Source organism: Dermacentor silvarum, chromosome 6 (genome assembly GCF_013339745.2).
Source record: "Dermacentor silvarum isolate Dsil-2018 chromosome 6, BIME_Dsil_1.4, whole genome shotgun sequence".
Lineage (NCBI taxonomy): Eukaryota > Metazoa > Arthropoda > Arachnida > Ixodida > Ixodidae > Dermacentor > Dermacentor silvarum.
The window spans coordinates 89,392,088-89,464,176 of NC_051159.1; the positions used below are offsets into that span (position 1 = coordinate 89,392,088).

General features: G+C 45.8%; 1 protein-coding gene and 1 non-coding gene across 2 annotated transcripts; one reads left to right on the plus strand and one right to left on the minus strand.

The window, feature by feature from the left end:
• Nucleotides 1–2,280: 2,280 nt before the first annotated feature.
• LOC119455706 (uncharacterized) lies at nt 2,281–42,545 on the plus strand. The gene is given in 6 exon segments (XM_049668965.1): nt 2,281–2,619; nt 34,097–34,292; nt 34,294–34,475; nt 35,014–35,340; nt 41,606–41,715; nt 42,131–42,545. Coding segments are annotated over 5 exon segments (867 nt in total). The 5' UTR covers nt 2,281–2,543; the 3' UTR covers nt 41,692–41,715; nt 42,131–42,545.
• A 3,891-nt stretch (nt 42,546–46,436) lies between these two features.
• On the minus strand, nt 46,437–46,511 carry Trnaf-gaa (transfer RNA phenylalanine (anticodon GAA)). Its single transcript has one exon. It is a non-coding gene; the product is annotated as a tRNA-Phe (tRNA).
• Nucleotides 46,512–72,089: the final 25,578 nt, after the last annotated feature.

Genomic DNA, 72,089 nt, shown 5'->3' on the forward strand with positions numbered 1-72,089 from the left:
GGATTGTATATATTTAGAAAACTAGAACGTAACAGTGGCTCCTACCCCGACAGCCATAAAAAGTTGCCAATAATTTGCGCCTGTATACTACCTCTCGGAAGCAAAACGAGAATACGGAAAGAACATTTCGCAGTGCTTGCGAATGACAATCACCTGGAAGATCATGAACTATGTGGTTGACGAATACGTTATAACGTGTCTGAGTGGTCCAGCTGATAAAAAATGTTGACGAATTTGATCCTGTAAATTTAAATGAAGAATAGAACGTTGCTTTTCTCTGCAACTGTGCACACATTAAAAATTAAAGTCGTGGTTAAGTTGCTAGGAACACTCAATAAATGCGACAATCCAGAATGCCGGTAGCTGGCTTGGTGACAACGACCCCTTTTATGCCACTGTAATGAAGTGAAACATCGGCACGCTATCCACTAGGTGAACGCGCTTCATGAAAACGAATTTCAATGAGCTTGTTTAACGGTAGAGAACATAAAAATTATGCCTGTGTTTCTACACACGTTGTTGTTTCTTAAATCATCAGTACTGGGAAAATTGCCCATCTGAAGCAACCGGCTATCCAAATCATCAAAATAAACTCAAGCCACTACGTAATGTATGGAATAATCCAAAATAAAAACAACGAAGGAACAGATAAATAAGGAAGGAATATAGCGTAGAATATAGGTATCACTTAACTACAACGTAACATTGTAAACAATAATGAGTGCGCGCCGTATCAGCGTTATCAGAGTTACCAGTACTAGTTGAACGTTACAAGACAGTACCGATCTGGACAGTCACATTATATGTAGCAAAACAAAGTGAAGAGTAAAGCCACATACAAATAGTACAATTTTACATAGATGCGTACACATAGATAGTGAGCACGTTGACAATGAATTCGCTTTCAAAGCTACTGCATAAGTCACTATCTGTCAGAAAATCGCGAAGAATTGTGACAGCATGTATTAGTTGGCCTGAGCAAGAGGAGGGTCCAAGGAACTTCTTCATTAAAAAAAAGGGCGCCTGTACAGCCGATCCAAGCAGCTGCGCAGGGTCTCTCGCTGGAGCTCGTATTGCGGACACTCGATAAACCGATGTTTCAGAGGCAAATCTGGGTGGGTACAGTCAGGGCAAGAAGCGAACGACCTCTTATTCGGATGTAAGAAATAAGTTGTGTAGGCACCCTCCAGGCGTAGTCGATGTATGACTTTGTCAAATGCGCGATGAATGCGTTGGTATGTTAGAAAGCGCAAGACCGGGTCAATGCACGTAGAAGAGATGACTTTGCCTCGTCGTCAAGCCACGTGGTTTCACAAAGTTTTGCTGTTAGTCTAGATATTCATATTGAAAGTTCCATAGGGGTCAAGGTATAAAACGTTATGCGCCGCAGTCACTCATCTGTCTGCCGCCTCATTTTCTTGAATACCAAGATGGCCCGAAATCCACTGAAAGCAGACCTGGTGGCCAGCCGAAGGTACAATAATTAGTGTTCTTGAGATTTCGCAGGGGAATGAATACGCGTTAAAAATACTTGAGTCAATGTCTTCACCTTGATTTCTTCTCCGATAGGCCACACTTCCACACGAGGTGGCTTTTATTATGCGTCACTGTCTGCTCTTCAGCCACAGAGTTCCTCATGCGGTTCATGACGGTTGCTTTTTTTAGTAGAAACGAGCGTATTGTCCGTACTCTAAGGTCTTCAGCTATCAAATATAGTTATCTGATGAAATGCTGGCCACTATTGAAGTTTTTTGATAATACTTACCGAAAAGTCTTATATCGAGTGTGGTTCACGGGATACAATTTCCATCTGGTTTGAATTTTGCACTGGCTTGGAATGATAAAAACGCCCCTTTTCAGGAGCCACGACGTCATCAACCAGCGTGCGAAGGAGCGTGTATGCTACTATAGATAGCGCGATTTAGCTTGCTTCAGCCGTTTCTTACGCCTCCTAGCAGAAGAGACAATGAAAAGATCTTATCGAAAACATCTCTACCTCAATAACTTGGCAACAATATAATAAAGTGTCTCTTAAGTTGGCTTTTCCTCAAATGAATGCATACTAAGGCGAAGCCAACTGCGCCTGGCACCCGCAGGGCACCACGCGCACGCGAAATACTCGTTCAGCGAGGGCGTCGCACTCGATGGCGACTTCTTCGACGGCCGGCTCTCCCTCGAATGGGTCGATGGGCGCGTCTCGCCTAGCGGGCACATCGGGAACCGAGCACGGGTCCTAACCCACCGCTACGTTCCTTGGTTTTCATTCGGCAGGCTGCGGCGGCGGTCGCGACTGCTCCTCGCGGCCCCGCGCTCACAACGCGCGCGCGCGCGCCGAATATGCGGTTCCCCGGGATTGTCTGCTCCTCGCCGGCTGATTCCGACCACGCGTATCTTCGCTGACTTCGGTATTACGCGATCGCCGTCAACGGCGGCGGGTGACAGCGACGACAACGGATAGGGCGCCGTGAGTGCTCACAACGTTCCACTGCACTCCGGTTCGTCCTCTGTCTGCCTACACGTCTGTGTTGTTCATCATTGGAGCCATGCGACTGGGATACTCTGGCCTCGTGCACTGTCCTTCCGCCGTCACCGCTTTCTTGATGTTCTTGTGCATTATCGGTGAGTGTCGATGTGCAGAATGCTTTGCACGGCTGTTTTCTATAAATACTTCTGCGTGTAATTTTTACACTGATGCTGGTGTCAAGAAAATATATACGACTGGCACGTAATGCTTAGGTGGTGCAAGAAAAGCCTGCTCCTTGTACTTATGAACCTGCATTGTTAAAAGCTCCCGTGGTAGAGGCTCCGGGGCTGCGGGTTTCTGCTGGTAGGCGTGAGGTTCCTGGTTCGATGCCCTGTCGCGTCGGCCTCATTTCATTAGTAGAGGACTGAAAAAGTTTAACATTCGTGCACATGGTGCCCTTCAAGTCCAGTTATGCAGGCGCGCATGAATAAGTTAAGGCAATCGTAATTAATCTATACGCATCCACCAAGGTCCATGGCGAAATTTCGCTTTTGCATGTTAGACTGAAAAAAAGAATTAATAGGTCACCAATACAGCTTTAAGATATCGCTTGTATAAGATGTTGGAATAGTTATACCTGCAGCGCGGGAAAAAAAAGTCACAACTTCGCCATAAGGGCGAAGCAATGAATGCGACAGCAACATGCTAGAATATTACTGAGTGTAAGACGTGTAATTACCTGTTGTGGCAGTATGAATTGAAGTAAACGTAAGCTGACTAAGTAAAAACGAGTTGTGCTAGTGGTCCTCTGTTTGAATGCTGCCGTCAGACAATTGTCATTTATACTTATTAACTAAAGCCAACGTCTTTCGTAGCGTCTTTACTCTCACTTTTCCGTATCGGGTATATTTCAAACCTCTTTCCTGAGCCAATCCCGGAGGTAGTGCACAGCGGTGGCAATGAAGTTACATGTTTCAGGTTTTAGTTCCGTTATTGTTTCGGACTTTAAATATTTAAGTCTGAGCAGATTTAAGATAAAAGATGTGCACTGTCGGTGTTGCGTTTCCCGACATTTCTTTTGGGCTGCCTTCTCACAATTCTGAGGAAGAATTTTGTCAAGAATGTAAGACCCGGCATGAGCAACTTTCGTGATAGAATGGCGTGCCAATATAACTCACATATGCCGCATTTCATATAGCATGGTATGGCCTATAGCATACATGTATCTAAATATATAGGAAACATCACGTCGACGCTGACGCCGATGACGATGGCAAAAATTCGGTTGGAGTGTCCATAGAATTGAGGAATAAAAATATATTTAGCAAAACTTTTATGTGCATGGGGAAACGCGCTAAAATTGGGTTCGCACTGTAGTTAGGTGACCCTACTGAAAACTGTTATTATCAGAGTGCCTACGTCCTACTCAGACAAGTAGAACGTATGAGAAGCATTTGAGCGTTAATGGCTACACTTATGTTCAAAGAAAATAGGGACTCAGTTTGCTGTTACGAAGTAGAACGTGGTCAGCTCTTTCAGTAGAACTTCAGCAGAAGGGCGGCTGAAATACTTGTTAACGAGAGGTTTAGTAAAGAGATATCCAGGGGCTCCTGTGGTTTTTAAAGTACACAAGAAGCCGAGCATAGGGCACGAACAAGTATAGAAGCCGCGAAAGGTAAGCCACAGTTGCGTCAGTGTGTCCTCGATAAGCTATGAGGATTACCTTGCACTGAGTGCGTAATAAGTATTTCTGGATTGACAATGGATCATTTTGGTCCAAAAGACCCTCGGTGCTTCTTGTTTCGAAAGATGCTCCACCAAGAGTTTCCCCATTATTGTTCTATGTCACTTACAGGACTTCAATTGTATCACTTTCATAAATTTATGCATACTAGAAATCTTGAACAATCACAATAAATAAAGAATAGCTTAATGAAATGCTGTCTGGAATGCGCAAAAGAAACGTAAAGAGCTAGCTCAACACCTTGCGCTAATAGTTCATATACATTTAGGAAGAAAAAAAAAACTTTTTTGTAACGTAGGACATTACAGACTGAGCAAGTGTGGCCGGCATGAGTACTTTATTCCGTAGTAAAATCTCAGAGAGCACAGGGAGAGGCGTTTTGGGACAGTTACAAAATCGCAATCAGAAACATCCCTTGAAAGCCAACACTCCTAATCAGGGCTGTATATTTAACCTTTCGTTTTCACTTTTCGTTTTCATCTTTCGTTTTCTATAAATTATCTTGATGTCTTAATGACCCGCTTTGGTGGCGTAGTGGCTTTGGCGTTTCACTGCTAAGCCGAAGGGAAGTGGGATCAAATTGCGGTTTTGGCGGCCACATTTAGCTGGGAGCAAAATCCGAAAGCACCCGCGTACCATGCATTGGGTACACGTTAAAGAACCCCCGGTAGTCAAAATTAATCCGGAGTTAGCACCAACAGCGTGCTTCATAGTTATGACGCGGTTTTGGCAAGTAAACCACTGAAATACATTCCAAGTCTTAATGCAAAAAGAACCATTGAAAATATGAAAATTAGGTAAATATTTATAGCGCCATCGTGTAATATTGCCAGCTATGATGCCCACTCGTTGCTTGAAAGGGTTCGCTTGAAGTTTTAAATTCTTAAAGAACTTACTCAGCAAGAATGCGATGAACGAGAACTGGTGCACTTTCGCACTGTGCTCTATCTACAAAGTTTCGTGCTCTGTAAAAAGTTGCAGCAGTAAATTTACTGGGCCAGCAGTCGAAGATATATTACTCTCACACACGTTTGTTCTTGAATTTATTTTTTACTCGGCATCCAATGAACGGCGCGAGGCAACGTGATACGCAACGCGGACATAAGCAAGAGAGCAAAAAAAAAAGGGGAAAAAAGAAAGGAAGAAGTGGTTTTTCATGGCCTTATAGTAGATGGTAGAGAAACATAAATTACAGTGCTTTATCAAAAATTCTCGACGCTGGGTGGGGCGCCCCGAAGGAGCTATCAAAAGCGTAGAGCCGACGCGAGGGAACAGCAGTTTTTTCTTTGCCTATTTTTGGCTTGGCGTATACATATACTTGGAAGCGTTGGCGAAGACCTAATACCTAAGTCAACCACTCCTTTCGCTCGAGATTTATTTCTAGCGCCCAGTAAGTAGCCGCTGAAAGCTGGCGCAAATAATTGAAGTGGGGCCCACTTAGAACTCCGCTGTCTTTTTTTTTTTTGCCTGTCTGTTGCTAGGAGCATATTAACCACCCTCCACAAGTTCTTAACTAAAGATAGCGCCGAATAGGAGTTGATCGCTTTCACCGTTCTTTCTGGGTTCTTTATGCTTGCGCAAGGAGATTCGCTTCGGCTTGCGTCCAGTTATAAGCAGTTGCTTTTGAATGCATTTTCTTTTGTTGTAGTTGTAAGTGTTCCGAAGCGGACTACTGTGGCTTATACACGTACTGCTGACTTCTCAGCTCTACGTCTTCCATGGAGCTACTTCCTAGATATGCTTAGTAAGGAGCGACGTGTAATCACAAAAAAAAACGTTCATGCTAAAATTGTTCGCAACAGTAAATTTCACGCTGTCTTTATGGTAGACATAGTATTTAGCGATGACAGTCGGACAATGGTAGAGAGTACTTAGAATAGAAAAGCTTCGTGAATTCGGCTACACATTCTTAGCGTATTACAAAAATTGAGCATATGTGAACAATCGAGCTTTGTTCAACGTAACCAGTGCTTTCTATCGGCGGGATAAAAATGATACCTTCGAGCGCATTTTCGTGAACTCATACGTCGCAAAGTTGGAATACTGGCTGACTCCAGAAAGTTTCACCACGCTTTCTGACAAAAAGAATGGTTATCTGTCGCGAAAAAACCTGCAAGAACTTGTTCGAGCGAATCACGGAGCCATCTCGCAGAAATATGATTCATCAAAAGAAAATGAGTTAATGTGAAGCTTTAGAAATAGTACACGCAATCATCGCGGAATACCAAAAGTCCCATGGTACCGCTTGTGTTATTTTGTACTCCTTTCACTTTTGTTCTTTTCGTGCACATGGTGGTTTGAGTCACATACCTTTGGGTACAAAAAAGCCTGTAACTTCCTAAAGTTTACAAATTTATAGAAAAATAAAAAAAAACAGTGGGAACACGCCCTAAGCCCGAATCCGTATAGCGACGAAAAATGAAGAGCTTTGTTTTAATTGTTCAAGTCTTTTTGTACAGTTGAGAACACGTTCGTCGCTTCTATATTGTGGTAATAATTGTCTCAGTTTTCTCTGAGACTTACAGAACATGGACTCAAATGATTGAGCATATTTCGAAAAAGTTATTGAATTCTGAGGATTTACGTGCCGAAACCCTGATATGATTACGAGGCACGGCGTAGTGGGAGACTCCGGAGAAATTTTGACCACCTGGAGTTTTTTTTTTTTTTAACGTGCACCCGATGCAGGGGTGTATTTTGTATTTCGCCTCCATCACAATGCGGCCGCTCCAGCCAGAATTTGATCCCGCACCCTTGGGCTTAGCAGCTGAACACCAAGGACACTACGCCACCTCGGCGTGCGAATTAATATATTTCATACTCCCGTTACTGTTTGGTTGTACATATCTTTCACAAAGTTTGTGCTCGGAGTGTCGCAAAAGATTTAGGTACTTACAACTTGCAGCTAAAGAATAACACATTTTTATAGAAAATGTTCAACTTCAAGCACCGTTGAGTACATGTGCTGCAATTTTTTTTCACGTTTCCAGTTACGGAAGTTTTCAACAAAAAGCAGATAAAAAATGTTATACACAACTTTGTCAGTGATCATGATATGAAAGCGCTATGCAATCATGACGACGAAAAAGAGAGCGCCCAGACTAGATCTAAAAAAAAGGACAATGCACAAATAGCAATGCCTTCTCTTTGAGAATGCCGCCTCCGGCGCAGATTGAAAAACCCTGAATGTCGAAAAGAGCTCGTTAAGGTTCTTCACATCTCTGGAATCGCATTAGCTGGAGCAGCGACCCGAAATTGAATTCTGAGGAGATCGTTTGTTTCTCCGTCTCCGGCACGGTGTTCGTTCCGGCGGCTGCAAACGCGGCCATATATGCAGCGCTTTTCTCTAATACTACGCAGTACAAAGCGGTAAAGCTCATTAAGCTAAAGCTCATATGTCTTTGCTTCGTGGGTTGCCTAAAAAACGCGTATCACGTCGCTGCTGCCCATTTATTTCCGATAAAATACATTGTTTTATTTTGTTTCATGTATGACAAAAAAAATCTGGGAGAGAGGCTCAGACGACCCCTGCGCAAATCGATTAGCTTTTTCGGGGAGCCGGTTACGAAAGATGGCACGTCACGTTTAGTTTTCTTAAATATGTTTGAGCCGCTCAATAGAGAGATGAGATCTTCAATAATGAAATGGCTGCATGAGCTGATTATCGACGAGTGGATCAACAGTGCTCGTCCTTAGCCTGGCAAAACCTCCTGCAATATTTTCATCGCATGGTCGACATTGCACGTAAAAACTAAACTTTATGAGGGACGCTCTAACGCTGGGTATCATGTTAACTTTGATAACCTGGGGCTCCTTGGGGACAACAACCAAAGCATGGCACACAAGTTTTTCTTTTTTTTGTGATAGAATTAAAATAGGTGGACGGTCAAGGCATATTTTTGCCGTTGCCGTGCTGTTTGGCTGTCGACGGTGCATGTACACACCACCCGCGGAGGCTCAGAAGGTCTCGAAAGACATAAGCTACGCGTAGTGCACTTGTTTTCAAAATCGGCAAAGCCAAGTGGAAGCACCGTAACGCTCCACTTAATCGGCTCTGCAACCAAGCTGTAGGGTAGCGTTCTGCCTTCTGCTGCTGGCATGAGCGTTGCGCCCGCACACATTAACATTCCTGTTGAGCACCTTGTGCATGCAACACCATGAATGGTGCATACAATGATCTGAGCGGAACGGAGAATAAACGTCACGATAAAGTTATGTTATCTTTTCCTTCAGCGCTGACACACGCCGACGGTTTCCCGTCAGTCTCATCTAGCGCGCAATCTTGGTGCGACGCCTTTAACCTCATAATCAGTGTTCCTCATCAAACCAGCGTTGTAAGACGCCTGGTATCTGCCACTGCACTGTTCCTGCGGCGCAGTAAAGACGCTCAATTGTGGCCTCACGATACCACGTCATTCTCTTATGTTGTCTTCTTCACGCTTATATCAAGAATATGTTACCGTACGAACTCGCCCAACTATCCATTCTTATGCTCTTATGTTGTTACACGGCCGCTGGATCAAGCGGCATGGTTGTTAGAACACCGTCTAAGGAGCGGGAGCGCAAGGATAAACCTTGCTATCGCTTTTAATGTTTGCCTTCGAGGAATCTTGACAATATTTTAAAGCGAAAACTTTACTGGCCTATTCGAGCGAGTTTGAAGTAAAGAAGTGATACCACGTGACTCGCCACAGTTGCAGCCGCGCGCCGGTGCTGCACCAACTGCCGCCTCACCAGCTGTGTTCACGTGACTAACCACGTGACTCACCGATTGCTTGAAATGGACACGGCGCCACTCTCTCTGCCACCTTGCAGTTTCTCGCTATAGCCGGGCCGGTGCTTCAGTTCAGTTGTTGTGCGATAGAAGGAGGGAGCGAGGACGCTGGTCCATTTTTGCCGAAGTTGTCGGCGCGGCCCCAGTGGCGAAAGCTGCATTGCTGCGTCGGACCATCCTGCAGATGTCACTCGGCTTGCTAATGAGTCAAGCGGAAGCGTGAGTACGAGCTCTCAAAGCGGCAGGCTGAAACGAGTGACGCAATGGAACTTCGGCGAGCTAAGCGGCGGGAGAAGGATGCAGAAATACGACAGCGACGAGCTTCAGAGGCGACAATGAACTTGGACGACGGCTTCGGAAACTGACGAAACGACGGTAGTGAGTGCTCGCAGTACGGAATATTCGACTAGTTCGGCTGGTAAACTGTGTTTCAGCTACGAGGGTGTTCGAGACTAGCTTTCGCTTGCATAGCCGAGCTAAGCCGCAGCCATTTTTTTTAAATGTGTCTACATGGTGAGCGTCTCAATATGTTTGTATACGGTGAATACTTCAAGGCTTTGCATAGCGAGAAGCATCTGTCAGTTCTGTATTGAATTGAGCATGATGATGCTGAGCAACACAAAAGAGTATAGTTATATCCGACACCGTGACTGATTGATTGTCAATTTAGCTGTATGGATTCTTTCTTTCCTTACATACGCTGTGTTGAAATGCCACAGTAATTGCGCTGGTTTCTCTACAGATTTTAGTATTACGGGACACCATACCATGAAATAACTTTAACCTAACATCTCAGTGGTGGTTAAATATATGCCTGAATCTGTATTGTCAGAGTCAATAAATCAATCAATCACTAGCTTTGATTATCGATAGAACAACCGTGATACATAGGGGAATATGCAAATAACGGCACCAATGGGATACGTCGATAGTGTCAAGCTGCTATCGAGGCACCCTAATGCCCCGTTTTACCGGAAAATTTCCGGCCGGCGACAACATCGGTAACCAAAAAATCTCATCATGCGGTAGAAAAAATATCACCGCCCCTTTCATTCCGTGAAGATGGTCAAACAGCGAAGCTGTGCATTGGCGGCCGCTTGGCTGGCCCTAACGGCGCTTCTTGAGGGGGATAAGACGCGTCGGCGTCCACGGGCGACGGCGTTCCTAACGCGTTCCTCACGACGTGAGCAAGCTCTCGCTCGCGCTCACGTCGGGAGGCTTCTCCCTCGGAAGTATAAGCAGACTTGGCCGTTCTCGAAGAACGAATACAGATCAAGATCTTACTACTTTTGTTTATAACCCACCGAGCCTCTCATTGACCTACTTTTCGCAAACGCGCATTGGCTGCCTGACTCACTCATCCCCTTCTCGGCGCGGCGAAGCTGCCTGTCTCACTCTCGCCCTTCTCACTCCCAGGTCACATGAGCAGCGTGACGCCAAGCAGCACGACGGCACAGGGTCGACCAAGAACAGCTCCGATGTTAAAAGCCCTCCTTGCGCCGATTGGCTCGAGGCTGATTTTGGTCCCCGGTGAAAAAGCACTGTTTGTCGCAAGCCAAACAGAACATGAGATTACGAATGAACAGAGGGGATAGGGGTGGAAGGTGCTCGTGGTTGTAGACATCCGGTTAAACATATTGCAAGTGGCGCTGGCATGGTCAGTCAGATCACTGTTAAAAAATGTGTTTGCTGGTGTTTTGTAAATTGTTTCGTCTGTGGACAAGTGTACTGTGTTGTACATGGAAGTTATGTGCATTACAATAGCTTTGGGTTAAACGTGCGTGTGTGTTTGCAGTGTTGATAAGAAGCGAATCAAATATAAAAAAAAGAAACTTACGGAAGTCTGAAGTGCCCTGGGAAAATATTCAACTTGAATGGTGAAACACGTATACAATTTATGCGTTTGACGAAGCATGCCGTTATGTTGAATAAAAGTAAAACAAAACAGCTGACTTCTTTAATAATGGAATGAAGACATGTTATTTCGGAGCTTCTAACAGCCTGCACAAAAATTGGAAGTATATCTGCTTGCTTCGCTGCAAATAACATCGAAAGACGATAGTCTTCTGCCGCCCCTGATACTTGAAACCCTCTCTTCTTTCCCCTCCCACCCCTCCCGTTCTTTCCCCTCCCACCCCTACCGCTGCAACCGCGCCGGCAACTCTGACGCGCGGGACGCTACAACCATACAAGCGTAGGCGACAGGCACAGGCGCCGTCGCCACACTATTTACCCCTCTGCCCTACCCTTCTTAATTCCTGACCACGCGCCGTGATAGGGACGTAAGCCACCCAGGATACCGCCCCCCCCCCCCCCCCCTTCCTGGGAGCGCATGCAGGGGATGCATATGGGGGAGAGGGGCTAGAGGTAAACAGCTTCGCTGTAAAAGTGAAACAAACCGCACTAGTTGGGCAGTCAATGACGCGAGCTATGTAATCAACAGAACTCTAACAGGCTCTATCACTCTGGAGTGGCACAATTTAAGGACAGAAAAGCTACACCGGCGATAGAGAATGTTATTTGTATTCGCGAGAAAGAAATGTACATTAGATAAAGTGGTGAGGCTGCGTAGGCGATGTTCTTGCTGCCAACAAGTTGAATATGAAGTCAGAAAAAGGTGACGAAGCGCAGCGTTCAGTATAGAAATAAAGGTGGACTGGCCTTAGTCAGTTGATAAAAAAGAAAGAGTGACAAGCAATCATTCCTTCTTAGACATCAAGGATGTTCCGGAAATATATTAGCATTTTTAGTATCTGTCGTTTGATTTGAAATGTGGTAAATCGATAGCAAGACAGCAGCTCAGGCAAGCTCGAAACAACAACCACGTGGACCATTTGCGGGGATGTTCATTTGTTATTGTGTGACGTGGGGTCCAGGACCCGTTACGCCTGGGTGATAACGCGCTGATAAATATAAATGTTGCTTTTCTGGTACGGCGAGATTAATGACAGCAAAGGGGCTAACGACCTCGAACGAGCTAGAAAGCGTTAATAGTCTTTCTTTATTGCAAGCGTTTTGACATGGCATTTGTTCGCGTTGTTTGCTGTATGGTTGACACGTAGTCGTATCGACGTGAATAACATGGCAGCTTTCATAAGCTGCAAACAGACGTGGGTAGAACAGAGGGAACATGTGAGAATAACACGTTTTCTTTTCTTCCCCGCTTCATATTCTATCCTCCCCGAAAACACCTCCTATTTTACTTATTGTATGCCTTCACTAGAAAACTTACTTTGCTGGTACTTCAATAAACGGTGCCTGGTAACAAAACGGCGTGGCTAACAGGCATAACAAATGTGACTTCTTTTGTGAACGTTGGTGTTGGCAGTGTACCATGGGGCCATATAACGTAAAACTATTCCATTCTGTTTTTATTCAAATCACCTGACGTCAAATTTATACAGCCGTTGACGCAAGCATCTGGCAGTGATCAGCAGCATTGTTGGAACCGCCCATTCAAACGTCCTCTCGTTTATATGAGGCCAGTTTGGTGTGCTTTCACAGCGAATAGCATTGCCTACCTTGACAGGTTCTTCTTATCTAATTGGCTGAAAAAAGATGAGGAGAATGCAGAAGTGGACAGCATTTCGGTGCGGTCGAGCTCGGGCACTGAAAGTTTATAACCGGATGAAAAGGGTGGTGTCGGTGCCTGCGACTGTCCCGCTTCGCCTCACTTGCGGTGTCTGGTCGAAAATCACGGCGGCGTGAAACCCGGAAGGTTAAAACTGCCGCTAAAACTGATCCTTAGCGAAGAAAAGTAAGCAGGGGCGGAATCTTATAATAGTTCGGAAAGTGAACGGTTCACTTCCCCGCTTGCGCATCTAAATGAACCACTCCCAATCTGCAGGTGTCTCGCAGATCTCTCGCAGCTATGTACGTTTCCCACTTCAAATTCTAATTAGGCATGTGCCAGTTCCATGAACACCGCTCTCGGAGGAACTTGATACAGAATATTAAAGCGATAGCGTTAAGGCCCCCTTGTCGCAAAAAATCCGGCGTCGGTGTCGGCGTTGGTGCCGGCGCTGGTGCCGGCGTCGGCGTAAGCATCGGCGTCTCGCGGAATAATCATCCGAACCACATCATCCCGAACCACCCCGACCGGACGGGCCCTTCGCGTGGCGCAAGGCGTTAGTGAACAAAAGTTTAATTTCTCAAAGTAAAATCTGTCAGAAAAATCGTATAGTACGACTTCACCACAACCTTCAGACGTGAAAGCGTCGGATTGTAATTTGAATATACCAGAAAAAAGCCTGATAAGCAGCCAGGGATCTTTGAATGCTGTCGCATTCCATTCTTAAAGGCAAAGCTTAAGCATCCTTCAATTATGATGGTATTTCGCTGTACTTTGGTTCTAGGCAACATTAAGGCGAATGTTGAAAACCGAGCCTTTCAAAACTTTGGTCGAGCCCCATGTCGCCGAAAATACGGTGTTGGTGTCAACGGCGTCCAATAACGCTATCGCGTTCCACTTTTAAAGGCGAAGCTTAAGTGTACTCAAAGTTTTAATTTCGCTGCTTAATGTTGAAGATAAATTAACAGATTCCTGTTCTCACCTTTTTCTAATCATCCCCGCAAAAACGTTGGTGCTGGTCTGAGGGTGTTTGCTTTGTCACGAAGAAATATATTCAGTGATCTTCTTTATCATAAGCAGCTGTGACAACGGATTACCTCAAAGTCAATATCCAGATGTCTTATCCAAACTTCCGTCGCATTTTGTTTATTCAGTGACGCAAATAACCAAAGAAATGAAAGCATAAGTTCTGATATAAGAAAATAGAGAATAGGCTGATTTTTGACAAGTACTACTTACACGAACATTGCACAATACGGTGTAGTAAGTGAGCACTGGGTATCCCTAAACGCTGAATATTCTCGAATTCGCATCATGTCGGTTCATAAATACACATGACGGTGAGGGATTAGCAAAACCTGGATGGCTGTTGTCTAAGCAAGCAGGAGCACTGTTTGAATAAAATAAAGGAAGCAAAAGCACAAGCAAAAACACTACTGCTAGAAATGTAGCTCTCACATAACATAATTTATCGACTGAAGAATTTTTTTCTGCTTTGGTTTCCCCACCGTAATTACTTCGGTGACCACCCACGAAGCAAGTCACTTACTCGGAGAAGAAACACGGAAAAAGTATTACAACAAAATCAGCCAACTGAAGCGGCTACTTTGTTAACGGCTGAAACGGTGCGGTGCGAACAAAGGGGGCACTCGTCGGTTCCAGAAGCTCAGTGGCTGAACCAATCACCCCAGTTTCTCTGCAGCGGCGCTACAGATGCTGTTCCTAACGGTTCCTTCGAACTATTAGGGCCCCGCTGATCCTTTGTGAGTGAGCGGCCTTCTCTCCACGCTTTCATGGACTTAGCTGGTTGCGCTGTCCGTTTCACTACGCGCCGTCGTTTTCGCCTCATCGCTCGGATCTAGGGAGGTCAGGAAGCAGGTTTCTAGAGAATAGTACGGCGTGGCAGGCTAGATGTGAATGTCCAGCTGGCCGAACAAGTGGTGCAGTTTCACAGCTGGCGGTAACTGTCTCATCGGAGGGATACGCAAGATAAAGCGAGTAATTTGCAAGTTCATTATCGTAATGAGAACTGAGTGGACACAAGCTATTTTGGCCTCGCTTCAATTGTGTTCCTTAATGAGGAGTTGCGCAAATGCTTGCCGTCATTCGGATTTTTTTTTTCCAACCTTTGACTCCAAACTTCTTTCATTCCTACCAGGCCTGGGTGAATCGCTTTCGCTCGATTCTCTGTTACACAGCCCAGCCAGTGCTTTCGTTCGCTCCAGAGGGATTGCGTTCTGCTCGCCGTTTCTCGCTCTTCGCCCAGCCTAAAGCAGCCTTCATCGCCCATTATACAGCTTTCTTACTTTTACCGCTATCCAGCCTTTATTATCTTCTATTTTAGGGCTCCTGTGCGACGTGGCCAAAATACCGTGGGTTCACTTCGAGGGACGAGGCTTGCCCCACCCCTGCCATCTTCGAGTTTGCTTCGATTGGTGTGTGCGTTCCCCGTCGATTTCCAATAGAGAAGGGGCGTTGTTGAACTTGCCACCGCGCTTCACTGACTTCCCCCTTCCTCCCATTTCTATTTTTCCCCGCTTTCTCAATATATCCCTCCCGCGTACTTCCGATTTGCTTCTTTTAAAAAATTCAGTCACGGTTCGAGCGATCGAAGTCTCAAAGTGCAACGCCCAACGGCACTCGGGAGGCTGCTGCGGGAGGACTTGACGTCCGTGTTTGGCCCCGTCGATATCCACGAGCGGAGGCAGAAACAGTTGGAGCAAAATAAGGTGTCTCAAGAGTAACATGGTTTCTAATTCTCCACTTATTTCATTTTTCTCAGTCTTGTACGAGGCCTGCAGGAGCTTTCACGTAGCTGTAGGTATTTGTAACAAAATAAAGGACCGGCTTTTGTATGCGACTGTATCCTTACTTATTCTTTCACGTCGTGGACCAAGCAAATGAAGAATTCGCCACTCGCGGGAGAAAGTGGAGACAGCTTTATCGAAGCATTTCAGAAGGAATAACTAATTGTCTAACCTCGTCTTCCTTTTTGAAACTCTTACTGTAAGGAGTCCAAAGAAATATCAAGCCACTACTTATTTAGAGCACCGAAATTACTATTCACTTGTATTCCTTAAAAAAATGGCAGGCGAAACAGCCATTTCGATTGCAAATTAGCACACAGCTATACGAAGTAAGGATAGTAGTTTTATCGGCCGTATAAAGTTGTAAATATTCGCTTACTAACTAAATAAACAAGCACGGTGTCAGGCGCGCACAGTTAAACATGAACACATCTCCCTCGATGACCGCGGAAGCTCGTCAAAACGCTGCTGTGAGAAAGCGCGCCAGCGGCAGCGAGCAAATTGACCTTTGCGCAGTCTCTCGCTTCAACGCGCACTAAACGTCGGAAGCACAGCACATACGATGCTACCGGCACTCGGTGAATGCACTATGTCCCCATCGCAGATCGCTTTGAAGATGAGGCTCCCGTGGGCGCACACTTCGGCCACATCGCAGGTCGCTTTCAAGATACGGCGCCTGCGCGGCAGCTCTGTGAGCAGCAGCCGCGGGAGCAGAATGCACTCCCCATCCCCCCGTCTCCGTCGCCTCCTCCCCGCGCCTCGCGCGCGAACGAACACCGCGCGCTTCCGGCCGCCTTCCTCTGTCGCGTGCGCGAGATTAAGCTGCGGTTGACGACTCACCCACGCACGTTTTCACTCGCACACGCAGCGTACGGCGCGTGGAGACGATTGTACCGCCGTTGGACTTTATACGGAACCCCACGGCGACCACGACGGCCCCGGCGACGACCAAAATGCGCTTGGAGTGCCCATATAATTAAATAAAATTAGGTCTCACGGACAACCCATTTTTACAGTTTCGCTTTTCGCTAAATCACAAGAACGGCAATTTAGAGGCAGGTCATTGCAGTTTGGTTGTGACTTATCCTGCTTGATAGGTCATGCTAACCGCTATGCAATGCTACCGTGAGAAAAAAAAATAGCGCTAGTGTCTCTAAAAATTGCGAGAGAACAGTGACAGCATCAAAAATGTATCAATCTTTCTAAGCTCCACTCGGCCCATGACTGTGTAGCCTCTAAGTTGAACGAGATGTCACACATGAGCCATAGTGCGCAGAATGAGCTCCTTCAATTTCTTCCAGAATTAGCATTTCGTATAATGCATCGTTTAAGGCAGTCTACGCAAAAGAAGCAGCTTGATGTTATTCTGTATTAGGAAGTAGTAATGGCAGATGTCCTGGAGCGTCAGTTCGGTCCGCGTGGAGCACATCAATAATGAAAACACGCAAATAATACTCCGTCCGAGTTTCGACAGACACGGAATTCATAAAATCCGAATAAATTCACGCGTCAATAAAATAAGGCCGCCTTTGTATCCCGTCTATAGTGATACTATACAAACGTGAAGAATAGAATTCGTGAGATAATCCTACCTTGTCAAGTTGCCGGTGAGTTTCGCGACATGTTTCATGGCAAAAAAAAAAAAAGGCAGAAGCATGGGCTACGAGTCTCTTCAGACCACTTGCTAGGAAGTTTTGACGTGTTTACCGACGTTCCGTGTCGCGCACACATTATACGTTCGGCTAGCGCGCTGTTTACTCAAAACTACATGATTCTGCACTCTCGAACTTTGGCAAGCGTTTTGAATGAGACGACTTTGCAATCGTCAGGCTTAGTCGATGGATATGAAACGTTCTATTTACCAATTCGTTGTGTTAAACGTTTGTTGCTTGAGGCGGTTTCAATGCACAAGAGCGTGCACATGGCCCCGTGGCAGATTTCCTGCTGCGATAAGTCTCAGCAGCGCCTTCTTCGGGAAGATCTTACGCGTAAGTGAGCTCTGGGAAGGTCACAATATCTATATGGAGTCATTTGAGGGGATATGCGTGCAGATGTTAACTGAATGGTTGATGATAATTGAGTATGAGTGGCAGTTGCTGCGACGATAACACGTGTATGCGCTTTCTCTCTGTAATTCAAATTTCGCCTAAATGTTTCTTCACATTAGAGAAAACTTTTATCATTCATTTTAAATGTTTAATTGAACACCGTTCTAAATGTAGCGTCAATGCGTGCGAATGTGTTTGCTTCTATCAAATACAGCGAGCAACATCGCGCAATGTTTATGTTTATTCCCCACAAAAGTCACAGCTTTATTATCATGCAAGTTTTATTTTTATACACTGCACCGCTCACAAGCTATGCGGCAATGCCAAGACCAAGTTCAGGCTGAATTAGTTTACGACGTCTCCAATACCTTGAGGACGATGCCTTGAGGACGATGGTGTATGATTTTCATCGAGGACCAAGTGGTGGTGACAAGTGTATGCTCCTCCAACGTAGAGACTGCCGTGGACCTGCCGATCCAGCTATTCTAGTTAAATACAAAAAGTCTCAAGAATGAACTGAAGGTATTGCGAGATATGACAATTAACTAGAGCAAAAGGCATACGAAGACTTGTTACAACTGCTCTTACCATGTTCACCATCCTCACATGCCAGAAAACTACCCCGCGTTTACGTGCAAGCAACGGACCTATTACGGCCTCTTTGCTTCCGTTAATAAGAATGTCTTCTGTAGCAGTCAAGGAAACGGAGACTCTCTTACCTCACATCTCAACATATTTGACAATTTCCAGATCTCTTAGTGGTTTTTGTTTGTTATTTTGGCCCTTGAGAGGCTCGCCCTTACAGGTATCGCATGGTTTTGTTTCCTCTTTTTACATGGCCACTCTTCGTCCAAAGTTATTCCGGCAAACCGTACTGATGTTTGGTATATTTTTTATCATGACTGATGCTTTCTCCATTTGTCTACCCTCTGCCGCTCTCGCGGGAATTCGTAAATATTCCGTTAACTCTATTTTCGGCCTGACTGCACGGTAACATTCAAGCAGCAGCGCTGCCACTGGTCGGATTACCCCTGCATTCGTGCACTGACCACCAATGGGTCAGACCAGAACAATAGCAATGGAATAGACCACTAGAGTTATTTGAACGAAAAGAAGAGATAACTCTGTGTTCCTCTAAGTTATCATATACAAGCATAGTACGATTGTTGACAATATCATTTCGAAAACCATATCATATATGGGTGTTCGTTTAAATTTTGATGGTGATTGTTTTCGTTCCGATTGGTCTCCGGTGTTTTAACAGCGCAGCTGTTTATGGCGAGCGTAATCTGTCTGTCGTAGACAGAAAAAACTCCGCGGAACGATGACGTCACCTCGCGTTGCCTAGTAAACGCTGGCGCAGGTGCGCGCTTGCTTCGCCTGACAAAGACACGGCTCTGCCGCAGTGTTGCCAGATCCCACTAGGCGGCGTAGCCAAAAGCTAGAGAAGCCCAAATGTAGCCAAACACAAAAAACTGCAAAAAAATTGTAGCCAAATATAGCCATTTTTATTTTCAGTTTTATTTGTGTATAGATTTTCACATTCGACTACGGCAATCCTTTTTTGCACAACCTGTCGTAATAACATGTCTGTGCCGCCATGACTGTCCGCCCTTGACATCAACAACAGCGACATCAAGCTTGCACATAACACTTTTTGGTTGGGCCCGGAAGCTCTCAAGTTCCAGTGAATCGCTGCAGAAGGCGAAATCAGTGCTTTTATTTTATGACAGATAGTACTAAGTTATTATTTTTAGTTATATACAGTAATATTAACTACAAATTCTGCTTTTTAGCTGTCGTGAATGCAAAAGAATGTTTAGCATCATCAATCTCTCATGTCATCTCTGCCTACAGCGCAAAAGTTCAGCTGTCCTGCGATCTCAGACATGCTCACGGCTTCTTTTTGTGACCTGAAACAAGCCTTCCACGCTATCATATCTCGTGTTATTTGTCTCATCGTCCTGTCTTGTTTTCCCATTTTTTTAATAGCTTGGCCCGGGTTAGCTGGTACACGCTCTATATACTGTCCATTACCATCAACCTGGCCGCCATCTTAGGTGTCTGGCACGGCAAGAACATGCGTTAAAATAAAGTGTCAGACAATAGATGCCACTTGCTGGCTGAATCGATGTAAGCGAAGCTTTAAAAGATTACTGCTCAAAACGGCACACCAGTGTAAGAAGCGCGCCGTCGTTTTCGGCGACGAGCACGTCGCGACCGTAGCTCGCTCGAAAGGTAAAAGCCGCGACGGCGCACAAAGAGCAAACGTAAACAACAAAGGGATAACCGTGTGCTGGGAAAACCAGTTGCTGTCAGAAAGCAAACCATGTTGTTGTGCTAAGAAAGTTTTAGAATAGCGGCCCCAAAGTTTGGGGCTCCAAAGTGCTTAGCGGGTGTTAGTGTTGGGGCATAAATATTAAAACAAAATATACCATTTTATGATAAGAAGAGTAATTTAGATTTTTGCGTTTAATTACAATTTATAACTTATTCTATTAGCAGCAAGCAACTTGTTGCGCTTAGTTTTGAGTAACCAACTTTACGTACCTTCACCCAGCCAAGTCAATCCGTGTTAGGCCTACGAGCGATGAAATCGACCATTGAATTCGGAATCACCGGCGTCTAATTTATCAATATTCATTACACATGTTAGTTGAGAGAAAGCGATATCCGCATTCACTTCTCCTAGCTTAAGAACTTCACGCGTTACCATGAATCGAGCGCAGTTTGGTGCTAGGTTAGAGCCGTCGCTTCGATGGGCGCCGCCATGTTTCTGGACCAAAGCTTTGGGGCAGCTTTTGGGGCTACCGCTAAATCGATGAAATAGCGTGCCCGACGCAAAATCCAAACACAGCTTGCGTCTTGCGCATGCGCAGTGGCTTCGACGCTATTTCTTTGAGGCCCCAAAACGTTTGAGGCCCATATTCTAAAACTCTAATTATTGCTGGGGATTTACGTGCCAAAACCACGATATGATTAGGAGGCATGACGCAGTGGAGGACTCCGGATTAATTTTGGCCACCTCGGGTTCTTTAACGTGCACCTAAATTTAAGTACACAGGTAATCCTGCATTTCGCCTTAATCGAAATGCGGCTGCCGTGGCCGGGAATCAAACCCGCGTCCTCCAGCCAGCAGCACGACACCTCACAGGCTAAGCTAACACGGTGGGTGAAGTTCATGTGACATGGTGCACTGATGTCATCGTGGCAAACATGTTTCGATATTAGCAGATGAGTATCTGCATCCATCACGTTACGGGCAAACCATCTAGAAATAAAAGCAACAGAACCCACCTTTGGCTCGGGGTCTTGCTTACATTCTTTTTTATACGTTCTCGCATACTTGGCCCACTTCCCCATGTTTGGATTCTCCTCTCTGAGGAGGATCCCATCTTACGTCCAACCTATCGAAATTAATCTCGAATGTAAGCACGAACAAAAATTCATCTAGCAGGAGAAGGAAAATGGCAGTAAAGCTTCACGCGAGATACGTGGAGTAGGTCGAAAGCTGCGCCCGGCACGATAACTCACCCAGAATTAAGACATGGCCATGAACACACTGCGGCATCTCATCCACCCGCGCTTCCCTTCTTTCATGTCGGCGCCACGATGGCCCGATGGCCCGACCCTATTTTATTGCTCTCCTTTTCTGAGCACATCCATGCTAGTACTGTGTACTGTGAAAAACTCCCTACTCCCAGGTTCATCACGATGCCCGGGGATCGGGTGCATAACGGTCAAGCGGAGTGTAAGTTTAAGTGCATCAAAGGTCAAAGCCACCGGCTCAGACAATGGCGCAGAGAGGGAAGGGAAGGGGGGGGGGGTCATTTCGCGTACGCACACACGCACAGCCACGCGGCGAGCTCAGCCAGCTAAAACATAGCCTTCGAGCTTTGCATCTACCCGATCAGAGCCACCTCTGGAGCGTGGATTGGGGCACCACTTATAGCCCAAACAAATCCAAGTGGCAGATTTTCAGTAGCCCAAATATAGCCACATAGCCAACTCGTCCAAGACGACGCCAAAAATTTTTTTTCCTGTAGTCTCATTTGGCTATATATAGCCAAACCTGGCAACACTTCTCCGCCGAGCTCCCACCAGCTGCGCGCTACTGCGCTTGCGCCGTGACATCATCCCGGCGCGTCTGCGCTGGCCGCATAGCTTTCGCCCCACTTCCCCTACGACTTCGCCACCAGTTGCGCAGTACTGCGCATGCGCCGCGAGTCAGACGTGACGTCACAGCCTACTGTGCATGCGCTTCACCAATACCGTATTTTGATTAATCACCAGCTCGCCCAACTTTCCACATTACTGCGCTCCTTCGTTCCGTAGGAAAGCCGGTGACGCGGCGGCAGCGCGCCAGGCCTAGACATGGGGAGACCAAGGAAGGTTCGCACTGACGATGAAGAAGCCACTTACCAAGAATCGCGGCGCGCTGTTATGCGAGACTGGTAGCGTCGACGCCGATTGGACCAAGCACGGTTAGCCCAAGAAACCGCTGCAAAACGACGACTTGGCATTACTTCGTATAACTTAGCATCACTTTGTACAGCCAGGACCAGCTAGGGACTGATCAGCTCCGCTGTGTCTTTAGCAAGCTACCCTGAATTTTTAAGCGAAGCTTTATAGGCTCACAAGTTTCGGCGGTGGTGGTGGTTGTGGTCACGCCGAAAAGTGGGCCGATCGTGGCGATTGTGCAGAAGGATCCTAGCTCATTGGCACATATTAGGGACAAAAAAATAGAAAGAGAGAGAGAAAGTTAGTGAGAAACAAAGAGAAAAGAGAGAGAGAGAAAGAAAGCGAAGGAGAGAGAGAAAGAAAGTCACCACGAAGTTCAGAGAAAGAGAGAGAAAGGAAGAAAGAGGAAGAGACAGAAAGAAATAAAGATAGGGAGAGAGAGAGAGAGAAAGAAGAGAGAGAAAAGGTAGATAGAAAGAGAGCAATAGATAGAGAGATAGATAAATAAAGAAAGAGAGAAAGAAAGAGAGAGGAACAAAGAAAGAGAAAGATAGAAAATCATCACGAAGGTCAGATACACACACGACATGCTTTGCTTGCCCCCATTTTCTCGACAGGGGAAGGGTTGGTGTTTTTAAGCGAAGCCTGGTAGCCTCACAGGTTTCGGCGGTGGTGGTGGTGGTGGTGTCACGCTGAAAAGTGGGCCCATCCTCGCGATAGTGCAGAAAGGGTCCAAGCTTATTGGCACATACCAGACACAAAAAAGAGAGAAAAAGAGAGAGAAAGATAGAGAAAAAGAAAGAAATAAAGAGAGAGGGAGAGATAGATATATAGAGATAGAGAAAGAGAGAGAAAGAAATCAGAGAGAGAACAAGAAAGTCACCACGAAGGTCAGAAGAGAGAGAAAGGAAGAAAGAGATAAATAGAAAGAAAGAGAAATAGAGAGGGAGAGAAAGAAAGAGAGAAGGAAAGATCGAGAAAGAAAGAAAGAGAGAAAGGAAGAAAGAGAGTAATAAAGAGAGAAAGAGAGAGAACGAGTAAGGGAGAGAAAGAAAGAAAGAGAGAGAAAATCACCACGAAGGTCACATACACACACGACAAGATTCGCTTACCCCCATTTTCTCGACAGGGGAAGGGCTGGTGAATTTTTTTTCGTTCACCGAAGAATCTTTGTTCTTGCGTGCCTTATGCGGTCACTGAAAATCTTTTCCAAGGGTATCCATGAAGAAATTTGTCAGTTTTTTTCTTCCGCTTTATTCTATTTCTTTGTCCACCTTGTACCCGGTTGCTTTCTTCTTTTTTATGCCACAAAACATTGATCGTGCCCCGACCTCTTTCAATCCTGTACAAACCGGACAGCCACGACCAGTTTTCATTTTGTCCGCAGGCGGGCGCCCTTGTTTCATCGGATTTCGAATCTCCGTTCATATTTTTCAATATACCAATGTCCACACTGTTCTCCCATCGGTGTTCTATTTTGACTGCTTGCGTTGTTCGGAGTGCCGAAATTCTTATAAAAACACTGCAAACAGCGTCACTAGGTTTTATTTATTCTGAAACGCAGAATATTCGTTTTATTTTTTCCACCCAGACGCACAACCGACTGTTCTGGTCTCTCAAAAGCAGTCGCCTTGACACCCTTGATATTTTCGGCATTGTTCGCAGTCTCATATATATATATATATATATATATATATATATATATATATATATCTGTGCCAACAAAAAAGGCAGTGTCTGACCATCGTCACATGGGAGGCATGTCACGACGCAGCAGAACCACTGTTCAATAACAGAGCCAAGGCACTGGGCTAAAGGCGACGAGCTTTCGGATTCGGGAGATCAAGAAGTGAGGAACCCCGTTCCCTGTGTACGGGCAGCCACGAGTCTCAAAACAGGAGGGCATGAGAATGAATTGATCGTATACCTCATTTTGTTGACATTTTCAGTCTATACCGAGTGACATTACAAAAGTAAAAAGCGTCTCCAGTGATACAACGAGAAGCCATATCCACAAATTTTAACCTGTTTTGACATTGGGAGAGCTAATGAAACGCCGATGTCAATACGAATACGGTACCAGAGCTCCAACGTATTCGCCTTTGAGGGTGTAAGTAAGGTTATAATAAGGGTCATCATCCCAACCTGAGAACAAGAGCCAAAAATTAAAGCAATGGGCACGTTTACATACAATATACATAGTTTAGGTAGAAACAGCGTATTAATTGTGAAGGAAAGGAGGAGAAGGAAAGAAAGAGGGAAAGCAGGGCTGTTAACCCGAAATGCATCTTGTTGGCTAACCTGGTTGGGACGGGAAAGGGGTAATAGAAAGATGAGATACTGAGAGAAATGGGAGGGAAGGAAATAAGTGGTAAGTACACGCGCACGCGCGCTGGGCCTCACAAAATCGGCAGCATTCACACAGGCCAGTCGCTGTAAAAGAAAAACAGCAGTGCGTAATATGGAATAACAGTAGTGGGTGTTAAAACATACAGCTTACGGCTTCTCGCTTCGTGAGGTGAGTTAAACACTCTACAAAACACTAGCGTAGCTTGCACTGGAGGCGCAATGCTAAAGAGACAGCAGAGCTGATGGGCACCTAGCTAGCCCTGGCTTCTGGGCTAGGCTATGCACTAACAAGTCATCCCCAGCATTTTCCGGAAATTATTAATTATTGATCGATTATCAATTGGCTATTGATTGGCTATCGCAAGATATTGGCTACGCATTTGGGCTAGGCCAAGCAATGCCAAGTCATCCCCAGCGTTTCCTGGAATTGATATTTCATCGATTGTCGATTACCTATTGATTGGCTATTGATTTGCTATCGATGACTGTCTAAGCTTAATACGGGTATCACAGGGCGCACTTTTGATCGCGATCATGCTTGATCCGGATCGAATTTCTTGGTCGTGATTGGCTCCTTGCCGCAAGCTGCGCTAGGGAGCCAATCGCAATCAAGAATTTCTATCCGGATCGAACTTGATCGCGATCAAATGAGGTCGTGTGACACCCGTATAAGTAGTCCCAGCTATGCATAGCTAGACTTAGCCAGGCTCAGCTTCGCTAGTTCACAGGGGTATGTGCCATTACGCTTGGACCTTTTCTGCACTACCGCCAGGATCGGCCCAAATATTTTGTTAAACAGCTGCGCTGCGCTTAAACAGCTGCGCTGTTAAAACCGCTTAGAAGTGCTAGGAGCTTCGACATTTCCATAACATGAAAAGGCGGATGCAGCATGAGCAGCAATGTTCATGTTCGACGAATCACTGGCGTAAGCGATGCGAGTGTGGGCGGATTCCAAGAGCAAGGATGCATGGTGCTGCTGCTGTCCAGATATAACGATCTAAAGCCACACCATTTTGAGCATAAACTTCGTCATCCACTTTAATCCAACGAAAGCTCCTCTATGGTCTCGTCGTCCTCCTATTGACTATGCACCCGCGAGGCGGCGTTTCTAGTGCGACTCCCTGTGTCGGAATTTTTGCCACCAGCAGTCACCTGACCCATTTGGTTCAAGCCGCCCATTGGCTGTAGTTACTCTTCCACCCCACGTGGTGGCTGTTCCCCTTGAAGTGGGACTGATGTGAGTTGGCTGCTGTATCTGCCGGCCTCCTGGTTAAATGGTGGAACGTGGCAAGTTGGCAACAAAGATGCCAGCAAGTTATCCCCCTTTAGCACCTGCAGGCAACTGGGAGTGGTCGAACGACTCCGACCGAGATTACCCTAGCCATCCGTTGAGTTAAGAAACGATGTCTTATTTGACAGCAGGCATCATCTTCGCTGCATTTAATCGGAATCCAACACTATAGGCTTCGCCGAAGAAAGGTCAGTGTGATGATTCAGCACTATGTTGTACTATAGTCGAATCATGATGTGTGGAGAAAAAAGGATATTGGTTGAGGCAGGGCTCTGGCTTGCTGGCCATACTTCGAGGTCGCAACATTCGCATGCGTTGCAGAAAGATTCCGAGCTATGATGGATGTTTGATTGCGCTTTCTCCATCGAGCACTGTTTCACAGGAGTGCGCGATAGCCGTTTTCTACTAATGGTTAATTGATGCACTTGCCTTATGGCCCTGCCTTAAAGCCACATCATTGAAAAACTTCCACGACAGTTGTGGCTAGTTTGGCGTGAAACCTTAAAAATAAAAGAATTTGCCTGGCCTATATCCTATCAAAGATAAACTGTTCGCAGCGATATTTCATGAAGTTATTGAAATGAGCATTTCGGCTACCCATGCATTCTGTTTCTGATATTTCCTTCAGCCTTTGTGAGCAGAGTGTCGAACGTTAATGTTTGGTGCTATTCAAGAAAGAGGAGGAGCGTTTTGTTTCCTTTATTCAATTTAGCAGGAGCGTTTTGTTCCCTTTATTTGTCGAGAATTGGATATGGTGGCTATCGGATGCATAAAGAGCGTTTCACTTAACTTGGGCCAAACTTAAAAAAAAATGCAAATGGTACGTAGCTGGACTGAACCAATGTAATGTTTGCCATTGACTGGTGATACTCAGATTATTTCTTGCATTGCGCCTAATTAGATAACTAGTCATGATTATTTATTGAACTTTTCAATTATTATTATTATAGGAAAAGTGTCAATGAGGAAATTGTTCTGCAACATGAGAAACTCCCGATACAGCTTTCCGGTTTCGCTCAATACGTGCTACGTAAAAGTGTTTTTCCGAGCCTGAAAGAAGCCCCCGAATACGCTCAGAAAAACACTTTTATGGAGCACGTATTGAGCAACAGAAAGCTGTACCGGGTACCAGCCGTGGTTGCTTAGTGGCTATGGTGTTGGGCGGCCAAGAACGAGGTCGCGGGATCAAATCCCGGCCGCGGCGGCCGCATTTCGATGGGGGCGAAATGCGAAAACACCTACCTACTTACATTTAGGCACACGTTAAAGAACTCCAGGTGGTCCAAATTATTCCGGAGTCTCCCACTACTGCGTGCCTCATAATTAGATCGTGGTTCTGGCACGTAAAAGCCCATAATTTAATTTTAAGGTGTATCGGCAGTTTTCGTGTTGAAAAATTTTCTCATTGACAATTTTCATTTAATTTTAATAATTGAGAAGTTGATTAATTCATTAGCACTAATTATCCAATTAGGCGCAATGCAAAAATAATCTGAATATCTGCAAGCGACGGCAAACAACATTACATTGGTTTGGGTCCAGCTACATACCATTTGCATATTTTTAAAGTTTGGTCCATGTGAAACACCCTCTATATAAAGCGAAGCGCCATGATAAACCTATGGCCTGATGTATATGTTTAAATTTGAATTTTCAGACATCATTTATTTCAAATTGAAGCTATCGGCCATTACTATATAAAGTCAGCTCTAGGATGCTTAGAACCATTTGCTTCGCCTGCCCTTCGATTGCGAACAAGGGATCCCTACTGATGCAATATGTCATTTTCCTTTCACTATGGTCCATAAAAACCTTTTCATTTCTTGCAAAACTTTCAAATCATGTCGATGTATGGTTCCTAATCGCCCTCAGTAAATATTCACAAAGCCTGAGTTGAAAGGAACGCGAAACTGGAGCGTTATAGATCTTTGGAGAGTACTGCGCCCAAATTATTGACATGATATTTCATATATACAACCATGCGCTCGCATTTCTCTTCTTTGACCTAAATAAGGGCCAAGAAGCGTGCAAGAGCGCCTTTTGTTAGAAAGAAAGAACTGTGCGTGTTTGTCAGCGCTGCAATAAGAGAGGCGGACACAAAAGAAAAGAAAGCACGCATAGTGCTATGAAATGGCTGTTTTCGTAAGAGCACGGCAAGTAATAACTGCTCGCAAGAGGTTTGTTTTGTGTTGGAGAAACGAAGAAACCTGGGGGTGGGTCTGAGTGGCAAAGAGAGCGGGCCTGAAATTCGATCACCGCTTCCTTGCACGCTGCACATGGAGACTGCATTAAGAGGTCACCGATACACCGCCTAATACTGTCTCTCTGGCTTCTTGTCATTCTATACGGGTAGAGGCGCAAACGAAATCAACAAACGGTGCCAGCGCAAGAGAGTTAATGGATCAATGTATGTAATGCATTCTTGCTTTCATTCCGCAATCCCGTCATAGGGTATAGATCACTCACTTTTCAACTACTGACTTTGATACTCGTTAAGTCCTGTGGAGACGAAGGGCCCGGCTTATGGACTTCTTGCAATGCGGACGGACAGCCGGTTGGACAGAGTCACTTTCTGAAATGCGAAGAAAAATTGCTATATTTCGACTGCGCTCTACATGCGTATATATAAACGCTCTACATGCTCTACATGCGTATATATAAACGCTCTACACGCGTAGATGGCGCCACATTTTTTCTGGCCAGACAGAGAGAACTTGCAACCTGTCTTTTATGAAGAACAGGTGGAGAATCATAGGCGTCTGGCATTTTAAGGAATAGCAGCTTTGAAAAGGTCTTCAAAGGGAATGTCTTTGGGCTCCAGCGGCTGTGTTGTTACATTAAGTATAGCTATGAAAAATTAAAAAAAATCTACAAAATCAAACAACTTCAAGTTTCGCCTACATTACGAAACAGTGACGCGATGGCTGGCGCAATAATATACGCAATAGCTCCTGCACTGCTTCGTCTGGTATCAGTTGAAGTGAACATTCGCAGATACGTGTGAGCAATCTCCTTTCGCGAAGAAGGAAACTTCATAGATGGTAAAGTGGCGAAACCATCCCATTGCTTCCTCCGCTTTCTTATCTTTTATTCCAAATTTTATCGCTTACTTTGTTTAACATTTTCACCTCTGGGCTGTTTTATAGTTAAGCTGCAGACGTGATTCGCTTTGACTGGCGGCAGTCAGTCATAGTAGCTACCGGCTTGAGCATGATCTCTCGGGGCTGTATTCGTCCCTACTTTACAATCGGTGTAGCGGATAAGTGTTTAGTGTTTCATGTACCGCCTTCCAGTTGCCTGAACAGCATGTTTCACGGATGAATAGGAACATTGCGGGACGCTTGTCTCCGTGCAAAGGGAAGATACTCAATAATTCACTTATGTGTCCCTTAAGAGTAATTTCTGCTATTTAAAAGGCATTTGATTCAGTAGAGTAACAAGCAGTCATGGAGGCATTTTGGTAATCAAGGGTTACCGGAGGCATACGGGAATATATTGCGAAATATCTACAAAGATTCCACAGCTACCTTTCTTCCTACATAAGAAAAGTAGATAAATTACCTACCAAGAAAGGGGTCAGCAAAGGAGGCGCAATCTCTCCAATGATACTCAGTGCATGCGTTGAAGTATTCTAGCCATTAAACTGCGAAGGCTTAAGATTGACGATCCACACCAAATATCCCAAGAATCTTCGGTTTGCAGATGACATTGGCCTGTTCAGCTACATGCCAGGCCTAACATCTCCAGCATCTCATTAAAGCATGTTTGTCTCTCTCTCTCGTGGACGAATAACAACAAATGATTGAAGACCATAACCGAGAAAGTGTAAGAGTTGGGCTGAAGATTATTATGCAGAAGACAAAGGTAATGTTCAATAGCCTGGCATGGGAACAAGTATTCATGATAGCCAGCCAGCCTTTAGAGTCTGTGCGGGCGTACGTTAATCTAGGTGAATTACTCATAGTCAACCCTCATCACGAGACGGAAACTGTCAGACCAGTAAAAATGGGTTGGAGTGCATACGGCAGGCATTACGAAATCCTAACTGGGAGCTTACTATTGTCGTTTAAAAGAAAAGTGTAAAATAATGGCATTCTACCGGTGCTAACATATGAAGCAGAAAGTTGGAGATTAGTAAAGAAGCTCGAGAACAAGTTAAGGACGGCACACAGAGTGATGGAACGAAAAATCTTCCTCGTAACGTAAAGAGACAGGAAGAGAGCGGCGTGGATCAGAGAGCAAATGAGGATAGCCGATATTCTACTTGACATTAAGGGAAAAAAATGGAGCTGGCGGGCTGTGTAATTCGTAGCCGGTGCACCATTACACTTACAGAATGCGTATAGGAACACAAGGGAAGCACAGCCGAGGACGGCGGAAGATTAGGTGTAGTGATGGAATTAGGAAATTTGAGGCGCAAGTTGGAACCAGCTAGCGCAAGACAGAGGGAATTAGAGTTCGCAGGAAGAGGCCTTGGTACTGCAGTAGACATAAAAAATACGCTCATGATGATGAAGGTAAATAAATAATAACGCATGATTAATTTGGGACGTCACGAAGTTGGCACGTGTTTCTTTGTGGCGTGTACAAGGAAGGTACTGATGACAGTGGGTCGATCTCGGAGATAGTCAAACCTAACACGGCGCCTCAGAGAGCGAGCTTTCACAACCAAAGAAGAGGAGGAGCTGGCATGGGGGGGCCTGCGCCTAGCGTTTCACAGAACTGAGTGACTTTGGAATCAGAGAAAAATGCATGCCATCGTGGCCTAACGGCTGACTGGCTGCCTAGGTTGGGGCTTCTGGTAGTCTTGAAAGAATTTTAAGGTAACAAGGGCAGCCATGTGATGGTTGACTGCATTTGCTCCGTTTTCTCTTTGTAGTGTAAGGTAACAAGTGTATGTCACTGATGTTTGTAAGGCGTTAAGAAACGGGTAATAAAGAAAAGAAAAAATCGTGGCGTAGTTGTTACAGAACCAGACTGTTGTGCTCGGAGGCTGAAGTTCAAGTCCGCCATCGGTACTACATTATTTTCTTTTTATCAGAGCGAGGCAAGACAGGAGCCTATAGCTACCTACCTACCTACCCCTGTCGCAAAGTGCCAAGAATGAGTCAATGAAACCTTCGAATGAAATAAGTAGTGGATAATTGAATTTCCTATGACAGATAAGAATTTGAGTGTTGCAGAACTTATGCTGTGCATGCGTTTGTAAACGGCGACAAAACATTGATAACGAATTGACCTCAATCAAGATCTATTGAAGAAGACAGCGCTGAGAACACGGACTTGAAAGGATGAAGACAAGACGAGTGCTGACTGCCAATTGGTTTTAATGTGCGCGCACAAATATGTAGCTTGACAACGAATGGAGAGTATAGTATGGAAGCAAAAGAGGGGGAGAATGAACTTTCAGTCGGGTGTGGGTCTGAAGATCAAAATGAACGCATACATTATGATTAGTCCCTGAGAAATCTGTACTCCTTCTCTGTAACGACGAGTGAGGGGATGATAACGCAGGACGGGCGTTTGCTCGTCATCGTAAAGGTGTCGAATTTTTCACGGGCGCGATTTTCATATACCTCTGCAGAACCTTGGCGTCCTGAAATAGCAGGGCGCGCCCGCAATTGGCGCAGTGAATAGCCAGAACACCCAGCACGTTAATATTGATCAGCTGGGTACCAGCAGTAATCCAAAAGTCGATAATTCGTTTACTATAGTGCTACCGACTGCTACACAGAACGACGCACCGTAGAAAGATGACTTCGCAAGCTATAGGAGAGTGGCGTTCATTCATTGATTTTCGCTTATGCATTCGCAAAATTCTTTACCGCTCCTTTTTTTTGCCTATAAGCTTCCGTTCTTTAGGCATTCGGCAGCAATCGAGTAGGCAGCGCTTCCAGCTCGCATGAGTGTACGTGCTCATGATCTACGTTTCTGCCAATTAGAAATCGAACTTATCGAACGCTCTGCGCTGCGAGAACGTTTCGAAAAATGTATATAAATAAATATTTTTCATCATCCCAGTTCTTAGTCTTCTGGCTTTCTTTCTTTTCTGTTTTACTTTCTTCATTTTTTAAGCATATGCGAGCTGTTTTTCATTTCAGGCGTTTTAGCATATTTGTTCTTTTCTTTTCTCCGGCCGATGAGCGTTGCCTGGGCTATTTTTTGTACGATATTACGAGTGATCTGTCTAGCTCCGTTGAGTATATATAATAAAAAAACAAGAAAAAAAAGGAAAAAGAAGAAACAGCGCATTGGGCTTCGTAATCACTGGAGTGGTTCCTTTTCTTTCCTAAGCCAGCTGCCATAGCTAAATTGTTGCCCACTCGAGGTGATTACTTTCGGCGCAGAAATGAGGAGCAATCTTAATTAAGTCTGATGTATGTCATTATCAAGAGCACCTAATTGATCTGTTCGCGAAAGGGGAAGCGCATGCCGCCTTTTTTATTTTACTAATGGTATTTCACTGTTTCAACAGTGTTTCCGCGTGGACAGCTACGAGAATTGGTGTCGCGCACGTTTGTACGTGCCTTGGGTGCTTTACTTGTCTGTAGTTTTCCCACAGAAATGCGAGTACGTCTGAATCTTTCTGTTTTGCTTTCATCCATTCAACTTTATTTGGAAGAGCCCTTGAAACAATAAAGAAAAAAAATTGCCCGCCAATCCACCCTGTGAAGGTGGTTGGAAAGCGAAGCTTTTTACGCCACCCTCACGGTGACTGCGCCGCACTTGATATTTCACACACTACAACGTAACTTTAACCACGGCCTTTATTATTATTTACTTCACAACAATCTTCACTACTGCTTTATGATCGGTGTGATATACACTCAAATTTTCAGTTTTCACTGTAGTTACATTCTTTGCCAAGGTTAAATCAATGCACGTTCCGCGATTGGTGGTTGGTTGTTTTGCATTGGTGAAGCACACGAGTGCTAACTCTTTCCGTGGTCTACCCATAGTGGGGTAGTCTAGAAAATGAACCGAAGTAGTTACTAGGCTGGAAGGGTTTCGAATGACGTCAACCCTCTTTCAAGCAGCTGCATAAGCTTTGCAACAGCTGCAATCTAATCTTACGGACCGCGCCGAGCCTGTTTCCGTTGTTTGCCCGCAGCCCTTATCATCCATCATGTTGGCTCATCACTTTGAAGCTTGTTTTTGTGGTTTTTCTTGCGAAAACAAGTGCTTAGTTGTACGCTGAATGCCTGAATTGAAGTAAGATATACTGCTATACCTGCAATTGTTAGCGGTTCGTCGGGATCGTTTTTTGATTACAACGACGGACACGACAGAACCCTTGGCTGGTAGAGGTACAAAGCTTCGCTTTAAAACACACTTTGTTCTTTGTTTTACTAAGTGAACGTTCGCGCTGCGCCTACAATCGTAAGGAACATTCTATCAGACGTGCCTGTGGATTTATTCTAGCGATAGTGGAGCGCTGCACAATTTTTCCCCTGAAGTAAGAGGGTTAAGTAGTCAACTGGATCAGATAACTCAGTAAGCGCCAATCCTCAATAATAAGGCGCTCTTGGGAGCCTCAAGTGAAGCTGTGAGTGCAATATTAAGGTTTATTTGCCTGTGCATATGTTTCTATTTCTATCTCAACAGTTATGAAGTTCTACTCGTACTTACAACAACGTTTGCAACTTACATTTGGTATGAATCTTTATAGCGTGCAACTTTAAACTGACGCAGAACTGTCTGTATACGTGATGTTGCCAGCTGTGCTTTTGAACGTATATGTAAGGTGGATTGAACGTGAAACGTATCAAGGAGCAGGCTGTAATTGCTTGTGTTTCTTCTTTTGTTTTTGATTCTATATAATGACAACAATATATCTAAATGAAAAGCTACCTCCGAAAAGAAAATATTGACTCGAACATGGTCTGAATCACCGCTCGTTGAAAACAATATAAGGTGTAGCACCGATGCAAGATTAGAAAGGATGTCTATCCTGCACAATATCTTTCGAATCTAAATACATGGCAAGCGACCTGCCAATTTTAACGCCAATTGTTCTATCGTGTAGCTGACTTAAGTTCTTTATTTTATATAGCGCTAGCTCAAGTAACTGCCATTACGGAGTATCATTGGTGAAACCACCATTACAGCAACATCTGACATTTCAAATAAAGGGAGCATTGTGAATAAGTAGAATCTTGAAAGTGCAAATCAGTCTCACCGAGAGAAGGTATTTATAAACCACACTTGCAAGGGTTGCGGCAAAGGCTGATATATGACCGCTTGCCTGTGCCTACTTTCTTGAGTCCAGTGCGGATGTCGGAAACGTCGGAAATGACCATATATTTAACCTAGTTTCCTCCACCATGTATGCGCCCGTTGCTAAGACAAAGTACATGAAGAGAGACCCCGGGCTTTTGGGGCACCGCACACAAAATATTTCAATTAGAGGTAGGGCCATAATTTTTTTTCTTTCGCTTCCATGGGTATGACCATCAGCGTAATCTGACGGCGATAACATTGTTTCGTTCTTTCACAATGTAGGACGAAAACGGCTTTCTAGCTGGAAAGTATTTTCTAAACTTCTTCGGCGAGTTTCACCGAAATGGCCTGCACTGTGTTTTTGCAGCAATCCGGACGGCAAGTGGTGTGCAGATCGTGCGGTTATCTGTGCCCACGTGGGTGGAGAACGGCACCGAGGACTCAGTGCTGTTGGACTGCGAGTACGCGTACACGGAGCGCGACGACTCACAGCTGGTGGTCAAGTGGTTCCTTAACGACGACCCAAAGCCCATCTACCAGTGGATACCAGAGCTGGACAAACGCCACGTCTCTCAGAGGCTGAAGGGGCGCCTTGAACACCGACTTCACGGTCACCGCGAACCACTTCACAAAGTTCCGCGCTCTCAACCTGTTGCGACCGACCACCGAGCTGAGCGGCAGGTACTCGTGTCACGTGACCTCGCACAATAGCCAGGACCAAAAGTCGCAACTAATGACCGTCTATGGTGAGCGCTGCGCTTTTGTTTTAAGCTAGATTACTTCTTTTCTTGCGCTGTCGTTTGTAGGATATTCGTATGCGTATGTTAGTGAAATCTGACCATTGCAACACGAAGTAAGCCCTGAAGACAAAAGAACCATATTAGTTTTAGTGCATGACAAAGCGCACCAGCCTGTTCAGTATGAGGTAGAAGATGTGAGTTGTAGCTACTTGTAAGCGTCACTCAATTTCCAATTTTTGTCGCACACGGTTTGTACTAGCTAAATTAGAAAGAAATTCCCTCTGCAGAGTTTCTGATTCGGTATTAAGCATATAGCAAAAGGAAAACGAAATTGTTGAGAGGACTTATTTACATTAGGCTTCAGAAATTTGTGACAAACTGATTCAGCAAAATAGCTGCATCGCAACAAAGTTCTAGTTGGGTGCCCGAGAATCGGCCAATAATTTGAAATGTAGGCTGCTTGCCTTGGCTAAAGAAGTAGCTTTGCCCGTAGATTTTTGACGCCGACTGCACGACTCGTATTTATTTGTACTTTTTTTTGCAGCACGTCCAAAGCACTTCGTGTTCAACTTCTCACGAGCCGCCGAGGAATTGGCGACGACCTTCGTGTGCGAGGCGACCGGCGCATTTCCCTTGCCCACGCTGTCGCTGTACCAATTAGACGAAGGATCTTCCGCTTCCCCACCACGGCGCCACGCCCTCGCCCCAACGCAACGGGTGACGCCCCGACAGGACGGATCTTACGTCACTCGCGTCTCCAGCCAAGTGCCCGACGAACAGTTCTCGCACTCGGGTCGGCACTTGTTCGTGTGCCTACTCTCCATACCGGGCACGGACTTCAAGAAGCAGCGTCTCATCGAGTTCTATCCAGGTGAGCCACGGTCGTTGCTCACATGTGCGGTCTCAGTTGACGTTTTCATCAGGTTTACAAGTAAACGGTCATTGGTACCAGATTCGTTAACGGCCTCAGATTATGCGGGACCGCCCTGATTTCGGCTGAGCCGTCCCTCCAGACAACGTGTTAGGAGCATACATTGGCTCGGAAATGAGGTTTGGCGCAACTCAAAGCTGTATGTACAGTTGCTAAATCATGGCAGCTGCGAAACTCCCCGTAAGCACCCATATTTCAGAATAGTGAACACTGTGAAAAGTGTAACTGATGAAAAGTGTAACCGATGAAAAGTGTGAAATCTGTTTGTTGTCGTGACACCTCTGGATAACAGAACCAACTATAAAGCTTCACATTCCCGGCACCGCAGAAAGGAAAATGAGGTAAACGCGAACGATGCCCGCAAATAGTAGGGAGAGTTTTAGCATCGGTATAATTGAAGAACCCTGTCAAAACTGAATGACTCTTTCACCAGCAAACCCGCTGTAGGCACCAGTGTGTCTAGAGGAAGATAAGAAAAATGGTAGTACAACGTCGCAATAAAAAGTCTAAAAAAGGTAAAGGTATCAAGATAACTGAATCGGTCTTATTTCTGCCACTGGAAACTGTCCCAGTACAGAGGGTATACTCGATATATCATAAACAAAGCCTACGAGGAAAACAAGACACTCTCTGTAGCTGCTTACAACATAGCTGCACGTGATTTCTGCCACACTCTGTCTCCCTTAAAAGGTAGGCCCTACAGAAGAGCGTGCACTACACGGAAAGTCTATGCTTTTTCAAACACGTTTCATCAGCTTGACTAGAACTCTGAGTGTTCAACTGTTGTAATGAGTTATGAACCTGATATATCATTTGTGAATGCGAAAATTCATGTGCGTAGTGCGAGAAAATGCGACGGCCTGCGTGCTCTAAAATATTACACACCCAAAATTTAGACGGTTCCTATGGAGCACGATCTTAACATTTAGAGGGTTCCTTGTGTTATGAATAAGTTACCAAAGCAAAGTGGCAAATCGCTTAGCGCTTGCCACCCACTGTTAACACTGATGCAATACTATTACATTATTATTTTAATTGTTTAAAGCAACAGCCAGGGGCCCATAACGGGGGAACGTGAATTCCGGTGAACATTTTCTTCGCTTTTTTTTGCTTCATTTACTTCAACCACTTTCTAACGCATTAATTCTGTCCTTTTGGTGATAATTAAGATGCACCCAATGTACAGTACACGGGCATAGTTGCAATTCGGCGTGCTTCATAATCATATCCCAGTTCTTGCACGTAAAATTCCAGAATTTGTTGTGTTCGGCTTAATATTTCTTGAATTAGAAAAACATAGAAATAAATTTTATCAGATTCAATTTTCCAGCGATTGCAACCTGCAACAACGAGCTCAGCCATTTTGTGCTACGCCGCCCTTGCTCGCGTATAAGGAGCACATGAGCGATCCAAAAAGTGTTGCGTGCTCCAAGTAGAACACGCCACTGCACCCTGAGTCTTCCGGCCTTTGCCGCACTTGCACGCCGTGTTGAATACAAAGAGCCCTTCCAGAACTGTGCTTCGGCCTAATGAGCTTAGAAATACTTTCACATGGGCAGTCACGATTCTTCATTAACGTAGCCTTTAGCACATCGCGCAGCGGCTTCTCCCATCACGTAGCAACGCTAATGTGAAACAACACCTGCACCTCAACGACTTACGCAGAAGATTGCCACGCCACCCCAACTCCTCTCTTCCCGAATTTTGTTCGTTTGGTTGTCGGAGACAAGAGCAGTTGAAGAGAATAGGGGGTTTGGGTTCGGGCATCGCAAAGGCCGAGCGGATGAGGGGAGTGAGTTGGTGCGCAAAGGAGAAGGGGCTGTTTCGGATATAACTCTTTTGAGTCACCTCAATTAATTACAACCCCCACGGGTTACGCATTATCGCAGCACCACACATACTTCGCCACGCTCAGGCCGTGTCCGTCGCCACGTTCAAGGGAACCGAAGTTCCAGATGGGGCCTTCGCGACGTGGCAGCTGAACTGCGTAGGGCCTGCGTTTCCGTGTACACAAACGCAAACACAAAGGCGAGGAGACGTAAACTTATGCGCAGCCTCGTCCACCATGTGCACACACTCGGTGGAGGCGTACCTTACCTTCCTCTCGGCCATCCTAACGGCTTTCGAGAGGAACATGGGAGTGGCGGTCGGCAAACGCGATTAACACGAAGATTCATGCGCGCTGTCGCGTGCGGTGCAGTACGCGTCTGCACATTCCTTACGGCGCGGAAGGGAAAGAAAACACCCTGACCAGGAGAGCTTGGGGGTGAGCCTAGAGCTGTTTGCAGAACATGGCGCTTTATAAAAAGAAAATGAAAAGCAAGGAAATACCTAAAAATGACGCATATGAGCAAGGAACAGGGCTGGACCTGGTTGGAGAGAAGGGTTTGGAACGAAGCGGAAGTGTTATGCTCCTTTCCTAATTCCACGAAGGTTTCACCACTGAAAAGACCATTACTGACGCACACGAGGAGCGGGTTGAGGAGGAGGAGGAAGAGGAGAAAGAGTTTAAGTGAGAGTCAGACGAAAATGACAGAAAGTTCGTTTCCAGCGAGTCTGTTGCACGCAAAAGGAGAGGAGGGCTGGCCGGACAATGAGATTTGCGATAACCGTCTTCGTGGCGCAGACGTGCTGTTCTCAGCGCTACTAATTGCTAAGAGATTCAGCAATTGGGCCCTCAGGGAGCCGTGGGCAGCAACGGGCATGCGTTGCAAATGGTGGGCTCTCTAGGCCCTCTCAGCTGAAGCCACAATCATCCTGCTGGCCAGCAGGAAAACACAAAAACCAAGCACAGGACTTAAACAGCGGGGTAGAAAAACAACCAGGCGCAGACGAATGGAAAGAATGCGTTTCCGCGCGCCGCTGTTGTGGACATTAATCGGCGTCATTACGACCACTGGTGTTGTGGCATGCCTCGCTAATGAAGCGCGTCGCATCATTTTGCGGGAATGAAAAACGGCTCGTGATTGAGACGCGGGAAGTCTTACAATGTATTGCCAGTGAGGATCCGTGGTACTAATGACGCAATGGTGGTGCTTTTTTTCTGACTGCGTGTAGCCGGTTGGAGTGATTTGCTTGTATTCACTTGGTGTAGAACGCCACCGCAAGCATGCATCTCTGGTCACTGTTAAATGTAGAATTTTGGCTTTATGAATATGTTATTGCACAGGCGTGCGTAAATTGCAACCATTAGCAAAGAATGTCTGGTCACAAAAGCGGTGCAGAAAACTTTGGTGACAAGATCCCCCCTACAAGTTTCCTTCATTCACGATTGAACTTTTCCCACTTCCAAATTTTCTTACTAGATTCACATCCCCAATTATTAGTTATGGCAAAGTTGTACGCGTTTTCTAGAGTGGAAATCTTCAAAAATTTGAAATTTGCGCTTTGCAGTCACTGTTTACATATTTCGCAAAATTAGGGTAATTGTTTTCTAAAATAAGTTCACCTGCTGATAACTTCCATTTTTGTAATTTAGGTGATGACAAAGGTTCACAGATAGAGTTCGCGACTACTATGATCAGTCTTAAATGTTGTGAAACACAACATCCCGTAAAAACGATGCAACGATGAACCACAATGCACTTAACAATGACACCAGTGATACAGACGTGGCGGCAGAAAGATACAGCTAAAAGATTCATGGCAAATACCACAGAGATTCTTAAAGCAATAAACTCTCTAAAGTTCAATTTCAATGAAACACAACTATTCACTACCTTGTGGCTACCTAAGCAAGGTAAACAGATTGTTGAGTGCATTTTTTTAAATGACCATGTGACTTATTTTAAAGGTTTTGCTTCATCAAAAAATGTGGAACAGTCTTTTTCGTTAATGTCACTAAAAAGCACTCTCATTTAAGCAAAGAAACTTGTCACCAGACGAGGAGGACGCCCCTTCTCGCTCTATGATGTGAACTTTGCCACCGAAGGCATTTGTAGCCATAACAACACCAGCACCACCACCACCAACAATAAAAACCACAACATCAACAACAACGATTACGATGTGTATGGGCCTTGCTTTTGCGTAACATTAAAGATGGGATGAGGTTGGTTATTTTTCATTTTTCTGTGATAATAGCAAAGAAGAATGAGCAAATCTTTGAGAAGTTTGAAAGTGTTAAAGCAAGTTGCACTTTACTGCGCTTCTTTAATCTTTGCCGCATGACCTGGTTTCTTCATTTATAAACTAATAGCTTCTTTTACAGCCCCCGATTTCAGTTATTATTCGTTGATTGTTTTCTAGCAAGCTAGAACTTGGCGTTACTTAGTTATTGCGCCTAATACGATCTACGTTATGAGAACTACCGAAGTCCAAATATCTAATGAGGATGGCAATGTCACCAGTCAGGCTCTGGTGGAAGGCACTGAAACAACCTTAACGAATCTACGTCCTGGGTCACGATACAGTGGGTTAATTATTGCGAGACGTTCAACACTTTAACGTGCTTTGGAGAGGCTGGATTAGAACACAGACGCTACAGTAAAAGGAAAGGCTTTTGCTGCGCTCTTTTCTTTCAACCAGCGACGTAGATACTCCTTCATGTGCACATGAGCCACAGCCCAAGATGATGTATTGGAAATCGAGCGCCACTTCTATATGTTGCATCAATTTCGTAGCAGCCTTATGAAATATGTACCGCTTTTGAGGCAAATTTATAGGTCGAAGCGTAGCCTGCACGGAGGAGTTTGTGGAAATGCGGTTCGCTTAAAACACGAACCACGCGACGCCCGCCCCACATGGAGCACCGAGACTGAAGGACCTATAGGGCTGCCGGGACGACGGTTCTGGCGAAATGGCTTTTCAGTGCATTACGGATAATAACGGAGGCGAAGAATGTGTGAGCAGTAAGCGGTGCCCCTGAGCCGTATGGCAAATGATCGCCGGTGTATCGCTGTTCTCGTTTCCATGGGTGCCCGTTGGCTCGGACCCGGTATTTTTAGTGCCTCACCGTAGAAAAGAGCGCGATAGAAGGCAGTAATTTCTGCTCGTGAATTATGGATGAACAGACGCCAGCACCAAACAAAGGACCGGCACCCGAATGGCAGTGAGCGGTGCCACTGAAACCAACACTTTTTTTTTCGTTATCGTTTGTTTTCAACTTCTACCGAACTCTCAATGATTTTGTTTTGTTCGGGCACATCTGCCACGATTGATTAATTCTCCCGAGTGATGGATGATGTCTTAATGGGTGTGACAGCCGGATGAGCTTTTGATGCAAGATTGTATGGCTCTTGGGCAGCGTCGATCAAATGTTGCCGGGGCATATGGTATTTTTGGCTGCTTTGTTATTTTTCATTATGCCGGCTATAGGTCCTTTATCTACATCGGGAAGGAAAATTTAAGTAGAAATGTTAGTCAGCCTTCCCAGGAGCGCAATGCCTATCAAGCAATTATCCATCGTATTTGTTGTGAATTCTGTCTCTCAGCACTGATATTTTTTGTTGGACTTTGTGGGAACATGTTTTTTCTTTCTTCCTCTTTTCGGTCTTCCCTTGCTTTACTCTTTCGTTCATTTCTTTCCTCATTTAGCATGCACTGATAGAAGTTTACTACGCCTGAAGAAGTGAAAGTAACCTACATCCGATCATTATGTTACGAACAGCATCGCTTCTTCGTATCCGAGGCAAACTGCTTTTAATATAAACTGAGAGACCAATTCACAAAGATTAGTATTCGCACAATTATACTTTTCATTGGCCAACTACCTATTTTCGCTGTTTACACAGTGTGCAAAATGCAATCGCGTTATTTGTTACGAAACCCTGTTCTCTATATGAACGAAAGCACGCTCACCTGTATTTTGTCATGATTTGCTTTAGCACAAGATTCGTCTGGTGCAAAAACGTGCCCATTTTATTGGTAAAAGCAAAAATTTCCATTTCCTTCTTTGAAATCTCGGAACTGCATTAGTACAATGTCCGTTTAGCTTTATCAGGTGGTCAACTGTAATTGCGAGACTACAATCTCTCTCTTCGCTACTTCATATAAGAAATGCAAAGAACTGCAATTTTTGTTGCCTTTTTGGGGTAAACATTCTCTGTTCATCTTAGGATTACTGGGCGTTTCTCGAAAGGCTTTAGTTAAAGGTGCCAATTTAATTCTTATGAAGCCCTGCGTTTCTTTCTATAATAGGGACATCGATAAGCCTATTGCACATTTAAAGTATTGCTTCACATATCTCTATTGTTTCATCTCGCAGAATACTACATGGACAGCGCGACCTGCCGAGGGATGAGCTGGTCTCTCGCAATCCCTATGTTTGCACTGATCTGGGCTTTACGATAGAGTCAACAAGGGTCCGCCTACGAGGTAAGCAAGCCTTAGGTAACCTAAGGTCAATAAAACTACGGATAGTGGATAAATAATAACCAAGTTCAGAAGAGCGGTTCAGTTTTAGACTGAACACTTAAATTATTTGCAAACCCATGATACTCTCCGATATGTACAGCATGCGAGTGCTGAGTTGTACTTGTCTTTTTGAGGTGTACATATACACAACCCGAAACAATGGCGGGATTGTAGAAGGTTTCCTTCCTAAGAACTGTTTGACAATATACAGCCACATTCAGTTGTACTAGATATTATGGTTCATATGAACCGTTCTTGCGTACGAACGTGCTTACATGCAATGTACCAGCTTTCTTACGTGCCAGTTTTCCATCTTTTCTGCTGAAACACCTATATAATACATACTATATGCCATTTTCGTATTGATATTTTGCAGCTTCCGATTATCTGCTTTCGAGACCAAGTCAACTTCGTTCGGGAAAACTCCAACGCCCGGATTAAAAGAAAAGAGACGTTGTACATTCCTACCGCATCAAGACCATAAGGTAGTGAAGCGTTCTATGGGATCATATTCAACTTTATTGGCACCACGTCCTGAGCCATCAACTGCTAAGTGAGACGACAGCCAATAATGTTGCAGAAGAAAGAGTGAAGAAAAAAGTGGTTTCATTGAATGAAAGTGCAGAAAGAACTCCCTGTTATTTCTGTTTAGTTTCTCGTCCTTGTACGAAATGTTTCGGAGGATATAATTTCAGAGTATAACCATGCCGGCTGTGTAAATAATATAGCGCCTTGTTAAAATGAGAAACAAAAGAAAGTTATGCACAGGTGAAAATAAAAATATCATATTTATGAATGAGTTGCTTCTTATTTGGAATATTTTCGCCATAAATGGTGGCGAAAAATGTTCGGTGGAGTCGAAACACAGTTTTTAGAGTATACCGAACAAGTGGCGCGGTAGGTTAAAAGAAATAACAGTGGAGGACTACACAACTAAGGGAACACTATTAGTATGTCTGAATTATAGCCATCAGTGTTTTTTGTAGCGTTAGCTACACTGGCCTAGCCAAGCCCGTTTCGCGCGGCACATCAAGAGCCGTGCTGCGCATGCGCAAGGATCAGTGATGTCACGGCTTGCGCACCACCGGAGCCACCGGAGCTGGCACCTCTCGCGCACTCTGCCGCCGCCGCGCGCGACTCACCGCCGCCGGTCTGCGCATTCCAGAGGAGTGACGTCGTAGCCGTGGTAGACGCACTGGCGCCGGCGCGCGCTCGCTCGCTGTGCAGTCGCCGTCTGACACTGCGCTGGAGCCGCTGCGCTTCTGACTGGCGTTTGCCAGTGTGGTATAGCCATGGAGAAGGAGAGCGCAAATGCTGCTCAACAGCGCAGAAGAACGGAGAAGCTTGACTCATCGGATCCCGAAGTAGTTGCCTGGCAATTAGCGGTTGAGCGTAGGAGGAATGAATACATGTGCCACATAATACGTATACCGCGTGTGTGTCATTGGAGCAGCAGTAAGCATGACAATCAAGCTAATCCTTGACAATCTAGACAACCAGGAAAGCTAAGAATAATCAGCTGAACCTTTGCTAACGCTACGTATATCCTGGCATAGCCGAGCTAAGCCACTGCAACTTTTTTTTTTTTTTCTGCGATGACAACTGCGCATAAGATTGCTGGCGAAAGTTATTATTTCACTATAACCATTGTAAGTATGAAACATCAAAACAGGCATAAATGTTTGAGTAACGCCCGTAATAAAGTCTGAAAACACAGATTTATGACATTTCTCAAGGCTAGGAAAGTATGCAATAGCAGGAGTACTGGGTTAGTTGTTTGTAGTATTGTCATTCAGAGCCACGCCTATCTAGAGAGAGAGAAATAAAGGAGAGGACACGCAGGGTGGTCAACCAGACGAGCGTCCGATTTCCTACCCTACACTAGGGAAGCAAGCCTTTCCCTGCTATGGCCCTTTAGAAACGCCGCTCGCAGCTTTAAGTAGCTGAAATGTTCTTTGCGCGTGTTATTGGGGGAATGGTCATCACTAATGACGCTGTGCGGGGTCATGTGTACCAGAAATGAACGCATCATTTTCACTCGAAGAGCTCGACGCTGCGCTGGCGACCTGCCGGCGTTCTTCGTCACCGGGGCCAAATGGCATTACGCACGCTGCTATATGCCACCTTGGACGTGGCGAGCTGCTGAAGTACTACAATGAGTCATGACACAATGGCGTCCTTCCCAAACAACGGAAATCAAGCCGCTTGATACCCATTCTGAAATCTGGGGAAATCTGCGTTGGATTTCTATATCGAATGATGTCATTCGATTGCGCTTTCCAGCTACGTCGGTAAAGTGATGGAAATAATAATCCTGGATCTCCTGCAATGGTACCTCGTGTGCTTCTACCTCTTTCCGGACGCTGCAGCGGGCTTTCGTTGAGGTCTTTCATTCATCGACAACGTTATTGGCCTCGTTACCTGGGCTTAAGAACACGAAAGCCTCAAGCGCCTATCAAATGGCTCTTTTTCTCGTAGTCAAAGGAGCATACGACAACGTTACCCATGAGGCCATACTAAACGAACTTGAGAATAACTTCTTCTTGGGCGAGTTGGTGTTCACTGAACATGATACTTAGCAGCGCAAAACTCGAAATAAAAGACAACAGTGAGAGGCGAGAGGAAAGGAAAGACGAGCGCTACACACAACTGTTTATTCTGAAGCAGGGGATCCTATGTATACACAAACATACGCAGGCGCAAACGCATAAAACACAGAAAGGGCACCAGTGAGCCGAAGGCAGTGTAGTCACATTATATGCTTAGCAATCTCATTTCCGAATCATAAAGTGTAACAGTCGTTTGACTAACGCAGGCTAGACCATTGATTTGGATATGGTAGGCCTCTAACAGTTCACGAGCGGTTTTGTTCTCCCTTTTGAATTGAATCCTGACATTAAAAAACAGCGGTTCACAGTCAGGACAAGACCTGCAATGCGCAGACAAGTGCGCGGTGGTATCCTTCTTTAAAAGATTTGCGTGCTCTCTCATTCGGTCTTTGACGCAGCGCCCCGTTTGCCCAATGCAGCACTTTCCAAAGCTGAGGGGAATGAGACAAACCACTCCAGTGGAGCAATGCACGTAACGCTGAACGTGCTGTACTGTGCACCCGTTCGTAGCGCCATCCGTGATTGGAGGGCAGAGACGGACCAGCTTGTTCGGGGCGGAGAAAACCACAGGTATTCCGTACCTGTTCGCCACCTTATTAAGGTTGTGGCTAACCTTGTGAAGGTACGGCAACACTTGTGCCTTTTTTCGAGCGTTGCGCTCGACTTCATCGACCACCTTAGGCTTTTTGTTGCCTTTCAGCTTCTGGAGCAAAGATTCCCCCACTGACGTCAACACCGAGCGAGGGTAGCCGGCTTTTAAAATCCGCTCAATCTGATTGTGAAAACTCGTCTTGATCCTCTGAACGCACGATTTCTGAAGCGCAGACCCCAGGCTGTTGCGATCCCTCGTTTAATAATTTTCGAGTGGGAAGAATCGTATGGTAAAAGCTCTTTCTTAGCACGTGGTGAATAGCTCCAACAGACATGTTGTTTTAAAAACTTCAGGTTTAAATCTAAAGACTGCAGTATGTTGTTAACCCGAAACGCGTGGGTAAAAGATAGGTCATTGCCATGAAGTTTAAAAAGGCTTAAAACTGTGCTTATTTCATCATTGTCAGTTGAGGAACAGTGTTCTTCCAAAAGGAATAAAAACTCGTCTACATATCTAAAAACATTTATCAGATGCGTGTTCTTGAAGCAGTTGTCAAGGATTATATATTTCAGAAAGAAATAGGTCACATAGCAAAGGCGCTAAGCACGAACCAATACAAGTTCCCTTCTTTTTTAAGTATAGTTGGTTGTCAAAAATATTAAAAGTACTTTTGAGATAGGCTTCCAATAGGGCCAGAAAAATATCAGAACTAAGACCAATTGCAGTCTGAAATTCCAATTCACCACGGGCATCTATGCGTGCTTTGATAGCAACAAACAATTCGCGATGCGGTATAGAGTAAAATAATTCTATATATACAGAAAGGCCAAAACCAATGGTTTGGTTATGGTTATCAATAAAAAAGCTGACGATGTCGTCAGAGTTAGTAGCTAAAAAAGGATCATCGACTTTTAGTTGCTTGAGGCAATCCAACAAGAAACGGCTAACCTCGAGTTGCCAAGTGCCACGTTGCCTGATGGTAGCCCGGCTTGTGCGTTTTTGCTGTAAAAAACACAGCAAGCGAGTCATTTTTGCTTTTTTCTATGCTTTTTTGCAAGTTATTCAGGTTGTTATCTTCACAGAAACGAAGAAAATTTTTCTTCAAGCGTGATGTCCGGACTTTTTGAGGGGCGAAATTCTTGTTAATGGAAATGACAGCTTTGTCTTTGAACGTACCTTTAGGCAAAACAACGAAGCCGCCTTCTTTGTCTGCTTGCAGAAGGCACAGATCTTTGCATGAAATACGTTACAATACGCTGAGTTTAACACATTTTATCCCCACAATTGCGATTCGCAACACTTTTGTAGAGACAATCGGCACCCTCAATTAAACACCTTTTACGCTGTTCCATTACCGCTTTTGCCACCATACTTGTACTTACTAAAGGGAAACTGAGGCATCCACCCAAATGTAGCAATTTGCTACAATGGAAACCCAGCCGGGCTTCCTCGAAAGAAAGCCTCGCAGTTGACGAAAAATTCGTCCTGGTCCGGGACTCGAACCCGGGACCACCGCCTTTTCGGGGCAGCCGCTCTACCATCTGAGCTAACCAGGCGGCTAGCAGATGGCAGGGCGAAGCCGAATTTGTCGACAACTCGAAGCAAAGGCAAGTGTATGACGTAATAGTTCAGCGGAAATCCGCTAGGTGGAGATAAGTAATTAAAGGGAAACTGAGGCATCCACCCAAATGTAGCAATTTGCTACAATTTGCTAGGATGGCTCGATGAGTTATGTTGTCATAAGTGCCTTGAACGTCCAGGAACATCGCCGCTGAGAGTCTCTTTAGGGTTTTTTCGTGTTGAACAGACGAAACAAGATCCTATTACGTTGTCTATAGAAGAACGTCCGCGTCGGAAGCCTGCCATAGCGTCAGGGTATATCTCGTACCGCTCTAGGTACCACTCCAGACGTGTCAGCACCATATTCTCCTTCACCTTTCCTAGACAACTGGCCAGAGCAATTGGACGATAAGACGCCACATCTAGAGGTGATTTGCTTGGTTTGAGCAGAGGCACAAGGCGGCTGGACTTCCATTCAGCAGGAACCACTCCTTCACGCCACGAATTATTGTACACGTCCAGAAGAGCATGGCGGGTTGTTTGACCGAGGTTGGCAAGAGCTGCGTACGTCACCCCGTCAGGCCCAGGCGATGAGGAACGTCTGCACGCTGCCAATGCCGCTTCCAACTCCTCGATGGAAAACAGACTGTCCATACGAGAATCCCTCGAGATGGGAACGTCATAGGGATCATGCGCGGTGAACGAGGACGGTTGGCTTGTAACCTTCAAACAGAAGTCCTCCGCTACGTCGATCTCTCGGCGACCTTGGTAGAGAGCCAGGCATTTGAAGGGGTGGCGTTGTTGCGGCGATGTTCGAAGACCGCGCACCGTCCTTCATATATATGACAGGGGTTTATGTGGGTCAAAGGAATCACAGAAAGTCTTCCACCTTAGAGACTGCAGTAAGTTGATCCCACGCTGGATCTTCTTCTGTATGCGTGTCGACTCCCTTAAGTCGTAGATGAACTTGGTGCGCCGGTAGCGTCGTTCAGCGCGACGGCGAATTGCTCGGAGGCGTTCCAATTCCGTTGGGAATTTAGAAAATTTGGTATAGGCCTAAAAACGCTTGTGGCCTTTTGAGCAGCGTCATTAATTAGCTCCTCGATGTTTCCAGGTACACAGTTTTGAGAATTTGGACACATATGCTCCATGAGGTGCGTGTATTTCGGCCATTCGATGCGTTGAACTATGGTATAGTGTGACTTGCCGATGCCTTCGACCTTAACATACGTTGGAACATGGTCACTAACATGCGTTTCGTTGTCCGGGAACCAATTCACACTGCCACTGAGGGATCTTGAAACAAAAGTTAAGTCCAGGCAGCTGCTGTAAGTGAATCCCCGCAGAAAAGTGGGACTCCCATCATTGAGGCAGCAGAGTTCATGGTTGGACGCGAAGGTTAGTACACATCGGCCTCGGCAATCCATTTTAAGCTTCCCCATAGCGGATGATGCGCATTGAAATCGCCGGTAACAATCCATGGTCCAGCTGTCGCTTTTAAAATTGCACTTAGTCTTGCGTTGTTAAATCGGCTCGAAGGTGAAATGTAGGCACCTGCGAGCGTGAGTGTGACGTTCTTGCATTTTACGGTCAAGCATACGTACTGATTGTCGTCATCAGGTGCGACTGGGTGTAAAACATAAGTGAAATCACATCTGACATAAACGATGACTTTGCTGCGGTCGCTACAGGTGCCAGATATGAAAGCTTCATATCCTGATAAACGGATCGCGCTCTCAATGTTTGGCTCACAAATAACGATGATTGGAAATTTGTTCTTAAAAACAATGGAACGAAAGTCCGAAATGCGGGATTTTAAGGCCACAGGCATTCCACTGGAAGATAGACGCTTCCTTGACTTGTTTAAGGAACGAGTGCAGAGGAGCAGCCATGGTGCTTCTCAAGACTGGACAGTACCGGATTCAGCGCATCCAGTATCTGAAGCGCACCTCGAGCCGCCGGAGTGTGTATTGACGTCAGGAGAACACGGAACGTGTTCATAAGGGCCCTTATCATGGTGACAACTTGTTTGTCACCTCTTGGCTGCTGTCCGAAGGTGAAGCATGATTCGGCGAGCGTGCGTCATGTACTTCCTCCGCTGGTTGGCCTATCCTCGGCAACGGAGGCCACTCCTCGCGTGAAGCAATGCCATTCGAGACTTTCTGCGTAGGATCCTCGCTGCTAGTATTGCTAGTTGTCTGTGGAAGTGTGTGGACTGTCGGCGGACGCGGTGCATTCTTAGCAATAGCAGTGGGTTTCTCGAAGATCTCCGGCGATGTGAACACCGGCGTGGCACCTTAGCGGCAGCCTCCCTGTGCGACGAGCCATCCCTGAGCATTTGCCTCAAGACTTTGATCTCCTTTTGCACAAGCGGGCAATTCTTGGAAGATGCGTCGTGAGAGCCGTGGAAATTGGCGCACTTTTGGTTTTCTGCACGACAGACGTCGGAGCTGTGTGACCCAGAGTATCGTGAGCACACGGCTGTGTTTGTGCAAACTGCACAACGTGCCCTATCGTTTGACTCTTCCGGCACTGAAGCGGCTTTGGCACAAAAGGCCGTACTACTTGTCGAAAGTGACCGACCTTGACGTGTGATGGCAGGCTCTCTCCTTTGAAAGTTAGTTTCACGCAGTTCGATTTTCCTAAGCGACGGGCTTGCAATATGGCAATTCCCTCTGTCGCCGGCTTGATGAGTATAGGCAGGTCGGTGTCGCTTATGGAATTGTCTACATCATACACAACACCGGCCGTAGCGGTAGGTTCATCTTGTTTGAAGCAGCCTACGTTGATGTTATCCAGCACCTTGACGTTGCTCAAACCATCTAGCGCGCTGCGGTCTGCGACATCTATAGCGAGAATGTTCTTACGGGCGTTGATTCTAACATCTTTGATCTGACCTGGAGCAAGGGCCTCGAGCGCCACAGATGTAGCTTGGCGGTTGAGCCGGTTTATATTGTCACTAGCAGCCACAGGCACAAATAAAGTTGTGTGCTCCGATGACTTTCCCGTTGGGATCACAGTAGCCTTATTGGCGGAAGGAGATGTCCTGACGAGTCTTCTCTTTGCTTTGCGCTTTGCTACGGGCACAAAGTCACTGTCATCTGAGGTCTCATCAGTGGTCGCTGAGTAGATCACAGTGTCCTCGCTGTCAGTGTCACTCGGGTGACGAGACGGCTTTTGACGAGACCGATCCATATTGCTGCCAGACGATATAATTAAAATTGGGCTATCTGTCACAGGCAATCTTAAATAAATTTTGAAAGTGTGCGCTGAAACATTCTGTATATGTATATATATATGTATATATATATATATATATATATGAATTTTGTGGATTATATTGTTGATATGATAACATTTGTGTACATGTAAAGCTACGAAATACGCACTTTTTGGTAGTCACCTTCAGGATAAGACGGCGCAATGGTTGGGACCCGCTGAAGCCTGGTCTGCACCTGAGGGCTAGTCATCATAGAGACCAAGATGCAAATGTGATCGGCGTATATTGAGAAATGAACTGTCTGCGGTAAGTCCTCAGCCAGTTTTGTCAGGATGAGGTTGAACAATAGGGGGCTCAACACCTATCACTCTGAGTCCCGCATCCATTGATACATCTGGTCATAATACATCTGGTGTAATATATATATATATATATATATATATATATATATATAGTGTATGTATGTTAGACCCTTTCTCAAGCGCGGAGTACCAAGACCACCAGGTTGTTCCCTGGCACGTAGAAAAATTGATTGATTGATTATTCTTATTACAATAATAGTATTAATATTACGTTTCCTTTTAGAACTATTATTAAGATTATTGAAGTAAACGTTGATTCATCCCACTTTCACACAGAAAGAGAAGCCTGCTAGCAATTCTCCCCTGATTGGGTAACCACGCCCACACGCTCGGAAAAAAGGAGGGTCAAAAGGATTAACACATCACATCACACACTGAGTATAAGAAATACCGACAATACTCTAGTTCTGTACTGGAAAGAGATTCTGGTACGGATTTTTCATCAACGTATCGAGTTGATGCGCGACCTTTCGGTAATGAAAAAAAAGAACAAAAAAGCGATATAGCTGAACGGATTTCCAGAAGGACCAAGGTGCTACGCGCTACGTTGTTTCAGTAAAAACAGACAGTAGCCACCATGAAACTTAGGAGAATTTATATGTTCCTGCAAAGAATGCTGCTGAAGTTGACGGGAATAAACTAAAGAAAATGGCAGTCAGTACGAGCGAATATAGGTAAGTGAATGTATTTTAACTCGTTATATCTATGTGGCGCAGCCCGCTAGGTGTGTCGGAGTAACGTTCGTGAAAAGATGGGATGTACAGGCGACGGTGAAGTTGTTTGATCTTACGGGGTTGATGGCGAAAACACAGTGGGCTTTAAGCAACTATGTAAGTTACTAACATTTTGCAAATACCTAACCCACATTTATACAACTGGTAACAAGTCAGGCCGAACTTTGGCAGGGTAATGAATGCAAGATGTACTTGCCTAGTATTTCATGGGATCCTTGTGCACAGCATTTCGATTTCGGAGTCAGCGTTAAAAATATTATTAACAGCGAGAGAAAAAGAGAGAAAGATGAAAAGGGGGGGGGGGGGGGGAGAAAGGCAGGGATGTTAGCGAAGGCCGTGCCCGGTCGGTTACCCAACATTAGTGGAAGTGTAAAGGAGGATAGCTAAATGAGTAAATGTTTGACGTAATGGTTCAGCGGAAACCCGCTAGGTGGAGAGAAGTAATTAAAGGGAAAATGAGACATCCACACAAATGTAGCAATTGCTACAAAGAAAACCCATACGGGTTCCTCGGCGGTGGTCCCGGGCGGTGGTCCCGGGTTCGAGTCCCAGACCAGGATGAACTTTTCTTCAACTGCGAGGCTTTTCATTCGAGGAACCCGTATGGGTTTCCTTTGTAGGAATTGCTACATTTGGGTGGATGTCTCATTTTCCCTCTAAATGAGTAAGATGGCAGAAAAGAAAAAATAATAAAATGGAGTGTCATGAGGCCTTTATTCCCCAGGTAAGTAGGCACAGGTTTTTGTTAGTTAGCTATGCAATAAGTACATGGATGACAAGGTGCGCAGCTATTGATCGTCCATCATAAACAGTACATTGCTGCATACGTTAAAGAAGAAAAGGAATAATAACATGCCCTTCTGCATTTAGTTATATTGTATGGCTTTTCGTAGTTATATATTTATTCATGCACATTAACAATTTTTATGCAGGCTCTATGTTCCCAAAGAAATCTTTATAAAGGTGGTGTGGCGGATTTGATTTTAGTCTTAGGCTTACTGCCCCCGAGTGAATTACCTTATTAATGACATGAAATCTAAAGGTATAGCTCCAAACATATTTATAGATGTGAAAGTCATGAAGAGAAATTGATTACGAGTGTATCACAAGAAAACCTGCTTTTCAGATGAGCTGCGTGGGTTTTCATTGTTTATGATCTCGGTTCAAGAATTTGCTGGTGCCTGTGCCGGCTACTCTTATTTTTCTTATTGACAGTAGCCCACCAAACAATGCTAAAGCTTTAAAAAATTCGGAAGTTACTTTAGTGGAAAGAAATCTGAAATTGACATGTACACATACAACATTATTAAACAAAAATTATATTATTACTTGAAATGATATTATTTGCATAATGGTATGAGCTACATGAACACAATATACGTATCATATCACCAAGTTCAAGTTTCACCCATCTATAATTTATTTTCATTATTAAGAGTGCACCACGCAATTTAGTTTCTGCTTTGGCTAACTACCCATGAAACGCAAAACGTGGATTACATGGAACCGTAAGCACTTCCTGTACACATTTTCCTTCTCTTTACCGAGCTCTTCGCCGTAACGATTGGAGTTCTCTCTGTACACGGCTGTTTCGTTTCAGCGGCATGAACACGCACCTTCCGTGACAAAAGGTCGTTTTCTCTCTTCGATGACTAGCTGATGTCTGTAATACAGTGCAAGCAGCTACGTTCTATCTCCCATAGCCAATTGCGGTAGGTACACGAAAAAAAATGGAAGGGCCACTCTATGAATTCACACTACTCCAATATACGTATACACTCTTCGTCTAGCCCTCCCCGCCCCCCCCCCCCCTCCCCGAATCTTTCGCGGCAGAGTACATTATACTAGATGCATTACACACGTTACCTACTTCGGTAAAGTGGTGAAGTAGCACGCACAGCCCCTTGCATACAAGCTTTATTTTTGATTGTCGTGAACATTTTCATGCTAAGGTGAACAGTTGTCCTCGTAAACGTCTTCACGCTGAGCCAAGAAAACCATTCATTGCGATAGCAATTATATGTACACTTCAACCGGATTTCTGCCGTCGGCGTCGCTGTCGCCGTCGCCGTCGCCGTGAGGTTTCCTATAGATAAAATCTTCGCCGCGCGCCTTATGCCCGAGCGGAAGCCTGCGCGGGGACGCGCGCTATCACGGAGAGCGAACGCAATCAATCTCCCACGCGCAAGCAAGGAAGCGGGAAGCCAGCGCCGGAGGGAGAGGGGGGGGGCACTTCTACTCTGCCAACAAGCGCGCTCGTCGCTCGCCCGCACCGTCTCTTATCTCCACACGGCTCTGACCTTTATGCGCTGTGCATTCGCCGCTCAGTTTCAGTTGAAGCGATAGACCGCACGTACCTTCGCCGCTGCGGCGTATGCGCTTGCTGCCAGCGTTTTCACAGTCATTATCTGCAGTCATTCAGTGTGATCTATTCATGTTTGTTTGTGCGCGCTCACACCACGCTTGTTCATTCAGTTAGTAATAGTCGGGCCACATTTTCCAACGCATGCTACACATGCAATGCTGCCCGGATCGGCAGTGCAGCGCTACAGGTGTGTCCCTTCGCACGCGCTGCCCACGGGAAGCGGTTCTCATCAACACCACCGTTTCACACGCGCCTTCTCGTGGTCATCGAGTCTCTCTTCATGTCGGTATACTTACGCCGCAGCACACCTGCTTACTTAATCAGCTCATGTTTACTACAACTTATATTAATACCAAAGCCGCTCACCTTACTTCGTATGACATTGCTGTGTTGCTATCGCATTCATTGCTTCGCCCTTAGGGCGAAACTGTGACATTCTTTGATGATATAATGAAACGAGTTCAGCAAAACGCACAGCTTCTCGGCAAACACCTAACTTGAAGGGTTATAAGAAAGGGACGTTAATAATGCTGTGGCTATGCTGACATAACCAGGTGCTACTACCCTTTCCCTTCTGCCTACAGCAAAATAAACACAATATCGGCCGGTGGTTGCCACACAACATTATTTACCTATTTTTGTAATTGGGCAAATTATATTTAAATTGCAACTAAAGGATTTATTTCGCACGTCACCATACATTTAGGACACTGCCTGTAATCTGTCTCATTAAAAAGAGATAGCAGCTTCTTAGAAAGAAATCCGGACGTCAGCTGTTCATAAACGAATTATAATAAAAATGAAGTACGAGACGGTGAATGCTAGAAGTTAGGCTATATTTTATCGCATGGAGTATAATGTACGTTTCACCAAGAAGCGCACAAAAGCCCTTGCGAGAGAATTGCGAGTTTGATCCAGAACCCAAGGTAACGGTTTCCAATAAGGGCCGATGGTTGAAGCACACTAATGCTCAATACTGCCCTAGCTACTGCCCACACAGAAAATGAATAATTATAAGTTTATGAGAAGCCAGAGCATCGGTAGGGGGTTGTAGCTGCGCAAATACCAAACGTAGGGAGAACATGGCCTTCCTGATACCCAGAGAAGTACTGGAACTCGTTAATAGAGCACAATTACTTCACTTAAAACGAGCATTGAGCTTGCCAATCATGAAGAAATTCTCATTAAACTCATTTTTGCATATCTCAAAGGCAGTCTCACCCCACAAACATTGTGAGATTTATTCCACTATTTTTGTAGCGTAAGCTACACTCGCCGAGGTTGAGCAGTTTCGCGTGGCAGCTGGAGAGCCGTGCTGCGCATGAGCGAGGAGCAGTGACCTCACACGGCGCACAATTGGTGCACAGGGCGTTTGCCCGGCGTTTGCGGTGGGCCCGGGATTGGCGCTAGGCGTTTGATCGTTTGCGCTGGGCGTTTGCCAGTGTGGTATAGCCATGGAGAAGGAGAGCGAAATTGCTGCTCAGTGGCACAGAAGAGCCGAGAAGCTTAACTTATCGGATCCCGAAGTAGCTGCCTGGAAATTAGCGGTTGAGCGTAGGAAGAGCAAACAGAAGAAGCCTAAACGTGCTGCGGAGAGACCGGAGCAAAGGGAGGAAGGTCTAGCAAAGCGGCGTCACCAGGAGGCTGAGCGACTTGCCCGACCATCTCAGCAGTGGCAACATCAAGACGCTGTCGATGACGTCAAGGCTCGCCGATTGACTGACTATACGGCGAAGCTTTGCGAAAGCGCCAGTGTGACTCGGACCTTCGAGACGGACTTCATAAGCAATCCGTTTGAATACGTGTGCGACGTGTGTGAAAGACTGTGGCACATCAAAGACTTGACGCCGGTAAGTAGTGCCATGCGTGAAACGTTGCGTTTAGCGGCGCCGCCTCAGGGGGGTGAAACCGTGGCGCGGGTTTTTACAACGTGCAAGAACTTTCTCGTTGAGCATAAGATTCCACTCTTTAGCGTTGCCAATGGGTATCGTTACCCGCCCATGCCACCAGGTCTACCGGTTCTGAACGATGTGGCCGAACGTTTACTTTCGCCACGGATTCCCTTTGTTCACATCCATATTGCTGCGAGTAAACTGCCAAACGTAGCGGGGCCCAAGGGTGAAGCCTGTTCCGTTAAGCTTGACGAAAGTGGTGTGGTCATCGAATCCGTGCACGTGTCGTCGAACAATTCAGTTAAAGAAAGTATAGACGTAGAGGCTACGTCTATACCTAGTCGTGCGGCAAGTGAACTGTGTGTGGTTGCTGGTGACTTCCATCGTGCTCCAGACTCTCTTGGTATGCCTTTGAAGGACACGTTTAACCTGGACTTAGCCAGTGTTCCAACTGTACAGACGACCCAATGGGGAACCACCATTGATCTTGTGTATCACAGACAGACAATCAATTCAAAATACTCCGTTGGAGCCATAGAGATGGCAGCGTGTTACTACACTGACCACCGAGCCATCTTTGTGGCAATAAAGAAGCAACAGACATTGAGCAAAAAACAAAACACATGTGTCACATAATGCGTATACCATGTGTGTGTCATTGAAGCAGCAGTAAGCATGACAATCAAGCTAATCCTCGACAACCAGGAAAGCTACGAATAACCAGCTGAACCTTCGCTCACTCTACGTACATCCAGGCATAGCGAATGTAAACCACTGCTAATTTTTTTCCTCAAGCGAAGCTTACATACGCTAGCCCACCCCGGCGATGTAACGTTAAAAAAATCAGCTGCTCTCAGAGCTGCACAGGTGGTCGACACGCGCTCATGCTCGACCCTCGTTTGTTCACACGTTTCACTGCTCCCACGTTCGTCGTCATCGTCTGCTGCCACAGCTGACTGCGTTGCTGCAAATTATTCCGGCATAAAATTTCACTTCTCTTCTGTGGTCGTAATGGGGAAGCCGGCTTTACGGTGTTATGAGCCATTGCTTAAGGCAGTATGAGCCCATTAGCGGGGCATCACTGCATGCTTTGAACCTCCCCAGGTTTCACGTTATTGGAGCTGCATTTCGCTGAATGGGTCATTTGACTCTTACGCATAAAATTTTATTCACTGCTCAAACAGAGCTTGCGACCTAACTCGTGCTATCTGTAATAACTAATAAAACCTAATAAAAGGCGTCCATAATGGCCAAATTGCTGAGGGAGTTAAAGAAAATATGATGGTTTCACAGCATACAGCTCAGTACTCGTTTTCAAAAGAAAAACCACAAAACAAGCATCAAAACCACATGATGGATGATAAGGCGCGTGTGAACGATCGTAACACCCTCCGACGCGTTCCGGTAAAGATTAGGTTTGCAGCTACTTCGAAAAGGGTTGACGGCATTAAAACCCCTCGTGTGAACTGCTAACCGTAAAATGTATGCTAATGACGCCTGCGAATAATGCGAAGCACGTTCCTTCTCCCGCATGTATTTCCCGGTAAAGATTACGGTTGCGTAAGTTACTCCGAGTGTAAAAGTACCCAACAGCATAGAAATCACGTAGTTACATCATCACGGTCTAGCAACTCATTCAGTTCATTCCAGGCTACCATGGGTAGACCACGGAAAGTAAGGATGCCAGAAGAGCAGCGTGAATATAATGTCGTTGAGAAGTAATAAACGGGGTGGTTAAGTACATTTAACTTGTCTCTGGTTTCACTCTTTGTAGAGCCACGTGTGTTAATTCAAGTGACGTCACAATTGGTAATTTTTGTGGGTGTCGTTTATAGCTTCGCTGTCCAACCACCTTCGCAGCGTGGATTGGAGCCACAGTTTTTTTTTTATTTGCTCGTCCACACCGCAAGCGCGAACTCCGGAAGCAGAGAAATTTGTTAATTTCATAATAGTTAAATGATAGTATCAGGGCCATGCTCCAAATGAAGACTGCGTTTTTTTTTAACTGAGTATTAACTTTTCTTCAGAAGAAGCTGCTTTCTCCTTCGTGCCTAGGGGCCAATGGCCCCATGGGAGCCTTAACCTTCGCTATGCGGATACCATTACAACAGGCGTAAAAGCGCTTGCACCTTATACGGCTAAACAAAATGGCACAGCCAAGATAAATTTTCGATTGGCAGCGCAATTTTCTTGATCCCCCCGATTCCATTAACACGTGTCTTACGTGACTGCGTTAATATGGCGCGCGAGAAGATCTTTCTTGTATGTCCCCACGTTCCTCGAAATATCGTGTAACGACCCGGAGTAAGCCACTTCTGGTCACGCGCCATTGTTTTTTTGCTTTTTGACGGGGTCGATACGAGCCATCCCCGAGGCACATAGGCAGCAACCCCCGACTCTCTGAAAGCAGCCTCGTCCCTCTCTTCCTCTCCTCATCGCTCGCCAAATGGCCCTTGCACTGTCATCGCTGCGTCCTTGAAGGGAAATGGGCTGATCGTCCTGGTGAACGGTGTAATCCGAAAGCGGGCTGCAACTGGCTGTCCCTGACTCGGCTGTGTCATCTAAAGCGACTGATTGCTAAAGAAAGCGGATGTTTCGGCGAGATAGTAAATCTTAACAAAAAAAGTTGTCGCAGTTTCACCTGAAAGGCGAAGCATCAATTGCGATAGCAAACTTGTAGAGAGCTATACGGAGTAATGATATTAGCTTTATCAGCTGTATAAACTTGGACATGCAGCAGCATCGGCAACACGCAGAACTGTTGTCGACGCCATCGGCGTTTTGCCCGCGTTCGCTCAAAATGCGTGCGGCGTTGGTGACTGTTGCCGGAGCCTCTGATATAAATATGCACTGCGTGCCGCAGCTAAACGTCGCCTCCCTTCCCTCCCCCTCCCCCACGGCCTCTCGCTCGTCGGAAGAAGGCGCGTTTGCTCTACATACATGGTGATTGTGAAGGAGAACAGAGACGCCTACTTCTGCAGCCCTTAAGCGAGCACGGCGCAGAACGCGCGTTTGTTCTCCGCCGTGCGTTCACTCCCCGTGAAAGACGCGCCCCTCGCTCCCTTTCACTCGCACATACAGCGTTCGGCGCGCGGCGACGATTTCTTCTCCAAATGACGTCATACGGAACCTCACGGCGACGGCGACGGCGACGCCGACGGCAGAAATCTGCTTTTGAGTGTCCATATAATTGCCATCGCAATAAAAACAAAATAGTGTAGAAACCATCCACGATGGTTGTCAGTGTAAGCAAATAAGCCGATCACACAAAGAAAGCTATTACCCTAAATAAAGTTATGATTCCCATGAAGGCGCAGATTTCTTGCAGAGAGAAAATTTTTGTATTGTTTGTCGTTTCATTGCGTAATTCTGTAAAGAACAGCCATTTACCAGAAAATGCATAGGGGTACCATAAGTCGCTATAGGTATAAGCTGTTTCGTCGTATGTGCGTAGTCTCCCACAGCGGGAGCGCCGGATCGGAAGACGGCTGTCCTGCTGCTTTCTCACTGCCGTAGCTCGCTGTCGTAACCGCCACAGCGGGAGAGAGAGTTAATCCTCGAGTGCTCCACCACCGCTTTTTTGGGGACCCTCAATGGTAAAAATAACCTTCAGACACCCCAGAGATTTCGCGCGGCAGCACATGTATCTCAAACAGCTAGGACATAGGCGTTTGGCGAATTACGCGCCTAGCAACTCGGTTGCGCAGCAGCACATGCCCTTGGAGATGACGCGTTTTTATCGGCTGTGAAAGTCCTACCGCCACGGACCACTGGCCTCCACAAAAACAGACGAAAGAGCTAAAGAAAGCTATTCGCTATAAAAGTGGTGTAGTGCGGTAAAAGACAGAGCAAAAACTCACGGGATGGTTAATAGTGTCTAACGCGAATGCTAAACACATCGCCGCCCGACTCCTCAAACAGGCCTCTCAATTACCCGACGTTGAAATAGTATGAACTCCAGGACACGAATCCCTCCGTGGAAATCAGCGTGCGCACGCTGTAGCCCGAGGTCATGCCACCCGGGCGCCACAAGAGAGGGATACGGCCGCATCTATGGAGCCTGTACCTTTACAATACAACGCCATATTAGAACACCACAGATTGAACAGACGACAATACCCACCCCCACACAAGACCCTCTCACGTGAAGACGCAGTAGCATAGCGACAATTACAAGCTAACACATACCCCCATTTAAGCAGATTACACGCAATACACCCTGCAGTGTACTCGTACAAATGCCCCCTTTGTAACGACTACACTTCCCTATATCACACCACATGGGCATGCCCCAAAATACAGGTAGCCCCGCACATACCCAACCCCACACCCGAGCAGTGGGAGGCCGTGCTCACTAGCTCGGACCCTCGTGACCAGCAACAACTGGTGCTGCGGGCCCGGGAGACAGCAAGAGCTGCAGGAGCCCTGGACTGAGAGAACCTCCTAACACAAGCAGGAAGACGCCTGCTTGTTTTTTATTTCTCTTATTAAATGTTTTTCCTCCTCCTCCTCCTCTTACACACTGCTTTTCTTTCATCCTTCGCTGCACATTAGCATCGCATGCGGTTCAGCCCAATCATTTGGCCAATCACCCGATTTCCTAAGCCATGATGTGGCCTCGGCGTTTTCGCTCACGATCTCGAGCTCGCCAAATCGCTTTGGGGTCTCAAGGTGCCGCTTCTTCCATGCCATGTCAGTGTAAATAATTGTTTTGTAGCATACTTGTTTAAACTATGCTCCTCTTCGTTGTTAGTGCACTCGCCAGCTTTCTAAGCATACACTTGTGTACACTGGCGACGCCGAAGGCGCTATGAAGACAGAAAAACGTGAATAAATTGTGGTGTTTTACGTGCCACAACCACTATCTGATTATGAGGCACGCCGTAGTGGGGGACTCGTAATAAATTCCAACCACCTGGTGTTCTTTAATGTGTACCCAATGCACGGTACAAGGGCCTTTTTGTATTTCGCCCCCATCCAAATGCGGCCGCCATGGCCGGAATTTGATCCCGCAACCTCATGCTTAGCATCGCAACGCCCTAACGACTAAGTAACCACGGCGGGTCTACAACGACGAAGGCATGAAAGTGCAACGACAATTCTGAAATGATGAAGACATTATAGTGACGTAACGTTGTAACGACGACGGCGTGAGGACGTTAGAAGGACGAGCAGTTGTTGAAGATGATGGCTGGACGATGACTGTATCACGACGATGATGTGACAATGACAGCGTGACGAGGATGCTATGAAAAGAATCGGATGACGAAGCTAAAATGACGACGATGCAACGACCACGACGGCATCAAGACGACGGTAGGCATGTTACATTTCGCCCTGCAACTTCGCATACTAACGAAGGCAGTCTTGACTTAATGTGTGCCCCATGGTGCCAAAGAAGCATGTACTCGCGGAGATGCACATGTGCGACTGAATAACGACAGAAGGACGACACCTACGTGGCATCGACAGCTTGACGTTTGGTACAATGACTGAAAAGCCGCAACCATAATACCAGAAGGAGAAAAGCGGCAAAAGGGAAAGACAGTAAATGATTGTGGCATGGGACCAGCGGCAACGGACCGCTGGTGGTCGGAACCAGCTGTGAGTGTAGGGGCATGCCCCCCCCCCCCCCCCCCCGTTGGTTCTGGAGCCCCTGCATGGGGCACGGGTCGTGCTCAATACAAGCAGGGACGTTTATAAAACGCCTTCCAGGATGCCACTGCCACAACATTCACCGACGTGGGGAAGCTGTAATCTGACATGCACATAATAATCCTTCGGGCGACTAGGCAGGGAGCTCTGCGACGGCCGCAGAACCAGTCATTTATGAACCGTATGGCCCTATGAACCACCGCACATTCACTGTTGTATCTCTTATTATTTATAACTAAACGTCGCGCTTATATTCCCGACCGTATTTTAAAGGCTGTTAACAAGATACCAATATATATGATAACAGAATAATATAGTATTGTTATACGTATCTCACAATACGAAGTCAGACCGAAAACAATCAAGACATTACCTGACCGAGATTTCAGAATCATAACACTATGACAGCCGAAACGGAAAAGGTCGAAGTACTGCCACTTCATGACGTTGCAGAAAATAGAAACATTAAATGTGATTTTGTTTGAGGAATGACATTATGGCGTCATCCTACCAGTAATTTTGTATGATCAGAAAAAAAGCAGATAAAGCTACTCGCAAAAAAAAAAAGAAACTTCACCTACAGAACGATACACAAGACAGGAGCCCACCAACGTGATTTCCGAAACGTCTGTCGCGGTCGCTCGAAGAGACCACGAGGCTATATATTTCCGGCCATAAATCAGGAAGCTATCCCATAGGTGACGGCTTCTCTCTTTCTCTCGTGGTCATTGCGGCAAAACAAAACACAAAAAAGCGTGGCGCAACTACCCAGAGCACATACGCGTATGTCACGAATGTCAATCGGCTTCCCAGCTTGACGTTGTCGTTTAACACGCGAAACACGTCGGCCACTGATGAAAAAAAAAAAAAAACATTCTTCAGTGATCGTCACTGTGCGTGCGATCAGAGTGCCGTGCAGTGAGGGGAGAATTGTGTTTGTCTGTGACAACGACGCTGTAAATTCCGAGAAAAGCGAGCAGCACTGCACCGACCGCGTATATGTGCAGATCAATGGGATGCAGCAAAAAGGCAGTGAAAAGCATCGGTCAAACAATCAAAAGCATGATACGCAAAATCTCTATATGGTGAAAAAATAAATGGGCAAAGTGTCTTCTACTGGTGGAATAGGAGAAATGCAGTATGTATGTCTTTCTGCGCGAAAGGATTCCCCCGAGACACGGTTTCGAATGACATCAAGGCTGCCTCATCGCCACCACCACCGGCCATGACCGACGAAACCGGGAAGCCGTTGCATAGCGAGTGCCTTACCGCTTTGTACACATTTGTTTCGCGCTTGACACATTTGTTTCGCGCTCAGGTCAAGAAAGAAAACCAGCCTGAACTTTCTTCCATGCTGCCACGGGCTCGGCACCTTCTTTCCCGTATGCGAAGCTCTTACTCTAATTCGACCAATGCAGTGCTGTACCTCAAAACTTTTTTTTCTTGCGATAGCAATTATATGGACACTTCAACCGGATTTCTGCCATCGGCGTCGCCGTCGCCGTGAGGTTCCCTATAGATAAAATCTTCGCCGCGCGCCGTATGCCCGAGCGGAAGCGTGCGGGGATGCGCGCTATCACGGAGAGCGAACGCACTCAATCTCCCACGCGCAAGCAAGGAAGCGGGAAGCCAGCGCCGGGGGGAGGGGGGCGCACTTCTACTCTGCCAACAACCACGCTCGTCGCTCGCTCGCACCGTCGCTTATCTCCACACGGCTCTGACCTTTATGCGCCGTGCATTCGCCGCTCAGTTTCCGTTGAAGCGATAGACCGCACGTACCTTCGCCCGCTGCTGCGGCGTATGCGCTTGCTGCCAGCGTTTTGACAGTCGTTGTCTGCAGTCATTCAGTGTGATCTATTCATGTTTGTTTGTGCGTGCTCACACCACGCTTGTTCAATCAGTTAGTAATAGTCGGGCCACATTTTCCAACGCACGCTACACATGCAATGCTGCCCGGGTCGGCAGTGCAGCGCTACAGGCGTGTACCTTCGCACGCGCTGCCCACGGGAAGCGCTTCTCATCAACACCACCGTTTCACACGCGCCTTCTCGTGGTCATCGAGTCTCTCTTCATGTCGGTCTACTTACGCCGCAGCACACCTGCTTACTTAATCAGCTCATGTTTACTACAATTCATATTGCTACCAAAGCCACTCACTTTACTTCGTATGACATTGCTTTGTTGCTATCGCATTCATTGCTTCGCCCTTAGGGCGAAACTGTGACATTTTTTTATGAAGAACGTGCCAACCTTTGCCGTACACCCTATGGCGGTGTACCGTAGCGACCATAATGCCATGGTCCCTGTGGTGACTAAATAAATGAAAACCACCTGATCATATATATTTCTCATTATTTAATAGTTCAAATACCCAATTACACCATCACATCTTGATAGTCATAATTGGAAGTACATAATTCCCACAATCGTACAGCTTCTCTGGTCTTCCATCTCCAACCCAGTGGAAGGGCTGACAGTTCTTTTTTTTACAGCGAAGCTGTTCTAGCAAACCGTAAAAAAGCTGGCAGATCCCACGCTCTGTGGCAATCGATATTATGTGAAGCAGAGAGCGGGGAGCCGACCAAGCTAACGAAACGACCATGAGAGCACCAAGACGTAGGCGGCTGTTTCAAGACTAACACGGCACGCATGTCATGACCTATCATTTATCTACGAACAACTTTCAGCGGCTTTCGAGTATTATTTCGTTTCGCTAAGTCATACTCAAGGCAAGGACCCGGGGAAGACCACCAGCCTACGTCGACCCAGATCCCAACGTCACACTCAATGAATCGATATACCTCAAGTTGACTCCCTCCGCGTCCTTGGCCTTTCACTACATAAAGATGGTTCTGGCGCAGCTACACTTCCGAAGCTTCAGAAGACCCTAACACAAGTAACTCATCTCATTAGGCGTATAACCACTCAAAGAAGAGGACTTAAAGAGCAAGAAACCGTTCAAATTATTCAAACACTCCTTATAAGCCGGATCACATATGGCACCCCGCATCTACTCCTCAAGAAAGCTGAAATTGAAAAACTCAACATAGTCATCAGAAAGGCAATCAAGAGCGCACTGGGACTTCCCTGTACGACCTCAACCATCACACTACTCAATCTTGGCCTCCATAACATCTGGGAAGAAATGAGTGAAGCGCACAGGGTCAACCAGCTGGAACGCCTTAAGCTGACTCAAACAGGAAAAGCAGTACTTCGCAAACTCGCATACAACGAAAACTTTATAGCAGACTCAGACGTGAAAGCCCTATTGCCGCCACTTCTCCGTGACTCTATCTCAGTCGCTCCAATACCTCGAAACATGCATGCAACACACCACAAAGACAGAAGACAAGCAAGAGTTCGAGCGCTAAGCAAGAAATACTCAAGGAACCCCAACACGAGATATACAGATGCGGCAAAATACCCAGGTAGAAGAGCCTACGCAATCACTGTGACCAACAACAAAGGGAATGAGCTAGTCGCTGCCACCATACCGGCCAGAAATCTAGAAACGGCGGAGAAAGTGGCCATCATCCACGGCATCGCCACATGCAAGGACACAGCAATCATCTTGAGTGACTCGCAAACGCATCTAGAAACTTGCAAAAAGGCCGAATCTTTGCCGCAGCCATGAAAATGCTAAAAGAGCTATCAAGACGCCAAGAACTACCCGAAACCTACGTCGTATGGACCCCAGGCCACGAACACCTGGCAGGAATCGAAGCAGCACATGCTGTCTCCCGAGAACATACCAGCCGGGATTTCCTGCCGCACGGGATCCGGAAATCGACGAGGGTGGAGGACATTCCCATCAACTACGCCGTAATACTGCAACATTACCGACTCGAAAGAAGAGAATATCCTTTACCACATCCAAAATTAAGCATTGAAGAAGCCACCGCCCTCCGCAGACTACAAACGAATACATATGTCCATGGAATTATCATGCACCGGATGCACCCCACTAAATTCTCATACCTATGCCGATATTATGGTGTACCAGACACCCTCCAACACATGATGTTGGTGTGCCCACACCGCGAGAAAAACAGTCAAGGCGATGCCTCAGAACCGATACAAGCCACCGAAGAAACGTGGGAGGCAATGTTAACGGCACAGAGCCTGGAGGATCAGCGAATCAGCGAAGTCTGGTGGACCGGGCCCGGGCTGCGGAATTAGCCAACGGCTTTCTGGACTGAGAGTGCTACCCACCTAGGGTGAAGAATAACACTTTCTCGCTGTTTCTAGCAATAAACGTTCATTCCTCCTCGTCCTCGCTAAGTCATTGTCATTTTCGCTGAGTCATGCTCATGACTTTTACTTCTACCATCATCCTTTTGTGTTTCCTTTGCTTAGTGCCCAAGTCCGAACCTATTCGAGTGATTTTTGAGTGCAAGTCATTTTTTGCTGAGTCATTGTCTTTTTTTTGTCAAACTCATGAATATGCCTTTTACCATTATTATTTAGTGTTTCATTTACTTAGTGCCCATGTCCGAACCTATTTTTGGTAGTTTCCAAGTGTTAATAATTTTTCGCTGAGTCATTGGTATTTTTGCTGAGTCATGCGCACCATTATGTGTTCTAACATTATCCTTTAGTGTTTCCTTTACTCAGTACCAATTTCGGAACTCATTTTAGTGGTTCCTGAGTGTTAATCATTTTTTGCTGACTTATTGTCATTTTTGCTGTCATGCTCATGACTGACTTCTACCATCAATCTTTAGTGTTTCTTTCACTAAGTACCCACGTCCGAACACATTTAAGTGGTTTTTGAGTTTTAGTCTTTTTTCGCTGAGTCATCGTCATTTTTGCTGGGTCATGCTCATGACTATGACTTCTACTATCATCCTTTAGTGTTTCCTTTACTTAGTGCCCACGTCCGAACCCGTTCCAGTGATTTTTGAGTGTTAATCATTTTTGCTGAGTAATGCTCATGACTATGACTTCTACCGCCATTCTTTAGTGTTTCCTTCACTTAGTACTTATGTCCGCACCCATTCCAGTTACATACCAAAATAACGAAACGACCATGAGACCACCAAGACGAAGGCGGCTGTTTCATGGCCTACATGACACGCATATAATGACATTCATGTCATGACCTACCATTTTTGTTCGTCATACACTCTTGTCACACGATGCCAAATTTGGTAGACACCAAGTTAACGAAACGACCATAAGAACACCAAGACATAGGCGGCTGTTTCATGACCTGCATGACACATGGAATGATATTCATATCTTGACCTATCATTTATGTTCGTCATACACTCTTGTCATACTATGCCAAATTTGGTACCTACAACCTAACGAAATGACGATGAGAGCCCCAAGACGTAGGCGGCTAGATAGATAGATAGATAGATAGATAGATAGATAGATAGATAGATATATAGATAGATAGATAGATAGATAGATACTGTCAAAGTGGCAAATGTTCGCCAAGCAATGCTTGGCATTTAAAAGTGGCACACCCTGTCACAAAAACCTCGCTGAGCTATGACGTCACTGCGTTGCCTAGCAACCACCTCGGAGAGTGGTATGTTCCTCGCCTCCTCGCAGTGCCGTGCACATATTGCCTTGACATGGGACGTTGAAGAGAGGGACGGAGAGCATGCACGCGGCACGCGCAATGCTCGGGAGAGGGAAAGTGAAAATGAGAGCGAGATAGAGACAGAAAGAAATTGTAGCAGCACCAACGAGGCAACGCGCAGAGCTGCTGCCGATGCCGCCCACGTTGCCTAGCCGCGCATGCGCAGAAGCAGTAGCAATAACGTCACCTCTCGTTGCCTAGTAACCGCCCGCGCAGGTGCGTGCTCGCTTCGCCCGACACAGACACGGCTCCTGCCTGCGTGCCTGCGTTTGTGGCATGCCAGGAACGCTGTCGGTAGTAGGCGCCGACACGTCCAGCGCTAGTCACGCGAAATGTCGCGAAAGGGAAGGTGCCTCTGAAAATGATCGCTCGAGAATGCCTTCCCTGTATGCGCTGTTACAGTTAAACCAAGTTAAGACCTAGCAGCAACCAAGTTAATACCTATTAGTAGCAGCCAGTAAGACTTGAGGATTTACACTTTCGCTGTGCCTAAGCTATGCACGACCGAGTGCAAACTTGCCTGTATTTTTTTTCGTTTTTCTTTTATTGTTTGCAAGGCGTGTTTACAACGCGAACAAGCTGAAAAACCGGATGAGGAATCGACGATCCTGCTAGCTGTATTTATAGTCTCCAGAGAAAGCATCACACCCACGCTGCTTCCAAGCGCTATATCGCTTGCAAAAATCACACCCCGGAGCTTTTTTCCCAATCCTCCAATCTTCTTAGGCGACTTTGCCATCCTATGTCTTGCCGTTCCACTTTCCTGCCGCTGAACCATGCAGGGGTTGTCTTTCCACTCAAAGCTAGTTATATTTTGATGCAGTTGCTGCGCGTACCAGGTTGCGTACATTTTCGCTTAACAAATGAAAGACTTCAAAACGTATTGGGCGTTGGTACTGTCAGATTGATTAGGTGCACCATGATAAGGTTACTTACCGCGCGTGTTACTTGTGCCGAGTGCTGCGATATTTAGGAAATTTAAAATTAAACAGGAACTTATAAACGACTTGCTAATATACGCCCACGTCTGTCAAATAATTCATTATTTGAACGCAAATGTAGCTTCAAATTCTAGAAACGGTAATATATATATTTATTTATTTATTCATTCATTCATTTTACGATACACAGGAGGAGGGCGTGAAAGGAACCATTTTCTTTTTATTATTTTCGAAGTTCATGCCGTGAACGGGAAATGATCACGTACAGAAAAGAAAGCACTCATTTTCAGCTCGATCACGTTCCTAGTGAGGCAAAGATCCATAAGTTCGAACTTTCGTGACAAAGTCATTGTGACCAGAAAGACCATCGGCTGGTACAAAATAAGGGGGGCGGTGGAGGTCATTTCGATCAACACGCCACACATTAGCTGTCTGATCCACGTGTCTGTGGAATTGGTAGTCGCATGGGTGCTACAGGCACAATGACGGATGATGTTCTCGCGTGTCGATGCCGTACTCACCCTAATTATCCAGGGCTGCTTCTTGCCAATTGACCATTTTATTGCTTTTGATATGCTTGTCATTTCTAACATCTCAACTTACACCGACACTACTCACCTCCCATTGTTCCTTGGCCCCTCGGGATTGTCTCAACCTCGCACAAACTCAACTTTACACTTACTTTAAGAGGCCTTGTTTCTGGGCAAGGTGGTGCAGCGTACGAAAAAAATGTTTGTTGTTGTTGTTTTTTTTGCGCGAAAGCGAACATAGGCAACAAGCACACATGCTTGTAATTGTTTTGTATGCCTCATTTTCGCAGACTGCATCTGCATGGCCAGATATATTTCTGGCGTCTGGAAGTTCTCGTCTGTTCAACTCCAACAGTATTCACCGATTTCAGGACTCAACCATCGTATTCATTAAATCATTGATCCCTACAGCAATTGAAGAATACCGAAGTCTTCCCAAAGCTGCTTTTGTGGTAAGTAATAGAGCAATATTTACGAGCTATATTTGTTTGAGCCTTTGGACATAGCAATGCTTGCCCCTGGATTGTAAATTTTCTGGCAAACTATTACTGCTGTAGATTTACGTAATTTGCGCTAGCCCACCGGTCACACAAATATGGGCTCGCCAAATGATTTCCCCTATATAAAGTGATGCGTAAATTGTACATTTTATGAAAAGCGATGTCAACTGACAAACGTTAGGCACCAACGAGAGTTCTGATAGTTGTCAAACTAAGCTGTAGTGCCGGTGCACAACTACATACGGTGCACAGCAAACCGGCTCAGTTGTGCAGGCATTGCAGTCGACAGCGCCGCGAATATCGCCGTATATTTTCTTCTTTGTGTGAAATTATTGTTAGCATATGGTAAATTAGCAACAACGGTAACCAAATGTTGCGGCTGCTGACTGTCGGTGGTTCGCTGCGAAGCGCCGTGAACTGGAAAAGGCCTAGTGACGACGTCGACGCCGCCGAAACATTAACGGCCGTGAAGGCTGCCGTCAATATGACAGAGTGACCGCTCTTTTGTCGCTGATTGACCAAGTCGCTGTGCGACTGCCGCAGAAATTGAGGACCCATCCTATGCCATTCGCGAGCCCAACAGCCATCGAATGCGGCCCGCGTACAGCAAACGGTGCGTGGCGATCTGCCGCGGGCGCACCTGTACACCGCGAGCCGGCTCGGACACGTACCGCTTCGCAGCGGTTTGCGCACGCCGCCGGATAGCTGGCGGTTTTTTAGGGGCGAAGCTCCTTAGCGTGTGGGTCGTTCCCTCCTCTGTAGTAGTAGTAGTAGTAGTAGTAGTAGTAGTAGTAGTAGTAGTAGTAGTAGTAGTAGTAGTAGTAGTAGTAGTAGTAGTAGTAGTATGTAGCCACCTGTAGTTTTATGAAGTGTTCACTAGATGGCGTTCCGGTTCCGCTTCCACTTCCGGTTCCACTTCCGGTTCCGGTCCCACTTTGCGCGCGTTCGGTGCGAACGCGGGCAAAACGCCGACGGCGTCGACAACAGTTCTGCGCATTGCGGGTGCTGCTGCATGTCCAAGTTTATACAGCTGACAAAACTACCTTGAGTCGACCCCATGTCTGCATCGCATACTACTCAGGGTTCCCCTACGGGAAGATGGTGTATTTTTCTCTCTCGTTCCCGACGCGCGCTCTCTTTATCTCTCGTCCGTAGCTGTGGTTTACTCGAATGATCCCCCGGTGCTTCGCCCACTTATCATCATTCACTTCGTGGTTATGCTGTGATTTTTTTTATTTCTGTACGAAATAAGGCAAGAAAATTAAATTTCAACAATGTGCATTTTGTAAACGCTAGCGGTCCTTTTTTTAAGCGGTTTTTTTTCTAGCGGTCGATCATACCGCCGTTCAAGGAACTACAGGATTTACTTCTTTCCGCTTGCTTCACGGCCGTGAGGTTACCACAGTGTTAGACGCAATGCTTCTGCCCGACATCTTCGAATCTACCACAGTGAATGCTGCCGAATATGCTCAGTGTGCCGAGGAAGCTCGTCAGCTATAGCTCGCCTGCGCATTCGCTCTCAGCAACACTACGATGCTCACAGGTACAACCTCCGCCACAGAGAAGTTACCTACCACCCCGGAGACAAAGTATGGATCTGGAGTCCCGTTCGCCAACGCGGGAGGTCGGAGAAACTTCTCCGTCTTTATTTTGGACCTTACCGGGTTCTCCAACGCCTCAATGACGTCAACTACAAGGTTGTTCCAGAGAGCAAGCACCACGCGATACTCCTGCCGTACACCACAACCGGACATCGTCCACATGGCTAGGATGAAGCCATATTACGTACGCTGATCGCCTACCGTACCTACTTCGAAAGCATCGAGCCGATGCTTTTGAAGGGGGGGGGGGGGGGATAATGACACGTCAATTCAGTGCATTTACGTGTGTTATGCGGTTCCCGTTCGCTGGCGCTTTATTTTGCGCGTCGCGGAGGACTCGGTGAGGAGAGACGAAGACAACAACGAAGACATGCTGCCCGATCGGAGCTGTTCTGCTGTGTTGCCGGCTGTTGCTTGTCCTGTTATTACAATGACAATATGTATGTATTATCCTTTACAACTCCGACACAGACGTCAACGCCGCATCGTCCATGTCTAGACGTCACTTGCGCGCGTTTTCAAGTTTTCTCATGGTTAGGAGTTTCTGCTGGTACCTTTAACTTCCATGTGATCCTCTTTCGTTACGATCACAGCTTCTGAGACTTTCTGTACTGATGTCACATCCATCCCTAAAGCATTCTCATTGCTGCTACATTTATTTGCCCCTAACCTCGCCGTTTCCGGTTGCCACATGGCTTCTCCGACTCTGGGCGGCAGCTCTGTTGTTTACCTTTAATTCCTACTTGCCCCTTTTCTTTCCTGCTTGAGCTGGTCGGGCCCGTTTTGTTTATCCACCCGAACTTATCGCGGTTTCCGGAAGCCACTGCTGACTTTATCTTGGCTGTGCCTCTGGGAATCTTTTTCCCAGGAAAAAAAAAAACATCTCTCCGTATCCTCTTTGCTTGTGTTGGAACTCTTTTTCTCAACGGAGGCATATATTGTGGACGTACCTGCTGTGTTTGGAGGGAAGGAAGGATTGCACCAAATTCACGGTAAATAAACGGAGTTTTCAGGGTGCTCTCAAGCTGGATTTTTTGGTCTTGTTTAGGTAAACATACTTCATTGTTTTGATTTATTTCTTTCTTTTTGTCATGGCGTCATGTTACGGTTAAGTTGGATACCTTCATTAAATGGCTTATTTTGGAGTTGCGGTGAGTACTGATTGAGAAAAATTCGTTCTTATAGTCGAGGCTAGAATGTAGACGAATTGCTTGAATAGTCGGACTGCATCCACGCTATTTAGTTTGTCATCGGGTAAGTTTCTTAACAACACTTAACGCAAATATTTCCGGGGAAAATGTGTTTTGTCATTCATGCGAAAGAATGAGGACGTCTATATGTTACATCAATCGCTACATTTTTTCTATACTGGAGGGTTGAAATGGTATTCCTACATTAAACAAATTATGCTTCATTATATAACACTCCCCGAGATACCTTATTCAGAAGTTTTTGAAATGGCTCTCCGGAACTGACAACTCCATGTTCCTGGGAACATTACAATTGAATAACAGTGCCTATCGTGGCACCTTGCTAGCATGTACAATGTTAAATAAGCCGCCAAGCATGTACTGCATTGTTCCATACGACCCTCTTCCTTCACAAGGCGTATAAGATTCAGGCGTACACCGTGGAACGTCATGCCATATGTAATATATGTGTTGTTTATTGCTTGGCGCACGCATATTCTGTCAATGCATCGATAATTTTAGACTTCTTCCTCACTATCTGCATTACTATCCTGTGCTAGTAGTAAAGTATGCAAATCTTTTGCAACTTGTTATAAGATAACGCCTCCCTCCAGAACACAATTTGCACTCATTGCAGCCTATAGGACACTCAGCAACTTTCTAGAACCCAAGCATTCTAGTTGAAACAATGCTGTCGTTCGAATGGATATTTCGTTACCTGATTATGAGCTGTAACATACATAAAAATGAGCTAACTCTGAAAGTAAAACCACCAGCTGCTGCGCCGAAACGTTGTGCGGTGAGGAGGCAACCGAGTTGAATCAAATGGACTGCAGTGTGAACCGCTAGTGGATATGCGTCTTCTCAAAGAAGCCACGCCAAGATTTAGAAAAATCCATATAGTGCCAATATTTCCCATCTGTGACTAAATAAATACCGCATCATGTCTGGCTCTTCTGAACGTCAGATCAAACTATGCGGTTCCCGCAGA